The 72,089-nt window shown below is 39.5% G+C and overlaps 3 protein-coding genes across 4 annotated transcripts in view; all 3 read left to right on the forward strand.

The window, feature by feature from the left end:
- Positions 1-5,040, forward strand: part of LOC109414512 (facilitated trehalose transporter Tret1) — a 12,499-nt gene extending 7,459 nt beyond the window's left edge. Inside the window, exons 1-6 of one of the 2 annotated variants that reach the window (XM_019688351.3) lie at positions 2,366-2,736; positions 2,828-3,078; positions 3,171-3,612; positions 3,677-3,846; positions 3,904-4,205; positions 4,266-5,040. In XM_019688351.3, coding sequence (XP_019543896.3) covers positions 2,899-3,078; positions 3,171-3,612; positions 3,677-3,846; positions 3,904-4,205; positions 4,266-4,725 — 1,554 coding nt within the window. In that variant the 5' untranslated portion in view covers positions 2,366-2,736; positions 2,828-2,898 and the 3' untranslated portion in view covers positions 4,726-5,040. Of the gene's footprint in view, positions 1-2,365; positions 2,737-2,827; positions 3,079-3,170; positions 3,613-3,676; positions 3,847-3,903; positions 4,206-4,265 lie in introns of those variants that run through there. The other variant, XM_019688350.3, reaches the window with a different exon arrangement.
- A 13,155-nt stretch (positions 5,041-18,195) lies between these two features.
- Positions 18,196-32,354, forward strand: LOC109404840 (beta-1,3-glucan-binding protein-like). Its single transcript, XM_029872700.2, has 4 exons — positions 18,196-18,391; positions 30,821-30,915; positions 30,980-31,134; positions 31,203-32,354. The coding sequence occupies exons 1-4, from the start codon at positions 18,244-18,246 to the stop codon at positions 31,987-31,989; spliced, it is 1,185 nt and encodes a 394-aa protein (XP_029728560.2). The 5' UTR covers positions 18,196-18,243; the 3' UTR covers positions 31,990-32,354.
- Positions 32,355-46,615: 14,261 nt separating this feature from the next.
- On the forward strand, positions 46,616-57,273 carry LOC109404882 (beta-1,3-glucan-binding protein). The gene is made up of 3 exons (XM_019677839.3): positions 46,616-47,048; positions 56,191-56,345; positions 56,413-57,273. Exons 1-3 carry the CDS (start codon positions 46,728-46,730, stop codon positions 57,194-57,196), a joined length of 1,260 nt encoding a protein of 419 aa, XP_019533384.3. The 5' UTR covers positions 46,616-46,727; the 3' UTR covers positions 57,197-57,273.
- Positions 57,274-72,089: the final 14,816 nt, after the last annotated feature.

The following is a 72,089-nucleotide window of genomic DNA, read 5'->3' on the forward strand; positions in this document are numbered from 1 at the left end:
ATTTTTTTTCATTATACAAAGCTACGATATGAAATCAACCATGTCCAGTAAATCATCTAAAAGTTCAATGGACTTCACCAGATCGGCTGGGGTTATACAAACTAATATGATGCTTAAAGTCTAGCATTTATAGCAATTGAAGTTTCTGTTTTAGCAATAGAGAGTTATGTTGTTTAATCTATTATACTTATTGGAGCTCTCATAACACAATCAGTGACTATGGCCTAGCTTCGGGATCAGAATTGTACACACTGTTCTGCAATATGGACAACATGCAACATGGAGTCTACAGACGTAGTAATATCTTGTATCTTTCGCTTGTATATTGATAATAATTATAATAAAACTGAATCAACAATTCTTCACCACAGTACTCGGTTCGTTGCTGTAGCCCTCATCCTCGGCTGCGTCCCACATTGACCTTCATATTTGTACTCCAGATAAGGCTTCGTCATAGCTTCACCATAGCTAGAAGTTTATTGTTTGTAGGGAAGTTTAGTAATTCTGAAATATCTCAAAGGTATTTTGGAATGGCACTAAACTTCACAGAAGTTCATGGACCTATATGGATAAGAATACGTTACGAAACTTTTTATAGCACAAATAATGACTACGATTGCAGATTTCGTAAAAGTTTAAACCACCTTAAATGAACAATGCCTATTAGTTTTTGATTCATTATGCATCATTATTTAGTGTAGCAGGCTAGCATTGCAAGTGTAGATATCAAGTTTTGTACTTCATGAAAGTTTGGATGACCTAAATTATCACAATTCAATCATGAAGTGAACCTTGAGAGTTAGAAGGTTCATGGATCCTATTTGGTTGTGTAACGTTAATGTTGCTCCTCAATGTCCCAAAGGTTCATAATAATATCTAGTAGACTTCACGTTGGTCCAGTAACCGCGATTGATTATGCAACGACACTTAGTATATCAGACATGGGGGTTGTCCATAAACCACGTGGTCATGAAGGGGGGGGGGGGGGGTGGTGTTTCGGCCAATGACCATTTTATATGGAAGAAAAAAAAATTGTATGGACTAATGACCACGCGGGGGGGTTGAGAAGTCCCAAAAAAATGACCACGTGGTTTATGGACAGCCCCATGGTTGCTGTTACGAGTGTATACCTGGAGTTCTGAACTCCAAGATAGTTTGGCTTACCTGGAATATCCTAAAGTGTCTCTAAATGACATTGTAGATTTTAAGAGCTTCACGGATGCTAGCGGATTATGCAATGCTATAATTCATGGTGAAACCACATAAAGTTATTCTGGTAGACTTGAAGGACTTCATTTAAAGACAGTTTAGGCGACCATGAATGTTCCAAAGTTTTATAATAATAACAAGTAGACTTCAGATTGGTCCAAAACCCACGGTTAAATATGCAACTTTACTCAGTATAGCAGATGTGGCTGCTGCTTCAAATGTAGACCAGGAGTCTGAAATCCAAGGTAGTTTGGCTGACCTGGAATATCTCTAGTGTCTCTAAATGACATTTGAGATTTCAAGAGCTTCTCGGATCCCAGCAGATTATGCAATGCTATTATTATTATGAGTGAAAACATATACAATTATTCTCGTAGATTTGAAGGACTTTATTATAGGACAGTTAGGATGACCCTGAATGTTCCAAAGGTTTATAATATTAGCAGATTTCAGATTGGTCCAGTAACCGCGATTGATTATGCAACGTCACTTAGTATAACAGATATGGCTGATGTTACGAGTGTAGACCTGAAGTTCTGAAATCCAAGGTAGTTTGGCTGACCTGGAATATCCCCATAGTGTCTACAAATGGCATTGTAGATTTGAAGAGCTTCACGAATCTCGGTAGATTATGTAATATGTACTATTATTTATGGCGAAAACACATCAAATTATTCTTATAGATTCTTAATAAATTTAAATTACTTTTTGTTAAATAAAACTGAAATCCGCAGAATATGAGACATTTTGGCCTTTTTCCACTATATGACGAGACACCCCTAAAAGGTCATAAAAACGGCATTGTCCCGTTGAATACGGGACGTATGGTCAGCCCAATTAAGTTATACGTATGTTTGGCTGTGTTGGAGGTATTGTTTATGTCATGACGAACAGAACAGGAAACTCACAACTTTGCAAATATTTTACATAACAATAAACAAGGGACAACATATTTTCCTGAGGGATTGGGACAGAAATGAGACGACGAAGAGCAATGTTTGTCAACAAGATAGGCCCATGCTGCGAGAGCATTTCACACTTATTTCAAACAAATTACGACCAGACTTGATAATGCCAAGTGGAAGAAAGGGAAAACGAAAGCTGATACGATTGGAATAACCGTATGATTGATATTGGTTCCAGTTGAGTCGAAGTGTGATCGATGGAGTTAGTGTATAAAAAGCATCCTGTGCTTCCAGTACATACGTACGAGTTATCACGAAAGCAAATAAATTACAGTGACTGATATGAATGGCTTAGTACAATGTATCCGGTTCATTCATGTCTAATCCTTATCAATATTTACAATTGTCCCACATTGTCCCCTTACTACCAAACCCATGGAGAGTTGACTGGATAAAGGTTGTACCCCTGTCTTGTTTCCATTCGCACACTTTTCTGAGTGTACTGGCTTTTTGCTATCATCACGCTAATTGCATGCTATTATCAGCACTTCATCGTCATGCTCGTCTGGATTGGGAAGTCATTGCCAGACTGTATCTCGTGCTAACCTGACTGCAGATCTAGGTAAAACCGACAGCTGTTCCGATAATGATAAGCAAATTCCATTCAAACTTACTTGTAATTTAGTTCATAAAGATATTTTTTGTTGTTTTAGGACCACACCAGACACTCCGGATGTCGTTCGATTAATCCTGGCATAGCATTAGTGAAAGCTGCCGTTGAGGGATGGCACCTACCGAGAATGAAACACGGTACTCTACCTGTCAGCTGCCGGCAGCTTCCAGTGAATCACACCACAAGACTGAGGCGTACGAATTTGAAGCGCAACCGTTGACTTCGGGCAAACATGCCGAGTCGGGGCAGGTACCGAAAAAGGCCATCTCCTGGCGAGATGGGATTTATCAGGTGATTCTAAGGGTAGATGGACATAATGTCCCGCTGGACATGATGTTCCGTTGAACATGGCATCTCAACTATTGATGAAATTTATCCTGCAGATTTTGGCCACCATATTGGTCAACCTGATCGTAGTTCAGGCAGGCATAAACATGACCTACTCGGCGATCCTACTGCCACAACTGTCCACACCGGATAGTCCCATACAGATTGACAAAGACGAAGCATCGTGGATTGCCAGCGTAGTAACGATAGCTCTACCATTGGGATCGCTTATCGTTGGCCAACTAATGGATAGGTATGGCCGGAAAAAGGTTTCCCTTGCCACCTGCATACCGTTTGCCATCGGATGGGCCCTGATAGCCATGGCGAAGGACGTCAATACAATCTACATCGCTCGGATAATACTTGGAAGTTCAGGAGGATTGACTACCGTGGCGTTGGTCTACGTGAGCGAGTTGTCACACGTCTCGATGCGAGCGATGCTGCTGTGTTTGAACAGCGTTTTTGTGTCGTTCGGTATTCTGTTGACTTGTGTTCTAGGTATGTCTCGGTTGTTTAATGCTCGTTATTGGTATAATACAAGTATATGTTTGGTAATTTGCAGCGCTTTTCTTCGACTGGAGGTCGATTGCCATAGTTTTCACGATATTTTCCTTAGCAACGTTCGTGCTAGTTCTAATCGTACCGGAATCCCCCCATTGGTTGCTGACGTTCACAAAACGGGATCCATCTGAAGTCCGGAAAGTTATGCAATGGGTCTACCGAAGACGTAGCGTAAGAAACATAGTATTCCTCAATAGGTTCCGGACCGTAAAAGGCTCTTCATTTCAGCTTGCTGAAGACCAGTTCTACCAACTGATGTCAACAGAGCGTAGTCCTCAGCGATCAATCGCCGAACCTACGGCCAACGGGTTTTCACTGAAGCTCTATCTACAACCGCGGGTATACCGACCGCTGTTCATTCTGCTCCTGCTGTTCGTGTTTCAACAGCTCTCCGGTGCATATGTTCTGATCTTCTACGCTTTGAACGTGTTCATGGAGATCGGTGGTTCGCAAGCTCAAGGTTTCAACGAATACAACGCCTTGGTGTTCCTTGGGCTGATTCGGTTCATCATGTCGATTCTAACGTCCGGGCAAGTAGAACAGCACTTTTTCGTATGCAGAAAGATTTGAACGATTAATCTCATCTACAGGTTCTCCCGAAAATTTGGACGACGACCACTGTTGATCACGTCGGCCAGTACCATGGGCTTCTTCGCCACCGTAGCTGCCCTATATCTGCACTTTGTTCGTAATGCGGGCCGGGAAAGTCATCCGGTCGTGGGAAGCTATCTGCTGCTGGCGTGCGTTCTGGGATACGTTTGCTTCAGTGCCCTTGGATATCTGGTCCTACCGTGGACCATGATCGGTGAAGTACTTCCCACAGATGTCAAGGGTAAACTGGGAGGATTCGTCGTATCCGTGGCGTATGTGCTGATGTTTGCCGTTGTCAAGGCATTCCCGTACCTCTTGGATCTGGTGGCGATTCAGGGTATTTTCTATCTGTTCGCCATCACGAGCTTTGCAGGGGTCATCTACGTTTATGGATGGATTCCGGAAACATTCGGCAAGAGCTTTCAGGAGATTGAACAGCACTTTGCTGATATGGACTAAGCCGTACAAGGAAGCTAAGATTCGCGTACTTAAGACGAATGGATCGAATTATCAAACCGTAGTTCAAAGTTGAAGTCTTCCATATGTAACTATAACAATACAGTAGATAAGATTTATTTAAGACGAAGCATTCAACGATTTTAAAAGACACATCAGTACCATAGGCCCACTGACTACAAGTAGATTGAAAGCTGTGATTATTTTTGACCAAAACCATTACCCACGAGATCCCTAATAGCTACAAGGATTGTGATGCACAATACATAATGTGAATTGTATTATTTCAACAGGAAAATATACACTGAGTGTATCGTACAGCAGCGGTGGTTTTTAATTTCCGAAGTCATTTGAATTTTCAAATAACTAGCAGTTTTATGCAAGCACACCTGATGGTGAAGAGATATAATTAAAATTGTAAATCAGCTTGTGACACATCATCGGCTGTCTCTCCGTTCGGTAAGTACCTACTGTTAACAGTCATATCATTTCATACCCATATGTATAGGTACCTATTATACGTTGAGCCAGCACGACAATGTTCGGTTGTTTCCACGGCAGTGAGTGCTCGTGTGAGAAATGATCAAAATTTGATTTCATTTAACGAGAAACTTCAGAGAATACAAACATGGCTGCCACAATGGCCGACTTGGTCCCCTACTCACGTTTTCAAGAGCAGCAATCTTGAAAATTCGTAAAGAAATGCTCTCGATTTGTAAAAGCTGCCTCTTTTTGCAAGTGAGCATAGCCAGGAGAAACAAGTGCGGCTTGGCTCCATGCTTTCTTCGTCAGATTTGTGCCTCTAAAGTTTATATGAAAAACTGCAATGGAATTTATTGATGTTTCACCTTAATGACAGATGCTCCAATTTATAGCTTTTCATCATTTTCTGAACGTGTCAATGTTTTATCGTCGGAATGGATTTTATACGATGCGGACATTTTCACCATGTTGAACGTTTAATTGAGCTTAATCGATATTGCGGTAGTAAGTTATCCGTATGAGGTGATGAGCCTTTAAAGAGGAATATAGACCTATTTTTATTAGAAATAAATCAATGCTTTTCATTTTATCTAGCGTAATATTTTCCCAAGTGCTCAGGGTATTATTGGTCCCAGGCACAGCTAGATACACTCCCGATTAGGGGTCGCAGTACCGACCACTTTTTGTGAGTACCGGTATTTCGGTACTGAGGCTCATAGTACCGGTAGAACAGGTAAAATACCGGTACTGGAAAATTTTCCACAGAAATTGAGAGTTATCTATTTTGTACAATAAAACCTGTCATTTACCAGACATTTGTGAATTCCGGTTTTCAGGGATGTCATAAAATCAAACCATGAAATTTGAAGTAGAACAAAAATATAAATGGATAAAAATATAGAAGAAGTTGTATGAAACTGTTTTAGAGCTATTGTTTAACTTCTGACCAGTTTCACAGGCAGTACCTTAGCCAGTCTAAAAAAAACAGGAACAACCATACATATAGCAAAATCACATAGATAGCTACTCTGTATAGATTACAATAATATTGCTGATTGCTTCTTAAAAATTTAAGAAAAACAAGAAACCCTTATCTAACAACTTAAATTTAAAGCTACTAAATCCATCTCCAACATTCGATATTCAATAAACCAATTATTGCTATGATTATCCTGGATTTCCAGAAAGGTTTCATGTATGAAACGTTTGTTTGTGATAGTTCTTGGAATCAAAAGTTTTTGTTTATTTCTATTGCATATTGGCTATACTAATGACCGTATTTCAATACTTCGGGAGAGATTTCCCAGTACCGAAAGTACCGATACCAAGGCTCAGTCAGTACCGGTATTTCGGTACCAAAAATTGATCGGTAATACCGGGATTTTTGGTACCGGTACTACCGGTACTACATCCCTACTCCCGATCAAAAGTTAGGGCTAGGGGTCCCCCTCTCAAAAACATGTCATTTTTTTAGGCCCATATCTTCGCCAATTTGCGTCCGATTTCAAAACCCTAGGTCTCATTCAAGAGATAATAAGTCAAAGATACTTTGAACATGATTTAAAAGAAACTTTTTCAAAAAATTTTGTATGTAAACTTAACCCAAAGTTGCCAAATTTTCTAATGAATCCGTTCAATCGTCGAAATTCCCTTACGTAATTAATGGACAGCCCCTTAACCAACCTAAATTACTGGATGATTCTCATGGAGTAATTTTAGAAGCAACTTTTGAAGGAATCCTTATAGGAACTCTTGAAGGAACTACTGAGGAAAATTGTGAAGAATTTATACAATATCCTGATAAACTCTTGGAGGGATCCCGATATAATTTCAAGAAAAAAGTCATAAGAATTTTTGAAAAGTTCTTATGACAGTTCAGGAAAAAAATAAATTTTCCTCCTGAAAAAAAATGTGCAGAAATTCACGAATAAATTCCTAAAAGTTTTCCAAAAACATTTCATGGTTAAAATCCTGCAGGCTTTTCTGATAAAAACATGCTGAAGGAAGTTTCGAATTTGTAGGAACCCTCAGAGGCACTTCTTGATGGAAGCCGATAGAATTCCTTGAAAAATTCCAAAGGGTCTGTTGTATTTTTGAATGAGGTTTTGATGTAACTATATTAACACATTTTTAGAACTTTCCGGAGGATTTCCTGTAGATTAGGCCTGTCCAGCTTTTCAAAAATGTTCTCTGATTCTCATGTCCACTCCCAAATTTTGATTGGCATCCTAAAAGAAGTAACTGGTCAAAATTTCAGCCAAATCCGTTGAAATTAAGAGGTGCATCAAATCAATTTTGTGTTTTTCGACTATTTTTGAACTTCAAAAAATCATAACTACACTAAAACATGTCAAAACTTAATTCTTTCGGCAGAAATTGAAAGCTATACTTGTTTACTACAACTTCTCCGAACAACGTGTGCCAATAAAATTGAAGGAAACATATGTAATTATCACATTTGTAATCAGAAAAACCTTAAAAAGTTGATCTTTTGATAGATTTTGTTCTTGAATACCCTTATATACGTAATAAGTTGGATTTTTCAAAACAGCATCATATTCTCCAATGTTTTTTGGTTATTTGCTTCTTTGGCACCAATGCTGTAGGAGTTGAGCAAAAATTACTAAAATTCGTGAAAGCCAAATGTGGCCTAAAAACTAGCTTTTCGGGTGCAATCACGCTTTGGCGCGCAAAAAGTGGCATCGCGTCAGCACTGATATGATAGCCAACACCTGTCATCGCGCTTGTTTGTTATCACCCGTGGTAGGGGGTAGCCAAGGCAAACTACTAGGAAGCAAAGCTACTACGTTTAGTACAATTTCGCGCCACAACGTGATTGCCTCCAAAAAGGTAGTTTTTAGGCCACATTTGACTTTCACGAATTTTAGTAATTTTTGCTCAACTCCTACAGCATTGGTGTCAAAGAAGCAAATAACCAAAAAACATTGGAGAATATGATGCCGTTTAGAAAAATCCAACTTATTTAGTATATTAGGGTGTTCCAGAACGAAATCTATCAAAAAATCAACTTTTTAGGGTTTTTCTGATTACAAATGTGATAATTACACATGTTTCCTTCAATTTTATTGGCACACGTTGTTCGGAGAAGTTGTAGCAGACAAGTATAGCTTTCAATTTCTGCCAAAAGAATTAAGTTTTGACATGTTTTAGAGTAGTTATGATTTTTTGAAGTTCAAAAATAATCGAAAAACACAAAATTGATTTGATGCACCTCTTAATTTCAACGGATTTAGCTGAAATTTTGACCAGTTACTTCTTTTAGAATGCCAATCAAAATATGGGGGTGGACTTGAGAATCAGAGAACATTTTTGAAAAGCTGGACAGGCCTACTGTAGATATTTCTGAAATTACTGAAGATTACCCGAAGAAATCCTAGAAAGGTAAGAAATCGTCAGAGGAATTCTTGGAATATTTTCTGGAGGATTTGTAGCAGTTATTTCTGGCAGAATTCCTGGAGATACTCTGGAAGAAATCCTCGAAGAATTTCTGATAAAGTTTCTGGAGGAATTTTATTGGAAATTCTGAAGGAATGTTTGGAGTAATCCCTGAAAAAAAAACCACTGACGTTATCCTTTGAGGAGTTCATGGAAGAACCTTTAGAGAATTTCTTTCAGATATTCTTGGAGAAATCCCAGGAGAAATACCTTGGGGCATCACTAGAGAAATTGTAGTAGGAATTCCTGAAATCTTTGTGGAATTTCTAGGGCAATCTTTGCAGTCGTCAGGATTTTTTTCGAAGCATTTCTCCACGGATTCCTCAAGGAATGTTCCAGGGATTTCTCAAAGCATTCTTCTAGGAATTACTCCAGAACTTTCACTAAGGATGGCTCCAAGACCTTCCCCAGAAATTCCATTTAAAATTCTCCCAGGGGTTATTCCAAGGTTTCCTTTAGTTATTTCTCCAGAATATCCTCTAGTGATTCCTCCACGAATTCTTCAAATCCTCTAGGAACTTCTCCAGGGGTTTCTTCAGAAATTCCAGTTGGGATTACTTCAGCAATTCCTTCAGGGATTCTATCAGAAATTCCTTCAGTATTTTTTTTCCAAGATTTTCTTCAGGGATTCTTCCAGGAATTCCATCTAATTTTCCTTCAGGAGTTCCTCCTGTAGGGATTCTTCCTGGAGCTGCTCCGATGCTGTAGGGAAATCGGCAGGATTTCCAGGATGTTTCGCTGGAGGAATTCCTAAAAGAATCATCAAAAATAAAACTTGCTCCGAAAATTCTTCCCAGGATTTCTCTAGAGATTTTTCCTAGAACTCCTCCAGAAATTCCTCTAGCTACTACTCCAAGAATTTCCACAAAAAAGATCCACATTAAATACTTTCAGGGATTCCTCCAAGAATTCCTTCAGGGAATCCTGCTGGGATACCTTCAGGAATTTATCCAGAAATTTCTCCTGGGATTCATTCAAGATTTCCTGCAGGGATTCCCCTAGAACGTATTCCAGGTTTCCTCCAGGGATTTCTTTAGACAATCCTCAAGTGATTACTTCAGAAATTCCCCTAACGATTCCTCCAGGGATTCTTCCAAGGTTTCCTCCAACGTTTCCTTCACAAATTACTCCAGTAGTTTCTCCAAGATTTTTTTAGGGATTCCTCCAGAAAGTCCTCCAGAGATTCCTACCTGGATTCCATAAATCATTCCTACAAGGGTTTCTCCAGTAATTCGTCCGGAGATTCCCCCACGAATTCTTTAATTAATTCCTCCAGGGATTCCACCACAAATTTCACCAGGGATGCCTTCTGAGAATCCTTCAGGAATTCCTAAAGGATTTTCAAAGTTTCTTCCACGAATTCTCTCAAGTTTTCCTCCATAAATTGCTCCAGGGATACCACCAGGGATTCCTCCACATATTCCACCATGGATTTTTCTAGGAATTTCTCCAGTGATTACACCAGAAATTCCTTCAGGGATTTCTCCAGGCATTTCTCCAGTTATTACACCAGAAATTCCTTCTGGGATTCTTTCAAGGTTTCCTCCAAAATTTCGTTCACAAATTCCTCCGGGAATTTCTCCAAGAATTCCTTCGGGTATTCCTCCAGAAGGTTCTCCAAGGATTCTTCCAGGTTTCCTCTCTGGATTTCTTTGTTGATATCATCAGGGGATCCTCCAGTAATTTCCCCAGAAATTCCTCCACGAATTCCTCGATTAATTCCTCCAGAAACTCCTCCAGGTGTACTTCCAGAAATTTCACCTGGGATTCCTCCCGAGATTCCATCAGATATTCCTCCAGGGATGGCTCTAGGAATCCCTTCAGGGAATCCTCCAAGTTTTCTTTCAGAGAATGCTCCAGGTACTAATTACTTCAAGAGAATGTTCCAGGTGATTACTTCAGAAATTCCTCCAAGGATTCTTCCAAGGTTTCCTTCAAAGTTGTCTTCACAAATTCCTCCAGGAATATCTAATCTAATCTAATCTAATCTAATACAAACGCAGCCAGTTCGAGAAAGCATCCTGGAAAGTAAACGGGTTAGATTATGCCCAATTACTTTTCTTGTCAATATTGAGACTTGCAGCATATCAAAGATATGACACAAGCGTCAAAGCGGCCAGGCCTACTCCGTTGTATTTGCCGTAAAGATGATTCTTCGAATTACCTCGAGTTTTGGACAACTGTCTTTTCGTCGAAGCAATTCTCGAATCTACAGGGGAGGAAGGATGCGTGGACATACCGTACCAAACGCTCCAGATTTTACAAAGGTTATACGGTTGAAATAATTGTAAATATTTCATATTGAATGTCATATAATATACATATATTGGAAAGGTCTCACCCATTTGTTGAGTAGCGTTTGTAGAAAACAACGTCGATTCCAGTTTTGTATAATTCTTTGTGTCAGGAATACGCTGCGGCACTGCTTTCACGATGGAAACATCATCGGTCATCGCCAGATCATATGAGGGGTGAGTGTACTTCCTAACTTCACTAATTTGATAACAAATTTATCTTTTTATAAAACACGCGGATTTTTCTTCTAGATAATTTTCCGAACGACACTAAAACTGCCCGGCTGCACACGGGTAACCACGACACATTAACAAACTGACAACTGGCATCGTCACCACGAATCACACTGCTAACACTTTTCAAGCGCTTTTAAATGATCCCGGATCTTGGTCCGGATGGCATAGCACCACTATTAATGATTCGACCGGCTAATTACCTAAAACAACGCGGAGGCGAAAAAAGCGTGACCACAAATTCCTTCAAGAATATCTGCAAGAAATCCTTCAGGAATCACTCCAGGGATTCCTCCAAGAATTCCTCCAGAGATTGCTTCTAGGATTCTTCCAGGGATTTCGCCAGAATTGCTCCAAAGATTTTTCAGGTTTATCTCCAGAAGGTTCTCCAGGGATTCTTCCGTGTTTCCTACCTGGACTCCTTAGTTAATACCTTCAGGGGTTCCTTCAGTTATTTCTCCAGAGACTCCTCCACGAGTTCTTCGAATAATTTCTCCAGGTATACTTCCAAAACTTCACCTGGCATTCCTCCAGAGATTCCTTCAGAGATTCCTCTAAGATTTCCTCTACGCATTACTCCATGAATTCCTTCAGGGAATCCTGCAGATATTTCTCCAGGGATTCCTCTAGGAATTCCTCCAAGTATTCTTCTAGAGAATGCTCCAGGTATTACTTCAGGATTCCTCTAGGAATTCCTTCAATTATTCGTCTAGGAATTCCTTCAGAGATTTCTTCAGGCATTCATCCTGTGATTACACCAGAAATTCCTCCGTGGATTACTCCAAGGATTCTTCCAAGGTTACCACCAAAGTATGCCTCACAAATTCCTACAGGAATTTAAACAAAAAAATCTTTAGAAATCCCTCTAGGAATTCTCTAAGATTACTTCCAGAGATTACTTCTAGGATTCGTCCAGGAATCCAAAAAAAAATTTGAAATGGAAAAAGTTTTCCACAAAATTTTTCAACGTTGAGAAAATCCATAAAGAGAAGCCGAAAAAACTATGTCCGAACTCGTGGAAAATAAAAAAAAAAAATTTAAGAAGGTAATTTCATAAGCTTTGATCGCTGAAATTTTTGGAATGCACTTAATTTTCGTTCCTGAGTGTCAGGGGAAAACAAAAAAAATCAGAAAATTAGTTTTCCGGGAGAATGGGCGACCCTTAATTTTCCTCATTTTTTTTGTTCATATATCCAAGAGCCCTGCCTGTGGAAAAAGTTTCATGAAAATCTGAGACCCTTCGGCCCAATTTGTACGATAATCAAAAAAAATGCCCAGTCAGGCTACTCTATTTTGGAGGAACAGTAAGTATGACATGAACACGATTTATCTCAAAATACAGTCACATTTTCAAATTTTTCCAATAATGGTTTCTACGGCATGGTAAGAGTGGGTTTCATTAACTGAAAGAATGCTGGAAGGAATCCAGAAAGAAATTCTTAAAGGATTCCCGAAAAAAAAAACAATAAAAGAATTAATGATGGAATCCTGAGAGAAACCGCGTGAAGAATTTTTGGAAGAATACCTGAAAGGAGGAAGAGACCATCGAGAGGAATCCCTTAATAAAATGTGAGAAAACTTAACGAATGAATTCTGGGAGGACTTAAAGAAGGAGTTCTGGAAAGTATTCTTTAAATAATTCCAGAAGGATTCCATCAAAGAAGCGCAGGGAACATGTCTGAAGGAATCGTAGCAGAGTTTTCGAAAAGAATTTTCAAAAATTCTGGGTGCAATTCTTGCTGGAATCTAAAATGGAGTCCTTTTGAATATATTTTAAAGAAATACCTAGAAGAATCCTGAGAGAGATTTCTTTGAGAATCATTTAAGAAATCCATGGAGGAATCCCAGGAAAAAATAATGTATGAATCTCAGGAAGAATCATTGAAAGAATCCCTGAATGAATATCCACAGGAATTTCTAGTGGAAAATTGGGAGAAATCAATGAACGAATCCATGATAGAATGTCAGGAAATATCCCTAAAGGAATCACGAAAAATACTCAAAAGAAATCCCGGGGGGAATTCCAAGTGAAATCAATGATGGAATTGCTAACGGAATTCCTGAAAAAATCCTTGGTAGAATCTGTAAGAAATCTCTGAAGGAACTATAGGAGAAATTACTATTATCTAGTAGTTAAAATTCACTGATGAAAAGAGAAAAAAATACATGTTTTTAGAAAACTTGGGAAAGATCAATGAATAAATCCCGAGTAGCGCCCTCAACAGTATTTTGCCCTTATTGCGCTAACCGGATTAATAGGGCAGTGGACTTTGTGTTTCTCCGAGACAATCGGCGCCCCTACTTTAGTCTCAAGTCTCAAACTTAAAGCTAAATAAGGTAGGGATTATGAAAATGTTGTTTATATTTCCACTTATATAGTTATGGGAATTACACAGTAAATTCTGTATCATATTCTTGTTTATCGACCGTATTCTATTATTAACTTGATGATTTTGTGGCTATATCGGTCTCTTTCTACTCATAGTATAAGGGAGTAGAGATCAAAGTGGATAATGAAATGATAGATATGATAGAATTCGCTAGGTAGCGAACAAGTGTGAAAATTTATAGAAGGTGAAATTAGGCAAGTAGGCCATGTATTGAACGAATACATCGAATGCGTGAAACTTCTGCCGTGGGACCTGTGCTTTTAAACAGATCGGCTTGGTTGGTAGTTCATACCACCTTACCAAGACTGGCAAAAGTTTCAGGCACCCGACTGCCTATGTATTGTCCTGTTTTCATCACAAATTCTATCGATCGGTAGCTTTTTCGGAATTCGCACTCCGTTCATAGAGGTATGTCTACACCGAGAAAAATTTCTACTCAGTGGCTGAGTTGGTCTTACTCAGAAATCGAAAATTCCTTTGTTTTCTTACTCAGTTTCGGCTAAAAGTGGGACAACCCATTGGCAATGGGTTGTCCCACTTTTGACGGAAACTGAGTAAGAAAACAAAGGATTTTTCGATTTCTGAGTAAGGCCAACTCAGCCACTGAGTAGAAATTTTTCTCTGTGTATATCGCGGCGTGTTCTTCCTATTAGCTTTTTCGATCTTATAGGATAGAACACTTTTCTTTTTAAGCCAAACTTTTTATATCATATTCTTGTTTATCGACCGTATTCTATTATTAACTTGATGATTTTGTGGCTATATCGGTCTCTTTCTACTCATAGTATAAGGGAGTAGAGATCAAAGTGGATAATGAAATGATAGATATGATAGAATTCGCTAGGTAGCGAACAAGTGTGAAAATTTATAGAATTCGCGACCTATACAAAATGATAAGTCCAAGAACCTTATTTTCGTAAGGGGAATTTCTATCTAGTAAACCTTGTCAACCTGGTGTTTGCTACTTTCAGTAAACATGAAACGGCAAACTCGCGTGTCATGCCTCGAGCCTGTGTGCTTGTCAACAACGCAATAGTTGCTACAAATGCTACACTCATCTCTGAGCTAACCACCAGACATGTATGTGCTATCACAATTGATGTATCTGTTGGAAACCTCAACAGCAAATACGTCTATTGTTCGGTTTATTTACCGCATGATAAACCGTCCCGATGCTTTCAAACAAGTCATCGCATACTGCACTTCAAAAGGCCTTCCGCTAATTGTTGACAGTGATGCTAATGCTCACCATATCCTCTGGGGCAGCTCAGACATTAACTTGAGAGGTTCCAGTTTGATGGAGTACTTAAGTAGTACAGATCTTGCATTACTTAACATAGGCAACCGCCCAACCTTCATGGTATCTGCTAGAGAGGAAGTGTTAGACATAACGCTTTGCTCTAGTAGAATTAGTCACGAGCTGACCAATTGGCAAGTGTCAGATCTTTATCTGACCATCGCTACATCTTTTTTGAACATTCAAATGTTACTTCGCAAACATTGCGTTTCTGGAATCCCCGGTCAACAAACTGGGATCTTTTTACTGATTTGGTTGCGGCCAAATTTCATAGATACTCACCATCCATTGACATTCCAAGTGATTTAGATGATGCCGTTGATACTACAACGACCTTCATCATGGAAGCTTTTGAAGAAGCTTGCCCTCTGTGGTTCGTGAAGACCACAAGAGGAACCCCTTGTGGAACACTGATCTGGCGAAGCTCAGGAAACAATGTAGAAAGAGTTGGAACAGACGTCGTTCTGCTGGATCGCAGGCTTTCAGGTCGGCTCGCAAGGCCTATCAGAAAGCTCTTCGGTCTGCTGAACGATCCGGCAGGAAAAACCTTTGTACAAATGTTTCCAGTCTGAGTGAAGCCAGTGGGTTGAACAAAATCCTTGCAAAATCTAAGGATTTTCAAGTGAACGAATTCGTTTGCCAAATGGCAATCTGACTTCCCCTGATGAGGAAGTTCTGGAATGCTTATTCAACACACACTTCCCTGGATGTGTGGATATTACATCTTCGGATGAACCTGTCTTTTCTTGTAGTTACGGTTCTCTGGCTTCGGCTCGGAGTATTGTAACTATAAAATCGATTGAGTGGGCACTTAATAGCTTTGCTTCTTTTAAATCTCCTGGGGCAGATGGGATTTATCCTATTTTGCTTCAGAAGGGATTTGATAATTTCAAACATGTTTTGAAGCAACTACTACAGAGTATATTCCCAAATCCTGGCGGGATATTACTGTAAAGTTTATTCCGAAAGTGGGTCGTGCGTCGTATGAAGAAGCAAAGAGCTTCAGAGCTATCAGTTTGACCTCTTTTCTTCTGAAATGCTTAGAACGCATTGTCGATCATCACATCCGTGATGTTCATCTGGCCAATGTGCCTTTTCATGTGAACTAACATGCTTATCAATCTGGGAAGTCCACTGTGATTCTTTTACACAAAGCTGTTTACGATATCGAGGAGGCATTCGCTGAAAAGCAATCTTGTTTGGGTGTTTTCTTAGATATCGAGGGTGCCTTTGACAACGTGCCTTTCGATGCTATATTGGAAGCCGCACGGGGTCATGGTATATCTCCAATGATTTCATGGGGTCATGGTATACCTCCATGATTTCAATGAATACATCTCAAACAAGGAGCCGTCTATGGGTACTCCGTTTACTAGACGTAACTCCTGTGAACCGCATTTCAACACACACTTCGTTGTTTTCTCTTATCTGATTAGGTCGCTTCATACGGCCATAAATCGTGGACGTTGAGAGAAGTTGATTAGACAGCTTTCGGAGTTTTCTAACATAAAGTGCTGTGAACAATACTCGGCGGTAAACTGGAGGACGGCATCTGGTGGCATTGCATGAACTACGAGTTGTACCAAGTGTATAAATAGATGTTTAAAGTGAAGCAAATAAAACACGGCAGGCTGCGGTAGGCTGGACACGTAGCTCGTATACCGGAGGAACGACAAACTAAACCCATATTCTGCACTTAAGTAGACAACCAGGATACGGCCGTCGGCTTCGTGGACGGCAGCGCACACGTTGGATTTTGGTTCAGTTCAGTTCAGGAAGACCTAAGGATTCTAAATGTTCAGGAAGTGATTGGCCCAGGGCTGAGACTAGTGGAGACGAAAGCTTCATTCGGTGTAGATTCACCGCTAAAAGTTGTAGCCCATCAAGTATCAAGTAAGCAAGTTGATGGTGCACAACAGGTGGCGAGTAGGTACGCGGAAGAACGCGATGTACACTAAATCCTTTTTTTACACGTCTTTTTTTTACGCGATTTTATTTTGCACGATTTTTTTACGCGATTTTCTCGAAGTTACGCGACTTTTTTTTACGCGATTTTGGTTTTGCGGAGGGCAAATCGCGTAAAAAAAAATTTCCCTTTGATTTTTTTTACGCGATTTAACGAAGTTACGCGAACTTTTTTTACACGATCTTTTTTTGCGCGGACGCATCCATCGCGTAAAAAAAGGATTTAGTGTACTGCGACGACACGACGCGGTGGTGGTGATGCAAAGATTTATATTCTCACTTTTTTTTCAGCCGTCGTCAGTTGTCGCTATTCGTCAGCTGAAAACATGAAACATGAGTGTGGCAAAACCGTCACCTAACGGGGTTTCAATTTGACGGACGGGTACTTTATAGTGTGCCGGGAAACTCCCGGCAACAACGAACGTGTTTGAGCTAGCCCACCAACTGACGACGACGACGACTGTTCCTTCCCTGGCTGGAAGCGATCAGAGCAAGTGATAACAGCGACAACAAGGGTGACGGTTGAGACGTCGAGATGAAACAGAGGTTCTCAATCATTTACATACTGCGCATTGTTCAACGTAGAGTTCAGATCAGAATCCTCTGCCTCTTTTCGAAACCATGAGTTCCGTCAATACGGTTGAAACCCTCTGCGACAGGCTCAACCCAGAGTGCTATCAAGACAATGTTGTCACGTTTCGGCATTCAATTAGAGTTCAGTGAATTCACGTGATGTGCCCTTCCCTTAGGTACGCGGTATCCAAGTAGGTATCGGGTAAACTTCGAGCTTGGATTTTCACGGCTCGCTATGGTGAAATGAGCTTTTATTATTCCAACATTAACCTGTGCTTTATGATGGATGGATGTGAATTAAAGGTATAGGTACATGGCAAATTTCATAGCTATCACATACGATTTAATGGTGTTTCGGGACCATCTGTCAGACGGGAGTCGGGTAACAAAAATCATTTTTCACACCTAACACGATTCATCACCAGACTCTGAGAGACTTCCATTGTTTTATCTTTTATCACTCTTTTGACGGGGCGCATATTAACACACTTGCTGCTAGGTGGGATCCATCAGAACATTTAACCGGGAGCAACAGATGTTGGGCGCTATACGGTAGCATGAACATTGAACGTTGTACACATTTGTCTGGCATCGTGATTGATTACTGCAGAAATGTACTAAATCAGCTAGCAGTACAGGTGATGGAAGGCTGGGTAGTAAATCAATGCGTGTGAGAATTGTTTCTGGCGCTTTATGGGAACGTTCTTAATGTTTTGGGATATCTCTATGGGGGATTTAGGTGCAATACTGTCCCACTCTGTGCCATATAAAATGGGGTCACTCGGGATATCTGGCGGCCAGAGTGGGTTGCGAAGTGCATCTGGTGACAATGGGATCGAAGTTGGGTGCTGTTTGTGCGAGATTGATTGGGATTTATTTGGTGATGGTTTTGGATATTGTGGGTGCAGGGAAAACTAGTTCCAGCTCCAAGTGTGAAAAATCTTTAACAACGGCAAGTGGAACGAAGGCTACTACGGGTAAGTTGTTCTTGAAATCAGTGTTCTAAAATAGAATAAGATACTGCTTGTCCGAGATGAACCAGCCTAGGGCTGAAAATCTCGTTAATACAGATAAAAAAAAAGATACTGCTGTTATTCAAAATATTCTTTGCTCAAAGAAATTTATGGCGGAACTGAATATAATTGAGTGTAGAATTAGCTCTGATTATACATAAAAAATGAACTGAATATAATGAATTACTACTATAGTAGATTGAACCGTGTTCTAAAATCTATTTGCATAACAAAACTGGACGTGTAATGCACAGTATACTCTCGTGAAAATACAGGAGTAGATAAAATGATGAGGACAAGCAAACATTTATTTTCTCTTAAAATTCCAAACTAACCAACTATTTTGTATACTACATACTTACTTTCAGTCCGGAGCACCCACAGTGGTGCAGAGGGCCGAATTGAAAGATCTCCATCCTGGGCGATTGCCAGCTCGTGGCCAGATCAAATTTCTGTCGACTTCCTTTATTTCCTTGTTGAGGCTGCCATGCGTCATGGGCCTCTGGGACTGCCTCTGCTGTGATGTCCTGCGGGGTTCTAATATAACGCTTAGTTGCAGATTTCGTTTCCGCCTCTGCGTAGAGTGTGGCTGACCCACCTCCACTTTCGCTGCCGAATTTCTGTCGCTATCGGCTTCTGATGACATCGACGTTGAGCTCCATGTTATTGGAGATCCAATTGTTAGGCCACCATGCACAAATTATAAACAGCAGGCATCTATTGATGACGTCCTGCAGTCGATGAGTGTTCTCCGCCGGTACACACCAAGTTGCACTGACGTACAGCAGCACAGATTTCACGTTCGGATTGAAGATTCAGATTTTGGTGCGTCGACTAATCTGAATGTTTTTCCATACATTTCTTAAACTCGCAAAAGCAACCCTCGCCTTCTTGATACGTGTACCTATGTCAATCTTGGTGCCACCATCGGCCGCCATTTGCCTACCAAGATATTGGAAGCTTTCAACATTCTTCACTGATTGCTCAGCTACCGTGAAGCTGGAAGGGTTGACTTTGTTTACATCCAATGATTTGGTCTTGATGACGTTGATGGTAAGACCTGCCACCGAGGAGCGATTGGCAAGATCATCGAGCTTGCTCTGCATATCAGAGCGCCGTTGAGCTAGGAGAGCAACGTCATCAGCCAATTATTCGAAGTCATTTAGGTGCTCCGGAAATATCGCGGTTTCCCATATGTTGCAGAATAATTGATGCAGCAGTTGTGTAGATACTACGGGGTCAGTTTTGAGTGGTTTCTATCTCCTTGGTAATGTATCGAACACTCGGCGGATCATGATGGCGTGACCAACACTTCAAATAGGTTTTCAAAGCGCTCGAACCAGCATTTCAGCTGGTCAGCCGGATCAGTTTATAGCTGTCCAAATGTGTCTTTCACGGGCATCGTTGCATTGATCTTAGTCCCACTAAGGCGGCGTAAGACAACATAGAGGAGACGAATGTCGCCGATGTTTGCGGCTTTCTCGCCTTCGTCGGCTAGGGGATCCGCCCACGCCCTTTTGTCCCGACTACATGAGCGCTTCACTTCCTTCGCGAGAGCCGAATACTGCTGACGAGCTACGGCTTTGGCTCCTCGTGTTTTCGCTCGCTCTATCGAGGCTTTGGCGTTCCTTCACTCCTCTATCTTTCTCCAGGTATCATCCGGGATCCGCTGCTTTCTCTGGGTGCGTAGCTCACCCAAATTATGTTAGGTAATGTCGGCGCTACGTTTATTCCGTACATCAAGAAGGCTTCGTCTCCATTTTTAGCTGAAGCAGATGCAATCGATTAGATTTTTCGTGACGCCATCACTGGAAAGCCATGTCACTTTGTGCACTGATCGATGATGAAAGAGCGATCCTCCAATCACCATGTCATCTTTGCCACAAAACTCTGCAAACAGCTCACCGCTCTCGCTCAATACTTCGAGACCATGACGTGCCCATAGTCCGAGTTATCGGAACCAACCTTCGCGTTGAAGTCGCCCATAAGGATCTTGATATCACCTTTCGAAATCTTGTCCACGACAGCATTCAATTGGCTGTAATAGACTTGCATTTTGGCAGCATCGGATGGCACGCAGCATTGGATCATGGTAAGGTATCGAACCTGGCTATCCTTATCCTCTCGATAATAAGTTTCCACTTCATGAGCGCATCGTGGGAGTGAGCGCTGAGTAGGGAACCAACTCCACGGTGATGAAGAGTGTGTTCACCTCGTAGACCAGAGTATAGCAGCATTTCAGTCGACGCCAATCTGTGTTTTCCAAAGTTCGGCCAGTGGACTTAGCTCAGTCCTAGGATCTCATGCTTCATACGGCTACGGCATGACTCTACTAGTGCCAGTTGGCTCTGCTGGGTAACGTTAATTCATTCCAAGTACTAATTCTTGTCCGTGTTTCGCGCTATAAGTCGTTGCCATTGAAGTTCGTAGTCTTATATTTTCGGTTGCTGTAACGTCTTTTGGGTTTCGAGAACATTAGGTTGTTGCCGAACCATGGTAGGGCTGGTAGGTATATCTTCCGGTGGAGGAGCATTCCATATTCAGTCGCTGGATGCCACACAAACGCTGTTTGAGCCGCACCTCACAGACGCTCGGTACGTATCTCTTGAATATAGCTTATATCAGAAATACAACAGTGCCTACACACTAAGAATAAATCGCAGAATTCTGTGAAATTTCACCGAAATCTCAACAGCAGAATTTTCGGTGAACTGTTCGGTGATTTTTTGGTTCACCGAACAATCTGTAAAAATAAAAATGCTCATCTGTCAGATTCACCGAAAGTTTCGGTGATTTGCTTCACATATTTTCTGTGAAATATTTGTTTGTTTTTGTTGGTTTCACAGAACTTTCTGTGATTTGTCTACAGATGTACTGTGATTTTTTATTTGGTTAATTTGCAGTTCACCGAACTTTTCGGTAGATTTTTCAGTTTTCTCAAATCAAAAATGAAATGGTTTTTTTTTTATTTATTTAAAAATGGAAGATTTATTTCGATGTTCATTTGTGAATAGGGTATTGGTTCCCTTATTAAGCATGTGGCTCCCATTTTCATCCTACGAAAAACAAAGGATTGAAGCGCTGTTTGTTTTGTTTCTTATTTTTGTATTTTTTGTTAGAAGTGAGCACCAATGAAAACAAAACGAACGGAATCGGTGCCGTAATCGCCTGTTTTCAAATAGGATGAACATGGGAGCGTGAGATTACTGATGGAACACATACCCTATGTAGTGCGTGGGCATGGCACTTGAATCAGTAGGACAAAAGGAGTTGTTTTTCATATAATCGTTCATGTGACGATGCAACGCGGTGATTTATGCTGGCACTTCATCGCAGTCGAAACAAATGGCTACAAAAGATACATATCATTAATGTGCAATTAGTACTTACGGAAAATACTCACCAGCCTCTCATTCCGCTCCTGAGAATGGTCCAAAACTTCTAGTTTTTGGTTGTTTTGCTGATCTTAAATAACACTATTTTATTGAATGATATTACTTTTGCCATAGTCACAAAATAACAATTAAAACCAAACAATTTTGTTTTGACAACCCGCGCTTGGCAGTGGCTTTTACAGAAATTCGGTATAAATTATAACGCCCGATAAAAATTTTGATGTTCACCGAACTGTAACGTAAAAATTTCACAGAATTCGGCGATTTATTTGCCTTTACCGAATTTTCCAGTGAAGTTTTGACAGTTGAATTGGAAAACATAGAATTTCACAGAAAGATCTGTGAAAACATATTTTACAGTTTACATACGGTGAAATCTTTCACAGAATTCTGCGGTTTATTCTTAGTGTGTAGGCTGCCCTACCAGCTAAGTACACAACTCTTAGCTTAGCTGGCGGGTTTTGTCATCGATTCACCCGTGGAAGCATGAGGTAGGGACTTGTGAGAACCAGAGCTATGTTGGACGCTCTCCTTATCGACTCAGCGTTTTGCAGCCCACTTCTTGCAAATCTACCGTCCAAACTGATTAGGCTGATTCGTGCAATGCTTGGTTGATCGAAATCAAGTATAAGGGTTGCGTATGAGATTTCAACGTAATTTGTAACCTTAGATGGATTGAAACAGAGTGATACTGTACCGAACTTGTTGTTCAATAGCCAAAGAAACGGTACCATTGTCACACTTTTTGACCGTCGAGCCGTGGAAGAGTGTCTTAAAATATGAGGCAGCTAGAATTGGTCTCACAATCAGCACCAGCAAGACGAAGTACATATTCATTGCTAGACAGCGTAGGTCCAATGGTGATGTTTGTAGACGAAGTCAATATTCGGGTCATAGGGGGATTTTGATGTTTAGGGGCTGTCTATAAACCACGTGGTCATTTTTTGGAAGATTCCGACCCCCCCCGTGGTCTTTCGTTCATACAAAAAAATGTATGGGCCGTGGTCTTTGACCAAAACCCCCTACACCCCCCCCCCCCCCCCCCCATTTTGACAACGTGGTTTATGGATGGCCCCTTATTGGCTTTGTTGTTTACAAAATTTTTGGAAGAGTGAAAGAGAAGGAGAGAATTTCATGCAGTGCCCTACATGTGAGACAGGCTTGGTGGTTAGATGCTATCGCTCCTCATTCGTATGCAAAAGGTCCTGGGTTCAATCCCTGGCCCGTCCCTTTCAGCACAGTGTCAATCTATCATCAATCATCATCTAACACTTAAAAGTTATGCAACCAAGCGAACTGTGTCGCTTCTCCTCTAGAGAAATCAACCAAGAATCTGTCACCTAAATATTGCATCACCGTCCAAAGATGACTCCCACGCCACATCTCATATCCTACCCAATTAACAAATACCCTATCCGTGCTGGTTGTGGGTACGCAGAGAGCTCTCGGTCTCTACTCTCTAGTCGCAACAACCACCACACTCTAACAATCTCTCATAGTCTTTGAAGAATCTTAGAAGGAACACTTTATGGTTTACCTACTGTCATGGTAAAATCAAAGCTGATTTCTCAAGGTTTCTAAATTTCAGCGCCGCTATACTGGCACGCCCCGTGGGAGTAACTTCAATATTACGCTTAAAACACCTCCATGGATATCTTGAAATAGTTTTTCACTTTTTTATCACTATTCTTTTCAAATTATCTTGAAGGGGCATTCTTGCAGGAATTTCTTTCGAGTTCAGTGAGAATTCCTTTTAAGATTACCCTGAGATTTTTTTTAGAATGAAGGAATACCTCCTCGATGATCTCCAGGAACACCGCTAGAGATTCCTTTCGGAATTCATTCTAGGTTTTCCAAATTTTTCATTCTTCTCGAAATATGATCAGAATTTCATTCAAGAGTTTTTTTTTTGGGGAATTCACCCGGAGTTCTTCTAGACATTTCTAAAACACTTGTAGGAATTTCTCCAAAGATTTCTTGAAGCGATGCAACTCTTGAAGATTTTTTTCAATAGAGAAGATAGATAAGTTCTTCTAAGGTTACCCATTAGAAATTTAGATTTTTATTAAATATTATTGTTGAAATTTTTTCACAGATTCGTTCGAGAGTAACTAAATATAATCAGAGATTCTTTCAGGCATTTATTAGGAAATTTTTAAAGAAAATTCTCAATAGATTTTTCTGAAAGTTGTTCAAGGGTATCTCCAGAAGTTCCTCCTGGTAAGAATTTATTGAGTCGTTTCTTGAAGATCTTTTCAGAGTTTTTTTTGGTAATACTTCAGAGATTTCTACAAAGATTCTCTAAGCAATTCCTGCAGAAATAAGAATGCATTACTTGGCATTAAAAAAAAAAAGGTCAAATAAACTTTTTATGATTATTTGCAGAGGGTTCTTCAGCATTCCTTGGTGTTCTTTCAAAGATTCCTTCAACAGTGGAATGTAATGGATTACTTTAGGGATTCTTTCTAGCATTGTTGCATCGATATTTTCTGTAATTTTTGTAAAATTTCTGAAAGAATATCTGAAACAATTGTTGCAAGATCACCTGATAGAATCTTACGGAACCGCAGTTTAAAAAATCTTTGAAACCTTTGCTGATTTTTTTAAGTTTAGAGATATTTCTGTAAAAAAAAACATGGACATATTTTAAAAAATGTCTGGAGAAACTCTCAAACTATTAAATTTACGTGATTTGTGCTAACGTAAGAACAGTAACGACATTCACAATACGCGCGACGTGAGACGAGACATAACACTTATAGTTCTTACTATCGTCAAGATATTAAAATTTACCTTTCGTCGACCGGTTTCGGGCTCGATGTCGCCCATCAACAGGACAATGTCCGACTGATTGCGTTCAGTTTTCGTACGACCTTCGTACACGTCCGAAGAGAAGAGATGCTACTGAGAAACTCTCAAACTTTCGAAAAAAGTCTCTGGAAATATTTTTGAATGGGTCCGAGTAAGAATTAATGAAAAAAAAATTCTGAAGAAATATTCAGTGGAATACCGTCAAGGCGCCATTCACCGTGGGGGCTCCATTCACCGTGTGCCTTCGAATATTTTTTCATTATTTCCATATTATGATTGAATGATATGTCAATTTCTCTTCAATTTCACCAATACAACATTGTATTGGTATCTATAAAACCAATACAACATTGTATTGGTGAAATTGAAGCGAAATTGTCATATCATTCAATCATAATATGGAAATAATGAAAAAATATTCGAAGGCACATGGTGAATGGAGCCCCCACGGTGAATGGCGCCTTGACGGTACTCGTAAATATCTCAGGAATCATCTATGGGTAATTCTCGCTGAGACCGGCCCACTATTTACATCTTGTCTCCAAAAATGTTTAAGGTGCCGATTTTCTGAAAGCCCTCGCCTAAAAAGTAAGAAAAATGCATTTGGTTACTCAAATTGATGGACCCCCCGTTATTAAGAGCCACAACAATTTTTGCAGACCCCTCGATTTTGGTCAAATGGAGGCTCACTTAAACCGTTATAACTCGAAAGTTTCTCCAACAACCACCTCAAAACGAATTGTTGTTGAAAAGAGGAAAGATAGAGCTACTATTTACAATAATAAAAAGTTGGGTCGGCCATATTGATTTTGGCCGCCATCTTGGATTTTTATACCAAAACATTTTTTTCACCATGAGGGCAACCACCGATTTTCAAAATTTTTGAATCAATTGAAAGCTGGGACATTTATACATAACATATCAAAAAATTAGAGATGTCTTTTTCTTCTTTCAAAAGTTATCTGCAGTTTTGTAAATCATGCCACTTTTGCGCACCGGGCCCGGTGCCGGCCATTTACATAAATGCAGCGTTATTTCGCAGTGTTTACGAACACGAATTTAAACTCTGAACCCACTAATGGAAAGCTGAAGGTTTAAGCTTTTCAAAACACTAAAAAAGTTATAAAAACAATGCCCGCATCATTGAAAAATAGTCAAAAACGGAAGCGAACCTCCGATTTGGCCAAATTTTGCGGCACGCGCCTTTGTGTATACATGCAGGCGTAAACTCGGATGCTGTTGCATGTCGTTGCCGGTGCGCTTGGAAATGTATGGAGAAAACGTGGCTTAATTTACAAAACTGCAGATAACTTTTGAAAGAAGAAAAAGACGTCTCTAATTTTTTGATATGTTATGTATAAATGTCCCAGCTTTCAATTGATGTAAACATTTTGAAAATCGGTGGTTGCCCTCATGGTGAAAAAAATGTTTTGGTATAAAAATCCAAGATGGCGGCCAAAATCAATATGGCCGACCCAACTTTTTATTATTGTAAATAGTAGCTCTATCTTTCCTCTTTTCAACAACAATTCGTTTTGAGGTGGTTGTTGGAGAAACTTTCGAGTTATAACGGTTTAAGTGAGCCTCCATTTGACCAAAATCGAGGGGTCTGCAAAAATTGTTGTGGCTCTTAATAACGGGGGGTCCATCAATTTGAGTAACCAAATGCATTTTTCTTACTTTCTAGGCGAGGGCTTTCAGAAAATCGGCACCTTAAACATTTTTGGAGACAAGGTGTAAATAGTGGGCCGGTCTCAGCGAGAATTACCCCTATATCAAAAGTTTTTTTCATGTTTTTTTTTTTTTAATTTCTTAGTGAACATTTCAAGGAATTCCTTCAACAAAGATACTTTTGAATGAATCTCTGTAGAAATATCTGAAGAAATCACAGGAAAATTCTTAAAGGTATCCCAGCAGGAATTTTTGTGGAACTTCATAGAAAAGTTTATTGAGAATTAAAAAACAAATATAAGGGTGATTTCCTAAAAATATTCTGTGAGAAATCTGCGTGCGCATGTCTTTAAGAGTTCCTGTAGAAATTCCAGCATAAACGTCTAGAATGGATTCTGTGAAGATCCCTTAAAAACACTCTTGAATTGTTCCTAAAAGAATTCCTGACGATATTCTAAGGAATTACTCCTTGAAGAGTGGAAGGAATTAATAGAGTGATCCTTAGAAGAAATAATGTCGGAGAGATTCTGATTCCCTGAAGAAATTTCTCTACAAGTTTCTGCAGCAATTATTTTTGAATCTGCACAGTAGTTTTTGAACAAATCTCTGGTAGACTCCTTTAAGAAATACCTCTACGAGAAAGCCCACCAAAGATTTATTAGGTATAACTTACTCAGAAACTTATTTACATCTGGGAGTTTTTTTTGAACGTAAAAAAAAAGGAATCGTGATCGAATTTCCAAAGATTTTTTTAAACAAATCCCAAGAAGAATTTCATAAGTAATCCCTGGTGGAATTTTTGAATGCATCCATGAAAATCGTACCAGAAGAGCTCTTATACGAAATTTGTTGGAATTTCGTTTAGGAAGATTTCAAGAAAGTGCTGGAGAAGTTTCTTAAAAAAATCCTGGAAGTATTTCTGAGGAAATTACTGAAAGAGTTTCTCAAGGAAACCTTGGTAGGTTGAATTCCTGGAGTAATTTCTGAAGGAATCCATGCAGCAATTTTGGAAAACAAAAACCATAGAAATGTCTTAACAAAGTTCTTGGGAAAATTTATTGATGTATCTCATAAAGAATTTGTAATAGGATTTCCAGGGATATTTCTGACGCTCTAAATGAATTCTTGAAGAAATTTCTTGAAAAATTCGAAACTTTTAGATTTTTAGAAGAAATCTTTGGATGATTTCCTGAACGAATTCTCGTATGGAATTCTGAAAGAATCAATGGAGGATCTTCTGAGGAAACCCATAGACCCTTTTCTAGTGGATTTTTTTAGGTAAATTTCAGGAGGATCTTCCAGAGGTAACTCTGAAAGAAATTTGGAAAGAATTTCTTATAATTGCCTTGGAAGATGTGTTAAGAGAAGTTCAAAAGGAATTCGTGTAAAACTTACTGAAAGGAAGTTCTGGAGAAGTTTCTAAAGAAAACCATGGAACAATTTCAGGAGTAATCCAGAGAAGGAATCCATGGAGGAATTTCTGAAGATAGCTATTGATGGGTTTCTAAATATGTATGGGGGAATCTCTCAATGAATTTTCATGTGTAATTTCACAAAATATTCTCTTTAATAATTTAAGAGAAATCTAGTTAACTTTTTAAAATAATTCCTGAAACTGAAAAACATCCCTGGAGACAGTTTCCTAATGAAACTTTGACATATGTATTTTTAAGGATCCGTTGATAAATTTCTGGGGGAATTTGTAGGAATGAAGAAATCCCTGAATTGTGTCTTTTATTTTATTTTTTTTTCTGAAGAAATCATTGAAAGAAGTTTTATTATTACAGAGTTTATATGAGTGAGGGTACAAAAAAAATGCAAAACTTACGAGGGTGAAATTTTCCATAGAAATAAAGACGCAAAAAAAAATCGAAAGCGAATTTATCATGTTAAAACGAAAATTTTCCAGTACATATACAAGCACAAAACATTTGATGTCCACTAAAAATTCTATGTTTGTGAGAGTGCCGAAAAAATATTTATGCGATCTTATTATATTCAGGAGGATGAAAAAAAATCTCAGTTTGAGAAGGGTAGAGTAAAGTGGGGCAAAAGTTCGAGTGGGGCAAGAGTTTCTTTTGAAGTTATTGAGCTCAATTCAAATTATTTCTTTCGGGTGTCAAAGTTGTTCGAACCCTTTTTGAAAAAGAGTCTTTCACTCCAAAAAATTTGAAAATTGATTAATATTTCGAAAAGTTATGACAAAATGTTGGTTTTTGACCAAAAAAATGTAACATGCGATGGTCTATCCAACGCATGGAATGGAATTGTAATGAAATCGAATTCGATGTTTTATTTCAGGGCGTAACTAGGTATATTTTGAAGATGTTTTAGCATGTATAACATTTTGCAAAAAAGATTTCGAAATCATATTTTACACATAGTGGGGCAAAAGTTCGAATTGTGGGGCAAAAGTTCGAGTCATGTGGCAACTTTAGGTATAAACCTAAAAATCTGCAAAATGTACATATAATTTCTAAGAGTAATGAAATTAGAGAGAAAATTCGATTAAAGTTGAAAAAAAAAAGTTGTTTTATCTGAATTTGCCGGAAAACTACTAATTTTTGGTGTAGTAAATTTAACCCTGATTTGGGTAAAATCCAGATCGCATTTTAAAGTGTATTCCAGTTCTGACATCAAATATTAAGTGGTTTCAGGTATTCCTATTACCAAAGTGTCAAAATAGTGTGCTATGGTTAGCGAAATTCCACAAACACTAGATTCGAACTTTTGCCCCAGTGGTGGGGCAAGAGTTCGAATAAAACACACACATACAAAAAGTGTTGTAACTCAAAATTGGAAAGACATTTGGCGTAACTTTGTTCAGCAAAATTTTAGCTCATGGATGGTAGAATCACCACACGGTATTTATTTATTTTTATTTGCTTTGATTTTTTGAAATAGGTTGAATTTTCAACTAGGGTCGAACTTTTGCCCCACCTTACTCTAGTTTTTTACAATATGGAAAAGCACAAGGTTTAAAAAAAGTGGTTCAGGTCATATTTCTTATACCTATTTATAAGGGCGCTACTAATTTCGTTTAAAATCTTATGAACAATCACTTAATATAATAAAAGTGGCTCTTCCGCTCATTAAAAATCACAAAGCTGTGTTTTACACGACTATGAATGGGACCGCAAAATGAATGAATGCCAGAGGATTCAGAAGAGGTGATTTTCTCATTGCACAAAGGAGAATTTCATACCTTTGGAGGCGCATAAGTTAGGAATATTTTTTTTGTTTCATTTAATGATAGTAATACTGACATTTTTTCTCATATTTATGAGAACACTAGCTGTCCCGGCAAACGTCGTACTGCCTGCCTACTGTGTTTTTTGACATGCAGCTCCATAGGGACGTCCCCGGCGAAGTCATCTGTATGGGAGCCCCCCGTTCCAGAGACCGGAGAGGTCCCGCACCAAGCTAAGAACCTTCCCCGGCCCCATAAATACCCACATACAAAATTTCACACCGATCGGTCCAGTAGTTTCCGAATCCATAGCGGTCAGACAGACAGACAGACAGACAGACAGACAGACAGACAGACAGACAGACAGACAGAAATCTATTTTTATATATATAGAAGATAAAAGCATTAAGGAAGTCACATATAGGCGATTTTCTTATATCCAGTACAGCGGAAGCAATTCCTAACTTCATTGAGAAAGCTATTTTCTTATATGTATGGAAGCACATCAAATGAAAATAAAAATACATATGCAGGATTATTTTCCTAGATTTGCAAGGGTGTTCATACTGAGAGTTTAAACCTTTTTTTATATCTCAAGAGCTGATTACTCAGTGAGTAACTTGGAGTAACTTCAATGACACCACTGCATGGTATCCCAGAAACATTTTTAGACGAATCCTGGAAGAACTGCGGGACGATTTTTAGGAGTTCCGGGGGAGTCTCATAAGAAATTTGTGTAGAAATTGCAGATATAAATTCTGGGAGAATTCCCAGGGTACTTCTGAAGAAATCACTCCGGAGAAAATATAGGAGGAATTTCAAAGATGAACGCTTGGGTAAAACCCAGAGTTAATTCCCTAAAAGAACAAATTCCCTATGTAACTCTTGAAAAGATCTTATAGAAAATAAGGACGAATTAAAAAAACATGAAAGCGCCTCATCCGGAAATTCCAGGGGTCAGTAATTCTTTTAAGTATCCAAACAAAAACAACTCATAAAATTCCAAAAAAGATAACCAAACAGAACTGTACTAGATTACTCAGATGAATCACCAAAACATTCTTGGTGGAATCTCATAAGGCCGGAACAAATATCATTTTCTTCTTTTGTCACTTTGCTCGTTGACTCGGCAAGGGGGGGCAGAATAAATAATAAACGTATTTGATGAAAAATTACCCAAACAATTAGGCAAACTCATGAAACTCATCGGTTTTGTTAAGAAATTCCGAGGGGGGGGGGGGGGGTGACATTAGAGAAAATCGAAATTTGTGTCAGCCTAAAGAAACTCTTAGTAACTTAATTGCTTATCTGTGTCAATGCTTCCAGGACCGTTCTGCCCGGGTGATTTGATATTCGAGGATACATTCGACAGTTTCGAACTGGACACTTGGCAGCATGAGAACACCTTGGCCGGAAATACCGTAAGTTGAAAAAAAAAAAACGAATTCATGGGAGCTATTTTGTTTCAACATTCCTAACTTACAGAACTGGGACTTCCAGTGGTTTACCAACAATCGATCTAACTCTTTTGTGAAGGAAGGTAATCTGTACATCCGGCCTACGCTTTCGGTGGATGAATTTGGTGAGGCTTTCCTTAGATCTGGAGTTTTGAACATACATGGAGGAGCTCCTGCCGATCAGTAATTGTCTCAATCCATGCCGTAACAAAAAAAAAACATTTTAGTTAAACTGATATCATTCGTTACAGATGCACCAAGCAAAGCACCTTCGGATGTGAGCGCGTGGGGTCACATGTTCACATATTGAACCCGATCAAGAGTGCCAGTCTGCGAACGGTCGACACGTTTGCATTCAGATACGGAAAGGTAGAGATCAGTGCAAAGCTCCCTGCCGGAGATTGGATGTGGCCAGCTGTGGCTTTCCTGCCGAAGTACAACCCATATGGTGCCTGGCCTGCGTCCGGTGAAATTGATCTGCTGGAATCGAAGGGTAACCGGGACTTGATCAAGAATGGGATCAACGTTGGAATCGAACAGGTCACGTCCAAGCTACAGTTTGGTCCGAATGAAGGCTACAATGCGGGATCGACGGCAACGTTCACCAGGAATGCGGAATCCGGAAAGGGCTATCACACCGGGTTCAATCGGTACCAGATGGAATGGACTCCGGATCATATAACGTTCAGTATCAATGATATCGAAACGGGAACCGTCAAGGTGGGAACAGGGTTTTGGGCTAGGGGTAATTTTAACATCACCTCACCGGGGATGGACAATCCGTGGCGGTACGGGAGCATCATGGCACCATTCGATCAGGAGTTCTACATAAAAATTTCGCTGGCGATTGGAGGAAATGAGTACTTTTCCGATGACGACATCAATCCGACCAAGAAGCCGTGGAAAAATGACTCACCCCATCCGATGACTGACTTTTGGAATGCCCGGAACGACTGGTTGCCCACGTGGAATTTGGACGAGAATGACGCCAAAGATGCATCGATTCAAGTGGATTACGTCAGGGTGTGGGCACTGTAAAGTGTTTTGCTACAGCAGTGACGATAACGATGATCATCAACCCCCTATCATATTATTAAGATATTAGATGCTAGCGATGGACGGTCGATGGATATTTAGTCGGGACATGTTCCTCCGCCTCTCATCATCAGACCCACAAAATTCGTCATGGAGAGCAGATAATTGCTTTGAGTGATAAATAATGTGAATCCCCTCCCCTTTACTCTTCAGAACCTTTTTATTGCATCACGCTGGGAAACGCTCGTTGACGCAGTGAACGGTTTACGTAAAAAAATGACCCTAATGCAAAAGGAAGGTTAACGATATTTTAGAAGATAAGTTTATGGGCGAAATAAAATATTTAGTTATCATCAACTTTCTAAACGAGTAAGTTTAAACCCGTTGTTGTGTATTTTCGATGATCACATTTATGTTCTTATGAGGGAGTACCCATTTAGTACATCACGCTAAATTCTCGACCCTTCCTTCCTCTTTCGTTCCTTGTATCCTTCTGCTTGTTTTGGAATTCGCTGGTAAACTAACATTTGAGAAAAATAACTACATTTGACCACCCTGGACTACGTGGAAAATTTTGAGGCTGGAAGTCAGCTTTCTACGGAAATATAGTAACAAAAAATCCTAAGGGAACATCTAACATAAATCTTGGATATCAGGCCGGTCATTTTGCCGAATGTCATTTGGCCGAATAGGTCGTTTGACCGTATGCCGTTTGGCCGAATTGTAATCAAATGAATTCAGAAACGTTTTTGACTTTCTAACTACCAATATGATTCTCAGAAATATTTACTTCTTTTAACCAAGGGCTACTCTATCTAGTTTGGCCATTCTGGGATGAATTGCAGAGGAATTATTCTAGAGGCCCACATGAGATCTTGTGAACCTGATCCCATCGCAGAATTAAGGCAAAAATAGCGAGATCGACAATATACATTTATCCACGAGCGGTAATGGCAGTGCTGGTTTGGATTATGACGTTTCTTCGGGGATTATCGAAGCGGTTCGGTACCTCTTCATCCTTTCGCAGACGGCTCGCAAACTTGGGTGAATTGGTGATCCAATACCTAAATATAGGTTTTGGTTGCAGCTCACCTTCTGTAGAAGCTATGTAAGGTACACAACTCCGGCGCACTGGGTGCACACGTTCAACTTGCTTGTGTGGATCATATTGCCCCAATAATTTACAAATCCCGCCGATTGCAATCTACGAATTGATGAACGTTAGGACCATTTCCCTTAATTCCTCTCCATTATTCAATCACTCTTATGCAGTTTCTCAAAACATTAGGAACATTGGACATACTCACGTCACTAGGAAAGACGCTCGTTCCAGGATTGTTCCTCTTAGGTACCACGTTTCCCGTCTTAAAACAACCTCCGGCTGCTTTTCATCTGCCCCAGAATACTTATAACCAGAATCCCCTCCACTCCTGGAATACGTCAACCCAATCCCAGATAAACATTATAAAATGTAATCCTAGGCCTGGTGAAGTTTTTGAGAGTGTATCAAGTCGGTGTCGGGTAATAAAAAGCTGTACTTAGAGCCTCCTGGAGCTTGTCTCATTGAGATGTCTCATTGAGACTCCCAATGCTAATGTGATGTGCACCAACATCGTGAGTCTCAAGCTCAAGGAATTTTTATGTACACACAGCCAACTTTTCTCAATCTCGTAAAGAGATTTGTGTGTACAGATACTCTGGTTTCGGCCAAAAAAAGAGGCGAACCCGCCAAGGGCTGAAAGTCTCTCAAATAAAGATAAATCAATCAATCAGTGTTTCGGCCAAACGGCATCCGGCCAAATGACCCTTTCGGCCAAATGGCGTTCAGCCAAACGGCATTCGGTCAAATGATCCGGAACCATGTTACAGAAAGTTCTACAAATTTCCTGAAACATTTACGAAGACATCATGTGAATTCAACAAACCATTTTCGAGTTACAATATTCGGATGAAGAAATTTAGAGTTTTTTTTAATTAGTAGAAGGTGAATATTGCAAAATAAATAACATTGCTGGATAGGAGTTCATGCATCAGCAAAGGTCACGTCTACGGGATTTCATGCGTTGAGCTGGACAAGCTCAATATTTCTATTTACTAGACTCGAGGTTCCTGAATTCAAATATGTTGTCCAAACTCTTACAAGCTGTTTTTTGCCTTTCTCGTACATAAAGGCGTCATCATTTTTCGGAAAACGAAAAGCAGTTTTTTCTTTCAAAACAAAGGCTTTTGCCATGTATTCACTGCATTTCATTCTTCATGAGGAATACAGTGAATTTATTTTCATGGCTTAATGTTTTGTTTTGCACGAAAAAACTGCTTTCAAATGTTTGATGATGACAATGATTTCAATGACGAGTTGTTCAACGTTAAGTTTACTGGAAACGCTATATGTTCAATGAAGATTATTCATTCTAAAAACGACTTGAAGGATGAAGTCACATGTATGCCAATCAATTAAGTTTGACTAATTGAGATGATGTCTGTGTGTGTATGTATGTGTATATGTATGTATGTATGTGCACACAAAAAAGTTCACTCACTTCCAAGACACTTTTCTTTGGCCGATTTTACGGATTTACATGCGCTGATTTTTGTAAGCTTTAGCATGGTTGATAAACAGGCATGGTACACAAATTACGTAACGCTAAAATCGGCCATTTCAGACCCTCTCTCCCCTTATGTAACGCTTTTTGTATGAAAACCTGATTTTTTATGTATGGATTGTAACGCTGCGCTGGACTCCCCCCCCCCTCCCCCTATAGCGTTACGTAATTTGTGTACGATGCCACATTGTGCAGAAATCAACAATGAATACCAGAAAATTCTCGATGGCGACCGTAATTTAAATTTTAGGCTCTAAAACCTCTTAAATCATGATACATATATGGGTATTTTTGGCATGTGGCAAGATAGCGGTCTAAAATCTAAGATGGCGACCCAAAATTTCATTTAGCGTTTGTTTTATGTGGTTGAGGCTCTAAAACCGTGCAACATTTATTATTGGGCATGTGGAAGATGTCCGAAGTCCAAAAATAACGACCAGAATATCCAAGATGGCGGTATAAGAACTTAAACCCATGCAGTATTGCTTTATCTGGTATTGAGAAAATGTCCGAAGTCCAAACATGGTGACCCTAATATCAAGAATGGCGTTATAAAATGCAAGATGGTGGTCTAAAACTTAAGATGGTGACTGTTTATGGAGCTTCTGTATCTAAATCACTGTTACTTAGGAACGGTTTGTATATGTTGATTTTCTCGGTGGAAATTGTGTGTAGAATCTGATTTTGTGAAAACCGTTTTCTTCTGCTTGTTTAAATAAAACATTAAAAAAAAAATAGTTAGATGCATTTAATCATCCTAGGTAACTTGACAAATTTCGAGTCACCTTTCTACAAAAAAATAATAGAAAATGCAGGTAAGTTTTTTGGAAAACTATATGACATCTAATTTAGATTCGCAATGAATATTACTCTCAGTATATACTTTTTTCTCTGAAAGCTCTTCAAATACCCTGCAACATCTTCGGGGCGGACCTGGTGTGATGATTTAAGCACCTGACTATCATGCTGAGGAAATGGTATTGAATCCAACTCCTGGCAAACTCACAAATGTGAGTTCTTCTTTCGGAAGAAAAGTAAAGCCGTAGGTCTCGAGATTAACTATCCGCGGTTTATAAATCTTGTTAATAAAGACAGAAAAATCATCGAAGGCCTCATTTCAATCCAACAAACCGATCTCGAGTTGCATTTTTTTTTTGAAGAAATGATTGAGATTTTATTATACGTGCTTCTTAAAAGAAAGGATTGTCGTAGGATTATAAAGGATATATTTACTAATATATCTACTAATATATTTACTAATTTCAAATACATTTTTTAGTGTGTAGTAGTTGATTTTTAAATTTTGCAAATTTTATTCAGAAAAGTTAAGAAAATTTCATAAATTCACCCAAACATATTTTTGTGGGTCTTGCCATTTTTGAGTTGCATTGATTAAAAAAACTGAAAAAATGCTTTTGACAAATGTTAGTCTAGATAAATTTTGAAAACAAAAACGAAGCCTTAATATCCACAAAGTTTTAGTGGATTCCGAGAGGGTTTTGCCATCCACTAGATAATATGTGATGAGTTATCAGTGCTGTCATGATAAAATCAGAACTGGTTACTCAAGGTATCCAAAATTTAGCTCCAGCTAAAATGGTACACCCCCATGGATTAAATGTTGTATCTAATTATAAAACATTCCGGAAAACTTATTTATGAATTACTCTTTTCACGAAATTTTCCGCGAAAGCGGTATTCGTACCGGAATTCCTTGTATGAATACAGCAAGAATTCTTCTAAAGATTCCTCTGAGAATTATTTCAGAATTAATTTCTTTCCGTGTACTTCTTTAAAGTTTTATTAAAGAATTCCTCCAGGAGTTTTTTTTTGGGATTTCTTCAGGAATTCTTCAAGAAATTTCTCAGGAAATAATTTTAGGAATTTTTCACAGCGGTCTCTCCAGAAGTTCCTCCAAAAATGTCTTCAAAAGGTGCTTTTTTCAGAGATTTGGACATTCTTTCACGGATTCTTTGAGAAACTTCTCTAGCGGATTTCTCTTGCAGAAATTATTGTTGGAATTTCTCGAATGATTTCATATATTCAGGGACTCTCTCAGGTACATATTTGATTATAAATTCAAGGGGAAAACTTTCAACAAATTCTTCCACAAGTTTCTGCAGTTCCTTCAGATTATTAGGGATTTATTCAGACTTGCATTATGGGTTTCTTCAAAAATTTTGCCGGTGTTTCTTCAGAAATTATAATATAATCTAATCATATGCATTTTCAAGATATTCTTATACGATTACATGTAGAGGGCACCACCAGATATTCATTCAAAGAAATTCTTCAGTGGTTCTCTAAAGAACTCCTTTAGAATATTTTTTTTTAAAGTTTCTGCATGATTTCCTGGGACCCCTCAGATGATTATTGAGAGATTTCTTCAAGAATTCGAACAGGTGGCTTGTTTACAAATCCTGCAGAAATTCCTAAACAGATTCTCTTGGAATCTCTCCAGAAATTCTCTTTAACAATGCTTCCCTAGAATAACTTGCGGAGTTCTTCCAAGAATTTCTCGTGTTTTTTTTCTAGGAACTAGGGAGGTATCTCAAATTGTTTTTTTAGGTACTCTGCCAGGCAGCTCTCCCGGTGATAACTTTAGAAATACTTCAAGATTTTTTTGTCCAGAAATCCCTCCAAAAAACAAAATAAAGAATTTCATCTAGGAATATTCAAGGATAAGAAGGTTTTTAAGAGAATCATTCAATCAATTCTCCAGAGATTTCTTGAGAAATCCATTTCAAGAATTGTTCCAGACGAAACCGCAGGAGCAATTTCAGCAATTCAGCGATCTGACCAGGAATTTCTTGAGGAAATCCTGAAGAAATTTCTGAAAAAATCTTCAGTGGGATCCCTGCAGAATTCTCAGGAAGTACTCTTGAATAAATCTTCAGAGGAATATCTGAAAGAGCGCAAGAATATTATTGGGGGAATCCTAAAATTATTTTCTGAAGAACTTCCTGGAGAAATACCCGGAGAAACTCACCAGGAAGCTCTAGCTGGAATTCCTAGAAAAGTTTATTAAGAATCAACATACATATTTCCGAAAAAAAAAATACTGTAGAAATCTCTAGAGAAATGCCTGGAAAAGCTTCTGCATTCTGCAAAGATCCCCAGAAAATTACTCTTATGATATTAATTAAGGAATTTTTGTTGCAACTGGGTTTTTTTTTTTATTATCGTACAAACTGGGCCGAAAGGTCTCAGATTTTCATGACACTTTTTTCACAGGCAAAGCTAATGGATAAATGAGTAAAAAAAAATGAGAAAAAATCATGGTCGCCTATTTTCCCGGAAATCTCAGGTGCAAATTTCTTGTTTTCCCCTGACACTACTTACTTTGTAAAATCATAACTCAAGAACAAAGCATCGTAGAATCAAAGTTTTTTTTTAGAAAATAAGAGCAATTTTTTTCAGAAATAAAAAAAATGAACTGGACAAAGTTTTCCACAAAATTTTCCTTACTTACTTACTTACCGGTCAGGCTAAGGCCGGGGTGGCCTCTGCTGTACATAGTAGCCGCCTCCATTCCACTCGGTCCATGGTTGTTTGCCTCCAGTTCCGCACTCTGCGTAGGGTCCGCAGATCGTCCTCCACTTGGTCGACCCACCTAGCTCGCTGCGCTCCACGTCTTCTTGTACCGGTCGGATGACTCTCGAGAACCATTTTAGTCGGGTTGCTATCCGACATCCTGATGACGTGACCCGCCCACCGTAGCCTCCCGATTTTCGCGGTATGGACGATGGTTGGTTCTCTCAGCAGCTGATGCAGCTCGTGGTTCATTCGCCTTCTCCAAGTCCCGTCTTCCATCTGCACTCCGCCGTAGATGGTACGCAACACCTTCCGTAGGGTCCATGTTTCGTGCCCATAGAGGACGACCGGTCTTATCAACGTTTTTTATTCTTAGTCACTTAACCTAATTTACAGCTCTTTTGTCCACAAGGGTACTACGTGAGCGATTCCAATTGGACGCTGCGTCTCCACTTTGTACAGTGCCTAAATGTATTCTACTCTGTTTTTACTATATTGAACTGGTTGCCTTTGTGCTTCTTTCACTCTTCTACCCTGTCCATGGTATAAGGATGAGCACGATGATGCTGATGTGCGGCTGCTGTTCCTTTTCCAGTCCGATAGGGGGTCCATTATGAGTTGTGGTTCGCCGATATCCAAATTCCGGGTCCGTTAGAGCTATATGCTCTGAAGAAAGTCAGGTGCCAGCTGCTCTCGGGGGGAAGAGCAACTGACGAAAAATTGCAAGTGCCGGGGCTGGGTTCGAACCCATGACCATCCGCTTATGAAGCGAACGTGTGGACCACAGTGCCACGGGCCCCGACTTATCAACGTTTTGTAGGTGGTTAACTTCGTGTTACGGTGAACTTTATTCGATCGTAGAGTTCTGCGGAGTCCAAAGTAGGCACGATTTCCTGCCACAATGCGCCTCTGAATTTCTCTGCTGGTGTCGTTGTCGTCGGTCACCAGTGAGCCCAAGTACACGAATTCTCCAACCGCCTCGATTTCATCACCGTCGATATGAATTCGGGGTGGCGGGCGCGGTGATTCCTCCCTGGAGCCCTTTGCCATCATGTACTTCGTCTTCGACACATTAATGACTAATCCGATTCGCCTGGCTTCACTCTTTAGTCGGATGTACGTTTCCGTCATCGTCTCAAATTTACGAGCAATAATATCAATATCATCGGCGAAACCAAGCAGCTGAACGGACCTCGTGAAAATCGTCCCACTCGTGTTTATCCCCGCTCTTCTTATTACACCCTCCAAAGCAATGTTGAACAGCAAGCACGAAAGACCATCACCTTGCCGTAACCCTCTGCGAGATTCGAAGGGACTCGAGAGTGTCCCTGATACTCGAACTACGCACATCACTCGATCCATCGTCGCCTTGATCAATCGTATCAGTTTATCCGGGAATCCGTATTCGTGCATAATCTGCCATAGCTGTTCTCGATCGATTATATCATACGCCGATTTGAAATCGATGAACAAGTGATGTGTGGGCACGTTGTATTCGCGGCATTTCTGCAACACCTGGCGGATGGCGAACATCTGGTCCGTTGTAGCGCGTTCACCCATGAATCCAGCCTGATATTGCCCCACGAACTCTCTTGCAATCGGTGATAGACGGTGGCATAAAATTTGAGAGAGTATCTTGTAGGCAGCGCTCAGTAGTGTGATCGCGCGGTAGTTCCCGCAATCCAACTTGTCGCCCTTTTTGTAGATGGGACACACGATACCTTCCATCCATTCCTCCGGTAATACTTCCTCCTCCCAAATCTTGGTAATGACTAGGGACAATGGAAATTCGCGGCAAATTTTCATAAATTTCGCGGGCTATTATTGTTTATTTCGCAGCACTGCAGTGCACTGTCGCGGTCACATATTTTTGACCGCTTTTATTAAGAAAACGCTAATTTTGCATGCCAAATAAATCATTCATTTGGTTTTCAGAGGTCTAATGATGAATTCATCAAAAAAGTAACATACATGCGGTAAAAATAGAAAAGAATCATACATTGAAAATACAGTAAACTTGTATTATGCGATACAATCAGGCAATTTATGTTAAAAAAATTGAAATTTTTAAGGTATTTTCACAATTTTGTCAATTTTCGCGGCATTTCGCGGGAATTTTCACATTTCGCGACACAAGGCCAATTTCGCGGATTTCGCGGCACCCGCGAAATCGCGAATTTCCATTGTCCCTAGTAATGACCCAGTGTAGTGCTCTCACCAGTGCTTCTCCACCGTATTTTAGAAGCTCGCTTGGTAGTTGATCTGCTCCAGCGGCTTTGTTGTTTTTCAACCGGCCAACCTCCTCCTCAATCTCTTGAAGGTCAGGGGCCGGAAGTCTTTCGTCCTGTGCACATACTCCTAGATCTGTTACCACGCCACCTTCGGTACTTGCAACGTCGCCATTGAGGTGCTCATCGTAATGCTGCCGCCACCTCTCGACCACCTCACGCTCGCTCGTGAGAATATTCCCGTGATTATCTCGGCACATGTCGGCTTGTGGCACAAAGCCTCTGCGCGAGCGGTTCAGCTTCTCGTAGAACTTTCGTGTGTCCTTAGCGCGGTACAGCTCTTCCATCGCTTCGCGATCTCGTTCTTCCTGCTGGCGCTTCTTCATCCGGAAGACTGAGTTCTGCCTGTTCCGCGCCTGTTTGTAACGTGCCTCATTCGCTCTCGTACGGTGTTGCAGCATTCTCGCCCATGCTGCATTCTTCTCGTTTTTCAACTGTTCACATTCGCCATCGTACCAGTCGTTTCTGTGATTCGGAGTCGCGAAGCCTAGTGCTGTAGTCGAGGTACTACCTATGGCGGATCGGATGTCCCTCCAGCCATCTTCAAGTGTAGCTGCGCCAAGCTGCTCTTCCGTTGGTAGGGCCACTGCTAACTGCTGCGCGTAGTCTTGAGCCACTTCTACGTTACGAAGTTGCTCGATGTTGAGCCGCGGCGTTCGACTTCGACGCGTGGTGATAACTGTCGAAAGTTTTGGGCGCATGCATACAGCGACTAAGTAGTGATCCGAATCTATATTCGCACTGCGGTATGTGCGGACGTTGGTTATATCTGAGAAGAATTTACCGTCGATTAGAACGTGGCCGATTTGGTTTTCTGTTTGATGGTCGGGTGATCTCCAGGTGGCTTTGTGGATATCTTTGCGGGGGAAGAAGGTGCTTCGGACTACCATACCACGGGAGGCTGCAAAGTTTACGCTTCGCTGACCGTTATCATTCGATACGGCGTGCAGGCTGTTTTGCCCGATTACCGGTCTGTACATTTCCTCCCTTCCTACCTGCGCGTTCATGTCGCCGACAACGATTTTCACGTCACGCGGCGAGCATCCATCGTATGTTTGCTCTAACTGCGCGTAGAACGCTTCTTTCTCGTCATCAGGTCTCCCTTCGTGTGGGCAGTGGATGTTGATGATACTGTAGTTGAAGAAACGGCCCTTAACTCTTAACATGTACATCCTTGCGTTGATCGGCTGCCACCCGATCACACGTTGTCGCATCTTGCCCAACACTATAAATCCTGTTCCCAGTTCATTGGTGGTGCCACAGCTTTGGTAGAAGGTAGCCGCTCGATGCCCGCTTTTCCACACTTTCTGTCCAGTCCAACAAAGTTCCTGCAACGCCACGATGTCGAAGTTGCGGGGATGTAGTTCGTCGTAGATTATCCTCTCACATCCTGCGAAACCTAGTGACTTGCAATTCCATGTTCCAAGTTTCCAATCGTAGTCCTTATTTCGTCGCGTGGGTCTTTGCCGATTGTATCGAGTCGTATTTTCTCCTATGTTATTCGCAATGGGGATTTTTACGGGTGGCTTATTGGGCCTACGCCAACACTCCTGTCTCGCAGGAGGGCCATCGTGCCAGTTCTGTTTAACGTCCCAACCAACACTGGGACGACCACGCTGATGGGGCTACCACCTTGGATCTAGCTGGGCGTGGTGCAGCGTTTCTTACTCAGCCGCTGGATGCCAGAACAGACGCTGTTTGAGCCGCACCTCCTTGGTGAACAGACACTCGGATCGTACCTCCTCAATCTAGCTGAAGTGAGAAGGACAACAGTGCCCAGGCTGCACTACCAGCTAAGCACACAACTCTTAGCTGGCGGTCTTTGTCATCGCTTGACCCGTGGAAGCTATATTGGACGCTCTCCTTATCGACTCACCGTTTTGCGGCCCCACAAAATTTTCCACAGTTGAGAAAATTCGTAAAAAAAAGCCGAAAAAACTATGCCCGAACTTGTGGAAAATTTTCAAAAAAATGTTTTTGAGAAGGTTATTTCATAAGCTTTTATTGCTGATTTTTTTTGGAATGCACTTTTTTTTTCGTTTTCGAGTTATAGCCAATTTTGTTTAAAAATGTCCAAATGTGCCATGTAAGCTTTTTTTTTGAAAAATCATAACTCATAAACGAAGCATCGTAGAAACAAAGTTTTTTAATGAAATTGAAAGAAAGTTTTCTCGGGAATGAAAAAAAAATATGAAGTGGAAAATTTTCCACAACATTTTCCATTGTCGAGAAAATTCATAAAAAAGCCGGAAAAACTGTGCCCGAATTCGTGGAAAATTTTCAAAAAAAAAATTTTTTTTGAGAAGGTGATTTCATAAGCTTTGATCGCTGAAATTTTGGTGCTTATGAAATTAACTTCTCGAACATTTTTTTTTTGAAAATTTTTCGCGAGTTCGGACATAGTTTTTCCGGCTTTTCTTTATGAATTTTCTTATCGGTGGAAAATGTTGTGGAAAAGTTTTTCCACTTCATATTTTTTTTTTGATTCATGAGAAAATTTGCTTTCAATTTCATTAAAAATTTTGTTTCTACGATGCATCGTTCTTGAGGTATGATTTAAAAAAAAAGGCTTATATGGAACATTTGGACATTGTTAAACAAAATTGGCCATAATTCAAAAACGATAAAAAGTGCATTCCAAAAATTTCAGCGATTAAAGCTTATGAAATAACCTTCTCACAAATATTTGTTTGAAAATTTTTCACGAGTTCGGGCATAGTTTTTTGGGTTTTCTTTACGATTTTCTCAACTGTGGAAAATTTTGTGGAAAACTTTGTCCAGTTAATTTTTTTTGATTTCTGAGAAAATTTGCTTTCATTTTCTAAAAAAACTATGTTTCTACGATGCTTTGTTCTTGAATTATGATTTTTCAAAGTAGTGTCAGGGGAAAACAAGAAATTTGCACCTGAGTTTTCCGGGAAAATAGGCAACCCTGTTTTTTTCTCAATTCTTTTTATTCATTTATCCATGAGCCCTGCCTGTGGAAAAAGTTTCATGAAAATCTGAGACCTTTCGGCCCATACCCGTACGGTAATAAAAAAAAATCCACGACTCCTAGATAATAAATCCGATGAGAAGTTCATAGAGCAATTTTTACAGGAAATGCTGGAGAGATTTCTGGGGAAATACATGGAGGAATACCATCATCAAATCTTGAAGAAATCTTTGCATGAACTCCTGCAGTAATCTCCAAAGAATTCTTGCCTGAACCACTAAAAATAATAATGCAATAATTCCTGAAAAAAAAATCCTGCGGAATTTAATTAAAGAATCCCTAGAGCAGTTCATGAACAAATCTTTGGTAGACTTCCTGTAGAAATGTCTGTACAAATTCTGAAGAAATCTTCGGAAGATTGACCGTTAAAACCACTGAAAGAATTTATTAAAAAAATCTTTGAAAGAATGTCTGCAGTAATCCCATTTGAAAATTCTAAATTAATCTTTGGAAAAATTTCCGATGGGTTTTCTGAACAAATTCCTAGAAAAATATCTAAAGTCATCTTCGGCGAAAACTTTGTAGAAATCCATGGAAACCTATCTTGAAGAGAAGAGAAACTTCTGGAGAAATTCTTGAGGCATTACGTGGAGCTAATCGTGGTGAAATTTCTTTAAGAATCTTAGGACGAATGTCTGAAGAAACCAGTTTCCGAAAAAAAAGATGAATTTTAATACCGAATTCCTGGATAATGTTGGAAAAATCCATGGAGAAATTTTGGGAGGGATCCAATGAATATTTTAAAAGGAAACTTTGGAATAATTTATGAAGGAATCTCACCAAGAACTTCTGAAGGAATCTCCTAAGAAATTTCTAAAAAAAATCGCTGGAATTGCGGAAGAATTTCTGAAGCAATCTGGTGAAATTTGTTATAGAACTCTGAACTTTTGATTTTCAGAAGAAATCGCTGAAAGCATTTCTCAAGAAATTCTTGCATGATTTTCTGGAAGAATTTTCATACGGATTCCTGAAAAAAAAATATTTTCTAGAGAAATTCTTGAAGAATTTTCCAGTGGATCCTCAAGGAGAAACTTTGAGGGAAATTCTAGAAGAATTTCTGAAGCATTCCATTTTCCATGAAATATATTTTAGAAGAACTTTCAAACGAAATCAGTGAAAAACTTTCTGTATAGAATTCCATGGAGATTTCCCGGTTTCTGGCATGACGGACTGGGACTTTGGTGAAAATTCTAAAGGAAACTAGGCATTTCCCAAAGAATGCTTTGGAAGAATTCCTGAAAAAAACTCTCAGAGAAATTTCAGAAGGAATCCCTGGCAGATTTTCTTAAAAAATACCTTGTGGATATTTGAAATCTATGGAGGAAGTTCTGAAATCTACGGATGGATTCTTAAATCAATTGTTCGATAATATTTTGGAGCAACCTCTCAAAGTATTTATGAAAGAATTTCTCAAAAATGTTTTTCTTTCTTTTATTTGCAAGGGCGCTTATAGTGGTAGTTAGTTTTTTTTCAATTTTTTTAGCTGGTTACTCTGTGAGTAACTTGGAGTAACCTCGATGACACCACTGGTTGTCATTAAAGTGGTTTCAAATAAGTACTAAGCAATTTTGTTGATGAAATGCGTAAAGTGCTGAGAACCACTGGTCTACATATTTTTTTTATTATCTCTCAGCTGTTTTTATTGAACTTAGCTGAAGAAAAATATACCAATAGCTTGGGGTAATTCGTGTCCATCAATTTCAGTAGGAACCACATTACGTATCATACAGTTCGTTGCAGGTGCAATTAATGCGGTATAATTACTCATCATAAGTATAGACTCACAAAAAGTACTGGTCAAATCGTAACGTAAATTTCGACTGGAAATTGATTGATTATTTTTGGCTTTCTCAGTCTGGGAAATTCAAAACTACGTGTTTTGTATTGCCCAACCCGGGAGCTTCTTGACAGCTGCCGAACAACGTCAGCGTACCTAAAAATTTTGGTCCGGGTGGTACTGTCAGATTCAATGTGGCAGGTGCTACTTTTGAAAAGGACGAAAACCGACAATAACAAACCGCACAAAAAATATTAAAACACTAAACACAAATCTTAATTTGTTGTTTCCGCTTTTTTTTTGTGGTGGAAAAATGCAAATTAAGTGCGGCATGATAAATGTGTTTACTAGAAGCGAAAATTATATCTATAAAACTAAAACGGGTAACGGCAAAATAGTCGACTTTCATAAAATTAATAAAAAACTCATTTTTTCTTCTAGTGCGGTTATTAAGCTCCAGCAAGTAATAAATTAGGTTACTTATGCTAACATTTTACAACTACATGTCTGGTGGCAAAGCCAAAATAAAAGTTAAAAATTATCATTTGCAGATGTTTTTTTTTCGAGTTTGATCTTCGGTTTGATCTAGCATGCGCAGTCACCAATCATTATGCAATACCGAATAAACATGTGCTTTTATTACATTTCTTACAATATCAAAAAGAAAAAATCAAAATGATTTCAATTTAATGAACATTAGTTTTTGCGCTTCTGCTGAATACGTCCTTTTGATACGAAACGCTAGCCTCTTGTTGGCTTCCACTCACCACGAAACAAAAAGATGTTTTCGCATGGGCAAAAATTGTTGCGTCAGTGAAGGATGGACACGTTGTTTACGAACAGTAGCGACATCTGCGATTTGCAAGTAGGTACGTGAAACTGGGCTCATCTGTCAAGTTGCGGGGGGGTTGGTATTGCCCAACGTTTCGGCCTAGTTCATTTGACCTTTTTCAAGGGTAAAACTGTCTGTCGTTCTTAGTTTTACATATTGATAGATGTTGTTCATTTAATTATATATCTTTTCTACTTTTCTAAGTGTATGGTATCACTGACCGCAAACCAAAGACGTCACACAGTGCTGATATTTATGCTTTGGAATATCAATTTCGGTATCCACCGTGATGACGGTGGGTGATTCATCAATACTTATTTCATTTTGCCCTTAAAATTCCGCTAATCTGGAACAAATTCAAAAGCACCTTAGCATAAATTACCTTTGTTCTCAACTCTTTCTGGTATTACCACGGTTCCACCGAGTGGGATTCCCCGGAATAACCAATCAGGCAATAACTCTGAGAGAGCAACAGCATAATCACACCTCCAGCAATAAATCTCCCATTGATCGACTACACTCATCTCGCGCACTTTTACGCTGCTGTCATTGAACGATCATTTCCCTCAATCACCGTACAAACGACTAATTTATAAAGCCACTTCCAGTTCCGAGCATCACGCTCAGTTGAGTGAACAGCGCTGACCGGTTTGGTCGAGCATTCAGTGCAGTGAATTTCAAGCTTTATAACCGGCAAAAAAGCAACTACAGGATGATCGTATCGCGTGGATTATCGCTGGTGGTGTTGATAGTTGTCGTCGCCTCCACCGTCACAGTGGTAACCGGTTCCGAAGTTGAACCCACTACTGCTACAGTCGATGCCACCGAAAAGCGAGCCGGTTTTGGTGGCAGCCGTGCTCCAGTGACGCTTATTCGTGATCGCAACAAATGCGTGCTATCGCCCACGACGGCCAGCGGCAGCATGATCCAGCGGGGACGAACCTTCTGCAGCGGGGATCTCATCTTCCAGGACAACTTTGACTTCTTCGATTTTGAAATTTGGGAGCACGAGAACACGCTGGCCGGTGGCGGGGTGAGTACCTATAGCTATGTGTTGAAATTGTGGTGTTTGGTAGGGATTTCAGTGAATGTTGTTTGTAATCAGTGTTCTGTGATAATAGAACGTAAACATTTTGGAAGAGCGCGATAATTAGCTGTAGCTTATACGCCGCGTTTACAAATACTTCTCATCGTAGGTGATTCCATCAAGAAATAATTGCAACAATTAATAACCTTCATCTCGAATTTCTCGGAATCTCGATGATACCAGCTCTTCCACCGTTCTAAATGTACTGGCGCGATAATGTCCATATCATCCGGTATGTCTTGCTGTTGATCGACCAGCCAATTTCTTGTAGTTCAAGTACGATTCAGAAGACCGTGGAAGTAACGGAATCCCAGCATGCATGTCCGAATCTATGCATATACCATCTAAAGCGCTCATGGCCGGATAGAATGCTCGTCCATTTGGACACGCTCGGTATGAGCCTGTGTGGTCTTCTACACTTGTTGGAGGAATCCCATTGCCTCTGCCACTTCAACATAGACGATGTTCTGGCGATCCGTCTCGCTGCTCTTGTACAGCGCTGCTCAAAGCACTCTTCATCCTCTGCCACCACTAGTGCTATGGTCATCATGCCCGCTAGCACGCAAACCGCATTCTTTGAGATCGTGCGGTATGCGCTGACCACCCTAAGGCACATCAGTCTTTGGGTACTCTCGAGTCGCTCCACGTTTCGGTTGACCACTAGCTAGCGCACTGCATCACGCAACGGCGCCGTATCGTAGTATGGATACCGCTACTGTCGCGAACAGCTTTCGCTTGCTTGAGACTATTGCCAAGCTATTTGATACGACACTGCCATTATCGCCATGCTTGGTCCTTTAGCATGTTCCACGTGACTATCGAAATTCAGCTTGTCGTCAATCATAACCTCCAGTTGTTTCAGTAAGCGCTTGGTTTTGATCGTTCACCCGTCTGAGGTGACTACTCCCTGCTGTTCTGACTTCCGATTGTTCACCCCACGTCCGTTTTGTGGTGAGCGAGTGTCAGCTATCTCGACCTTATCCAGTCTTCCACTAAGCCTATGGCATACGCTGCTGTTAACTCCACTTTCTCTATTGACTCGCCGTATACCGCGAGGGTAGTATCAACGGCGAAGCCGACCCTTTACACCCGGTGGAAATGTGAGCCTAAATACGCCATCGTACACCGCGTTCCATAGTACCAGGCTCAGGATGGACCCCTAAGGTACTCTCGCAGTGATGTTGTAGCTCCTCTTTCTTCCTCGGTGTCACCGATTAGCACCCTATTCTGGAAGTAGCTTTCCAGTATCCGACATAGAGTATCCGGGACTCCTAGGTGTATGGCACGCTTGACTACGGCCCAGCTGACGTTGGTGAACGCATTCTTCACGTCCCGCGTTTCAACCGCACAATAGAGGCTTCCCCTTCACTTCTTTTGAAGCGCTATCTCGGCCGTATTAGTTACAGCCCGAATAGCGTCCACCATCGAACGACCCATCTGGAAGTCGAACTGGTTATCCGAGAGCCTTGAGTCACCTGTCAGCCTAAAAAAAATGATGCGCTCCTACAGTTTTCCGGCGGTGTCCAGAAGGCAGATAGGTCTATATGCCAACGGGTCGCCAGGTGGCTCCCGTGTTTGGGCAGTAGAACCAATCTTTGCCTTTTCCACTTTTGTGGAAATTCGCCTCTGTCTGGGTACATCTATACACATAGCCATTCTGAACATGTCAGGGATAGCCTCGATTGTCATCCCGATGACTTCTGTTTGGATACCGTCCGGACCCGGATCCTTGTTCAATTTAAGCGACTTCGCTGTTGCGATGAGCTTATCATTCGTCACTTAGCCGACCTCGCTGTGGCCATAGGGGGCGGGGGCTCATGGTATTATAACGTGGTGCGGGAACAGCATTTATACGATCAACTGCAGCATCTCGGTAGAGCGTTCTGCAGGTGTTGATACGCCCTTCGTTTTGGTCATGACTACCCTGTAGGCATCACCCCCGGGGGTGCCGTGTTGGCTGCCTCGCAGAGATTACTGATACACGCCCACTTACGTGCCTTCATCTCTTTGTTCAGTGCCTGTTAAGGCGCCCTGTAGGTCTCATTTCGCTCGATTCTTCCCTCATCGGTGCGAGCTCTTTGCATCTTCATTCTAGCTCTTAGGCAGGATTCGCGGAGTTCTCCAATTTCTGGACACCACCAGTATACTGGTTTGTGTTCTTTTCGGGATAGGATCGCCTTGGAATTTCGACATCGCACGACTTGAGGTTCCGACCTTGATCATCGCTAGTCAGATCATCGGTGTTGCTTTCCATGAGCAGCCGCTCCACAAATGTTGGCTGATCGAAGCGCGAGGTCAGCCATCCCCGATGACGAATGACGGTCGATGACCTTCGGCTGTGGCCGTCTTCCTCCGTTTTCCACCCTGTGTCGAATCGCCAGATGGTCACTGTGCGTGTATCCATCGTCAACCCTCCTGTCTAAGCTAGGGTTTAAACCCGGGCTCCAGAAAGTCACGTCAATGATGGGCTCTGCACCGTTCCTACTGTATGTTTTTCTGTCGGCTACGTTCAGTCTAGGCATAGCTTCGAGTATTGTGTAGACTCGCGTTAGTCGAGCCAGTAACTCTCTTGACCGCCTAGGCGTTGAAGTATCCACCGATAACACTAGTTTACAGCATTTTTGAACTCGGTAAGCTGATGATCGTTTTTGGTGTAGAATCATGCCCTGAGTTCGAAAACGCGAAGGAAAAAAATTACAGTAGAGCGGAAATTTTTTCGACTTTCCATACAAGGTTGATGATTTGAAATCAATTTTTGTTCTATTTTTAAGCAAAGTCGCTAATTTCACACATCTCATTCTCCGTAATCAATGCTCCGATTGAGCTGAATTTTTTACTGTAACTCGCCTACATATGATATGTCAAATAAACGTTGAGAAAGAATTTTTAAATTGATTTTTTCTTATTCAAAAAAATACATTTCTTCATATATTTTTGGAAAATTTGCTAAAATTTAAGGAGATCGTCCCCAAAACTAGCCAATATCTTGAATTTCATCAGTCTGACGCAAAACCTGCATTGAGATGATCGAATGGTATTATATTCAGCTTTTAATTTATGGAAAAAGATTTAAAATTGGTTGAACAAAACGCACGATATTAGAATTTTATTAAATTTCATATTTTAAAAAGTTGTAAAACTCGATATTGAGCTAAAACTCAAAAACTGTTCTACTTTAATTTTTTTAAAGCAGGGTTTCGATATCAGCGCTAAATTATGCTTCAAAATTTTTGGTCGTTGACATAAGTTCACGACTTTCGTTTTATTTTGTAAACTAGTGTAATCACGGAACTTAATCCCACTAGTGCGCTTGATAGCGCATCCAGTATATACGAGGACTAGTCTATCGGTCATCTGGGCATAACAGCTGCAGCAGTACACCTCGTTGATCTTCGCTAATACGCCCTCGTGTGATGTGGAAATTATTTCCTGGACCGAAAAACGACTGGTTGTACACATTGCTAGCTTGGCCTTATCCGCTATGCAGCTCCAATTTGTCGGTAGAGATGCGGTATGGGTCCGTTATTAGGACGATATTTGGTACTTAACTCCGAGATTGACTGTGTAAGCTGCACAATCGTTAGCTATTTCGTCGTCCACGCGTGCCTGGACATTCAGGCCCGCCCGTAGTGTGGCCCTTGCAGATAAGGAATGTTGGTGTTGAGTTGCACTCCTTGCCGATGGGCTGATTTACTCCGTGCTTCCTGCTGTGTTTGCTCCTATGAGGCCTTTACACGCCCACAATATGTGTGCTTGCTCGAAGATCTTGAAGCACGTGTCCAGCAGTTCATTAATACTGACCAGGGAACTCTGATCTTGCCGACTGCGGCTACCTTTTTACCTACTCTACTGGAAGTTTGGTCAGCGTGCCTGCCGGACCTTGTCACAGGCAGATCGGTGCGTTTGGTGCCGCTACCCCACACTGCTGCTTCAGGGCGACTGCGAGCTCGGTAATCTCTTTCAGGTTTTACACTGGATATATAGTCGCCTTCGTCCTCAGGGCTCTCACCAGCACCCAGTACCTCCTGGGTTAGTGCCATGCGTGCCATGTAGGAGGTGCTTTTCATGGCCTTCTTCACACTAGTATTATTTCTTCAGTCCTGGTGCGCCAGATGTTATTTACATACTTTATTTTTTACAGCCTTGATCCAAGGGTTCTTCTTCCCTGATTTCCCTGCCTCTTGCGAGTTTTGCAACCGGCCAGGATTGTCGCGTTGGTCGTCCCCGGCCTCTTCAACTGTCCATCTTTCAAATTTCGGCCGTGTAGCTCAAGCTGTGGGGCGGTGAGTTGAAGGCTACGCTTTCGTACTCCCGTCGCATCAGTGGTGAAAAGTGGGATCTATTTTTAGATCTGAGGGTCATCAGATTCTCAGTTTTGGAAAAACTTTGAAATATGCGGTTGGAAACTAATAACATAGTTTCTTATCATTAAGTACTTTTATGTTATTACGATACACCAACATTAACGATAACTAAATTTGTTATCAGCAATTGGAAAAGATGATAACAAAAATAACAAAATGATGACACAGCTTATTATCAAAGTGATATCACTTTATTATCCGCCTTTGGACGGAAAGGTGCGGTTTATTTTTCAAAAGCTGTTCAAACCTGGAATTCGTATTCTCTTCTATATTGAAATTACATAAAAAGAAAGACCACCGAATTTGAGCAAAACAGATTTAGATTCGACTACGACATGGGAAAAAACTCCAGAAGCGAGTATTGTGTTGTTCTTTGCTGTGCATGCATCACTCTTGTAGGGGTGAGTATGGCAGCATAATCGATCGCTTTCGCTATTGTCTCGAGTGAAAATCAAAACAATAGATGCGCGGGTGTTTAGGGCTCAGTATTGTGTTGTTCTTTACAGAGAAGAACATTAATCAAGACAATTATATGATTGGCATTGAACCACAAAAACCCCACAACAATTGGTGAGATCTTTCCAATATTATTTATTTATAAATACTTCTATTTCAGTATATTTACTTTATAACTGCATATAAGTTGAAAATTCGCTATTTTCAACATCCTTTCATCTATTGGAAGATGCTTCAGTTCTGGGCTCTTTCTAAGTTGATGAAGGGATTTATAAATGCTTGCAAGGACTTGGCCAGGTGTGTGGAGCTGAGTGAATCTATGACAATGTAGATAGTAGCGGCATCAGCAATGTCAATGGAAATATTCAACTTTGCAACTCCATCCAAGATTTGTGCAAGTATTCATTCTATGCTATGCTATGCTATGTGTAGCTCAAGCTGTGGGGCGGTTTGCCCTCTCCTCTACGCCCCTGGCGAGCCGCATGGTTTTGCGTGCAAACACAAAAAAATAACACCTGGCGCAATTTTCTTAGAAATTCCGAAGGTAATTCTTCTGAGCAATATTTAGAATTCTTGGCAAAATATTTTGAAAAACACCCGGAGAAACATTCGGAAAAACTCCTGATGAAATCCTCAAAGAAATTTTCAGATAAATTTTAAGATGAACTTCAGGACTAATGATCACAGGAAATTCTGAAGAAATCCTTGAAGGGATTATATGCAGGATTCTGGAGGAATTTCTAGAGGAGTCTTTGAAAATCCATGAAAGATTCCGTCGAAGAACTCTCGGAGAAATTTCTGGAATATTTTTGAAGTAATTTATGGGAAAGTTTATGATCAAATCTGTCGACGAATTTCTGGAATAATTTCATGACAAAGTCACTTGACAAACACAAAAGGAGTTTTTGACGGAATCCTTAGAGAAATAAATAGAGGAATTTTTGAAAAACAATATTGCAAACATTTCTAGTGAAAGTGCTGTAGGAATCATCAGAGGAAGTCCAGGAGGAATAATAGCAAATTTTTTGGCGGAATCCTTGTAAATCCAGGAGGAATATTCGACAGAATCCAGGGAAAATCGGAGGAATTAAAACAAAATTTCCAGAAAAGTTGTAATAATCTGTACAATATTTCCAATATCCCAAAAACTTTCTGCAAAACTGTTGAGCATTCTAAAAATTCTTCAGTTTCTACGCTAAAAAAAAACAAATTAAAAATCACAAATTGCTATCGACGATCAAACTTTTTCAAATACACGTGTTGATTTCAAAACCGTGTTCCGAAAACAATTAAAGTAGAACAGCTTATGAATTACAGGTGGAAATCGAAGCTCGCCGTATTTGATAATATAGAAATTACTAAAGTTATTATCTTGCGACTTCAAATCTCTTAAAATGAATTAAAAGCTGAATAAAGTATTCTTCGATCATTTTAAAATATTTCTTACGTCGTAAAACTTAATTTTAATTCGCCAATTGACACAGACCCTGACATTCCTTTTCTTTCCCAACTGACTATAAGGCCGTTCGCAATGCTGTTTTATTTTGTATGGCGAGTTTTAAAAATTTCAAAACTCGCCATACAAAATAAAACAGCATTGAAAACGGTCTAAGAACGTGGCCGGCGCCGTTATTGATCCAAAAATGTATGAGCTGCTTAAATTGCATTTTGAGAATAAGTAAAGTGTCCCAATCCTTATTCATTTGGATCTCAGTGCAATTGGTACCAGCTCAGATCAATCACGGAGGAGCAACCATTGACATGTATAGTCAGATACGGTCTGAATGAACTCATTACCTAAATTAAGTTCATTTCCCAAATGAATTACAACGTTGCTATAAAATTTGAGAAGGGTTCAAAGGGGGGTTATTTGGAGTTCAAGTTCGAGGGGGTTTTCGGCGAAAAGTTTCAGGGTTTTATTTTTACGAAGTTTTAGAGGATTTTCAGCGAGTTTTTGCAAGGCGTAACAGTGACGTTTTCGGCGTCTCAGGTGCGTTCAAGAAGTTTTAGAAGATTTCCAGGGATTCCGGAGGCGTTACAGGAGAGGTTTCAGAGGGTGTCAAGTGCGTTCGTTACATGGAGTCCGAGGGGGCTTCAGGGGGTTCTGGTGGCATTTCAAGAAGTTTCAGACGATTTTCAGAGGGTTTACTAAGTCGTTGCAGGATCAGGAGTTTATGGGGCCCCGGTGCGTTACATGGGGTCCGAGAAGGTTTGAAAGGCTGTTGGGTGACATTTCATGAAGTTTTAGGGGTTTTCAGGGAGGGGGGGGGGGGGCGGAGTCGTTACAGGAGCGTTTTCGGGGGATTCGAAGGGTCTCAGCACAAATAACATTTTGATGACAAATTAGTCTTTTAGATGTTTTGAGAACCGACATAATACCTTACTTTTGGTTTTGTTATGAATCTCTTAGAGTCTATTTCACAAAAAAATGATACTTGGGAGGTGCGTTACAGGTGTTTCAGGTGGCATTTCATAAAATTTCAGAATTTTCAATGGATTTCCTAAAGCGAGGGGGTTTCAGCGGGTTTTCGATGGTATTTTAAGAAGTTTCACATGGTTTTCAACTAGTTTTCGTAAGGAGTTACAGGCTTTACAGGGAGGTTTCCGGGATTTCAGAGGATCCAAAGGGCGTTACATGGAACTTTCCGAGGGTTTCTAAGGGTCCCAAATGTACTACATGGGGTCCGATGGGATTCCAGGGGCTTATCGGAGGCATTAGAGGAATATTCAGAGAGTTTTTGTGGATTTTGGAGCAGTTATAGATGCGTTTTCGAAGATTTCAGGAGTTCTCATGTGCGCTGCAGAAAATCTGCTATGGTTTCAGCGATTTTCGGAGCCATTTTATGAAGTTTCCCGAAGTTTGGTTTGATTGATATAAGAGGTAAAAAATCAGAAATAATAGCAAAATCTAGTATGGTGAATTGCTCAATAATAGCTCGTTAAGATATTACAAGATCAAAACCAAGGAGGTGGACAGCTTCTGCTCTCGGTGCTGATCTTGAGTAAAATTTGAGCAACTCGGAGCAACTCGCTTTGCTCAGCACAGCGCTAGCCGTACATAGCAACCATATGATTGATTTGTTTATGCTATAAAACATTCATGTAGCGCTTGCAGGAATCCCTGTCCGTGCTTTTCATATTTCTTTTTCTTGTTAAAATTATGTGAAAGATAAACCTGTGGCTGAATTTCGGTGCGCTTTTTTTTCAGAAAGTATTTTTCTTCCCATGCTCACCAACACGAAAATTTTCTTTTCCTTGAAGAAATCCGTTCACTGGTGTGGTGTTGTGTGGTGTGAGATAAAAAGTGTCTTCAGTATGCTTATGCTAATGGCGATGCTTATGCGGAACCCAGCCTGCAACTGGCTAGGATTTTTATGCCTGGGATAAACCGGGCCCCACAAAAGCTGCCTTGGGGATACGCATATGGATCAACTGCCGTGAGCTTCCTAATAACAAGATTGAGTTAAGCAATTGTAAAATTTAACCACTTCCATGCAAGGTCATGCCATCATTGAATACTTTATGGCTCAGGATAAAAGCCAATCAAACCAAATAAGAGTTAAACTTTTTGTCCCTATCCTGGAACGAGACTTCCAATCCAACCGTGAATCCAACCAAGATTGACGGATCGAGTGTTCGGCATACGTCTGACTACTTGGATCAGAGAAAAATGTTTGAGCAAAATGGGAGCAACGGGAGCAGCTCACAGCTGCTCGATCAACACAAGCTTGCTCTGAGCAAAGCTGTCTTCCCCCTTGATCAAAACAATAGCAGACAAGATTTGTCGACCTTTTTTTTAAAAGAATAATAAAAAACAAATTGCCAACATATCCAGCATTGAACCTATGACCTTAGGATCCACAGGCGGCGATGCTTACCACTCTACTGTGGCTCACTGTTATGGATATCTTGAGAACAAGAGTATGAGGTTCTTCGTTTCCACAGCTTAGAAAGGGGCACATGGCATTTCACTAACATTGAGCCATCTCTATTTCCTGCAGAAGAGCAAAATTTGTTCTTATGTAGAATTTCGACTTGTACTTTTACAACAACGCGCGTCCTGAAGGGTTAAACTAATGATCGCTTGAAAGTTTTTACACTTCAACATGTCGCCTTTCACGTTGATGGGACAGACTATTCCTACTTGTCACTTATTCAGGTAGTTGTTCGGCTTCCTAGATCTTGTCGTTTGTTTGGATTGGATGCGCGAATGAACGGTGAATGGTGATAGACCTTTGTTTGATTTGAATTTCATTCTTCTTCTGCAGAACTGGGAGTTCCAGTGGTATACAAACAACCGGTCCAATTCGTTCGTTGAGAACGGCGTCCTGTATATTCGACCAACGCTGACGGCTGATGAGTATGGAGAGCATTTTTTGTCTTCAGGAACCGTTAACCTACGCGGCAATCACCCCGTTGAGCAGTAAGTATTCGAGTGTTTTATAAATATTTATCAACGAATGGCTAATTACCAATAATTTGTTCTTCAGATGTACCAACGCTGCCTTCTGGGGCTGTGAGCGAGTGGGCAACCCAACGAACATTTTGAACCCGGTCAAGAGCGCCCGCCTTCGAACGCTATCGTCGTTCAATTTCAAGTACGGCCGAGCGGAAGTTCGCGCCAAACTGCCGTCGGGAGATTGGTTATGGCCTGCGATTTGGTTGCTACCGAAGCGCAACGCTTACGGAACGTGGCCCGCTTCCGGCGAGATGGATCTGATGGAATCGCGTGGCAATGAGAATTTGACGGTGAATGGAGTGCAGATCGGGACACGCCAGGTTGGGCAGACACTGCATTTCGGGCCGAATCCTTCGCACAATGGATACAATACGGCTACGCTGACGAAGAATGCTATGCCGGGTGAGGAGTACAGCAAAGGATTCAACACTTTTGGGTTTGTGTGGTCTCCGGAAAATTTAACGGTCAGCATCAACGGGGAAAATCTGGCAACCATCGATGGTGGAGAAGGATTCTGGAAGCGCGCCGGGTTCGATAAGCTCAACATGGAAAACCCGTGGCGATATGGTAGCAAGATGGCACCGTTCGATCAGGAATTTCACTTCATCTTGAACTTGGCGGTCGGTGGAGTGAATGGATACTTCCCTGATAATGGAGATAATCCGGGTGGTAAACCGTGGAAGAACAGTTCACCTCAGGCGGCCACAGACTTCTGGAATGGGCGCGAGAATTGGTTGCCCACGTGGAATCTGGACAAGAACGATGGAAAGGATGCCGCTTTGCAGGTGGATTATGTTAAGGTGTGGGCTTTGTAAACTTTTTTCAACTGTTTATCAGTTGTAAGATATTGATAGGATGACTATAAGTTAATAAAAAATGAATGATAAAAACATTTTCATAGTTTACAATTATTGTTACTCTCTCGTCAAGAGATTACATAGACAAATGGCTTGGGATGTCTTAAAGATATCTCAGAAGAAACATCTAAACGAATCTCATAAAGAAATCGCAAAACGTCTAAATGAATCTCATATAGAAATCGCGTTTCAGGAGATGCATTAATCCGAGGAGTGTGTCATTCTGAAAAGGGTCATAAGCGTCACTATATACAGGGGATAGACAAAATGATCGGGACAGGCTAAATTTCCACTTTTCAAAAAATGTTTAACTAGCTGTAACTTTTCAAAAAGTGCATCAAATATTCTCAAATTTTTATTGTAAGTTCATCAACTAGTTGTGTATCAGTGGTTCAAATTTGGAAAAGATCGGGCCATTCTTCACAAAGTTATAAAGATTCTTGAAAAAGGTAAAATTATCCGATAGCCAACTTTGAGCTGTTATATCTCCGGATTCAATGAACCAATTAAAATGAAATTTTGACCATTTATGACTAATATAATGAACTCTGGAAAACATTTGGCTTAACTTGAAATTTTTAACAAAAGACAAAATTATAGCAATTTTAATTTTTTCACGTTTTTTTTAGTAAATTGGTCTATTTTTAATATGCATTCTATTACTTTTTCAATTTATTAGTGGCTATGTTATTACTTTCCTTCAAAACACATTTATACATAAGTCAATTAGAGGGAAATTAAATGAACTATAATTTACATCTTGAATTTTGGAACAATGTTGGTATTTTGGATAATTTGGTGTTTATTAGAAAAATAATCTAATCGTTATAATTTTCTTCCGTGTTAAGAATATTAAGTTAAGTTAATGGTTTTTCATAGCTCATTATATAAGTCATAAATGGTCAAAATTTCATTGCATTCGGTTCATTGATGCCATAGATATAACAGCTCAAATTTGGCTATCGGATAATTTTACCTTTTTCAAGAATCTTTATAACTTCGTGGAGAATGGCCCGGTCTTTTCAAAATTTGGACCACTGATACACAACTAGTTGATGAACTTACAATAAAAATTTGAGAATATTTAATGCATTTTTCGTTACAGCTAGTTGTACACTTTTTGAAAAGTGAAAATTTTGCCTATCCCGATCATTTTGTCTATCCACTGTAATAGACAGATATACGAGTTTCAAAGGAAAATTCACAGTTGTTTTTCAAGAAATGCCAGCCTAAATTACTCAGAAGGTTCTTGCAATAACTCTATATTTTTTACCACTTTTATTAAATATTAAATAAAAGAAATCTTTCTATTCTGTTTTAAACTTTTTTATTTTAAATTATGGTTGACCAAGACTCTAGTCTTCATAATCTGCGATCCTAAACAATTTTGTAACTTTATATAGTTATGCTTACAGTGAATTAAATTTCATGTTTTGATGAACTTGAACAGATCTCATCTCCTAAGCCATCCAAAGAACTTTGGGTACATCGTATGAAGTTCTACCCAATGATCATGCACTACTGCACCGATAAGCTGTCGGAATGATGCAGCTTTCCGGGATTTCGAATGCTCCTCGTCGTTTTCGTCAGCTACAGCCTGAACTTTAAGGTTCAAGCTAACAGTTGGTGTTTCCAGATGATAGCGTGCCTTGCTGGTGGCGTATAACATTTCCGAATTCATTTTCTTCTGAAGTCGTTTTGGTGTTTAGAAATGGTTGAATTGCGTGAAGCTTACTGATACAGAAGATGGTTCAGAGGTTGAACTTGTACGAACTAGGTACGATTGATAGAAAACGAAATCGGGATGTACCTATGTGGGTATATAGACTGTATGTAATCTTAGGTTAGGCAAGAAACGATTCACTTTTTCATGTGCCATAAGTAGGTAGATAAACTGCAGTCTTCAGCAGGCTTTATGTTTTAACCATAATTTGTCTGTACCTATTCTAAACGAAGCGCCAACTACCTACTGGTCATGTTTTCCACAAATCATACCTAATTCATATAAACTCATCCTCCGATCTATCCTGCATTAGTTTATTTCACGCAGTCTAACGATTTTTGTACTAGTTATCAAACTATCAGTAAAAAGGTTCCTGCAATCCAACCCGAAAAAGGAAGATGAATTCGGAAATGTTGTACGCCACCAACAAGGTACGCTACCATCTGGACACACCAGGCGTTAGATCGAGACGCACAGGACAGGCTGGAGGTGACGGTAACGTCGAAGAACACACGAAATCCAGAAAGGTTGCATCATTTCGACGGCTGATCGGTGCAGTTATTCGAGCCCACTGGGGGTTGCTTCATTCGATGTTTGCAAAGTGCTTAGGATGGCTCAGGTGGTAAGAGGGGCTGGATCGTGTCTATTCTAGTGATGTGGATTTGTGGAAATGTTTTATTCAATGATTCTTATAAACAAAAAAGTGTTTTTTGTTCAACTGAAAGGTGAAGGTGAAAAATAAATAAATTTTAAGCATAGAAACAAACAATTCTTTCTTTTTAACGATTTGTGAAAACCATTTGAATTGTGTTCCACTTCTGCTAACGTACCTATTTTTTTTAATCTTTATTAGTATCTCAATCAATTTTTACATTCTTCATCTTAATCTAGGTGTTCTGTGTATTCTAACACACTATCATCCTAATTTGGTAAAATAAATTTAAGCTATTATTAATACTTATTAATAACATATTACATTTCATTTGCAGTTAAGATTTTTTGCAGGCTTTATTTTTCACCTGCGTGTCAGAAATACATTTTTTTTAACTTATCCTAACCCTAGCCTAACTTAAACTAATTATACAAAGCACTAATCGTAGCAATAGAAGACTGCAACGATTTTTGACGAAAGTTTGCAATGATTTTAGTTGACATCTGTTCCAATGTTTCAATATTAGAAATTTGATGCAACTCATTAGTGCTATACCAGGGAGGCAACTTCAGAATCATTTTCAAAATTTTATTTTGAATCCTCTGAAGTTTCTTCTTTCTGGTATTGCAACAGCTTGACCATATTGGGACAGCGTACAACATGGCCGGTCTGAAAATTTGTTTATAAATCAAAAAATTGTTTTTTGCGACAAAGTTTTGATTTTCTGTTAATAAGTGGGTATAAACACTTAATGTATTTATTGCACTTAGTTTGAATACTTTCTATGTGGTTTTTTAAAGTTAAGTTTTTATCTAGTAAGAGCCCTAGATACCTAACTTCGTCCGACCAATTTATTGGAGTTCCCCTCATAGTGACAACATGTCTACTTGAGGGTTTCAAATAAAGAGCTCTTGGCTTATGTGGGTTTATGATAAGATGAGTTTTGGAAGCCTTTGGAGAAATCTTCCATTTTTGCAAATTGTGGGGTATGAACAAAGCTGAGTAGCATTTCCCATGCGTGTATTTCCCCTAGCAAGCATCAGTGACAGCCAGCACCATGACGGGGTCGTCGTCAGTGTGATGCTGCCTCATTGACGAGTGGACTGTTGGCGGAGCAAGTCGCCATCACCGTGAGGTTCCGTATTATGCCAAGTGATTCTACTGCAGTTTGCTAAGATGGCTGGGAACGGATTGTTCCAGTGAGTTGCCCGGCATTCACACAAATAAGAAGAAAAAAATATTTAAACTTTTTTTGCAATCTACTGCAAATGACACGCAAACTCCGCCCCTTGGCTGAGATACCTGTATCATCTGCAAATAACGATTTTTGACATCCCTGTGGCAAATCAGGTAAGTCGGAGGTAAAATATTGTATAAGATTGGTCCCAATATGCTGCCTTGTGGAACACCAGCTCTTACAGGTAATCTATCTGACTTGGAATTTTGATAGTTTACCTGAAGTGTTCGATCTGATAAATAGTTTTGAATAATTTTAATAATATATAGTGGAAAATAAAATTTTTTCAATTTTACGATCAAGCCTTCGTGCCAAACACTATCGAATGCTTTATCTATGTCAAGAAGTGCTACGCCAGTGGAGTAACCTTCAGATTTATTGGAACGAATGAAATTCGTTACCCGTAAAAGTTGATGAGTAGTCGAATGTCCACGGCGGAATCCGAACTGCTCATTGACAAAAATAGAATTTTCATCAATATGAATCATCATTCTATTTAAAATAAGCTTTTCAAAAAGTTTACTGATAGATGACAGTAAGATAATTGGACGATAACTAGAAGCTTCGGCAGGATTTTTGTCAGGCTTCAAAATTGGAACAACTTTAGCATTTTTCCATTTTCAGGAAAATATGCTAACTGAAAACATTTGTTAAATATATTAACCAAAAATGATAAGCAACTTTCTGGAAGTTTTTTGATGAAAATATAGAAAATTCCGTATTTTTTTTTTTATCTGTATTAACGAGATTTTTAGCCCTAGGCTAGTTCATCTCGGGACCCACGCTTTACTTCCCTTCCGAAGGAAGAACTCACATTTTGCGAGTTTGTCGGGAGTGAGATTCGATCCCAGGTCCTCGGCGTGATGGAATTCCGTCATCACCCGGAGCTTTCATATTCTTAAACTTCTTTATAATAGATCTCACTTCGTCCAAATCAGTGCCCAGTGAATTGTCGAAAATGTTCTCATGATTGAGAATGTTTTCGAATTCGCGGGCAACCTGATGTTCTATTGGACTAGTGAGACCTATACTGAAGTTATGCGCACTTTCAAACTGTTTGGCAAGTTTTTGTGCTTTTTCAGAATTAGTTAATAATATTTTGTTATCCTCTTTCAGCGCAGGAATAGGCTTCTGAGGCTTTTTCAATTTTTTTTGTCAATTTCCAAAATGGCTTAGAGCCGGGGTTTAATTGAGAAACTTTATTTGCAATTTTTTTGTTTCTCAATTCGGTGAAACGTTTTTTAATTTCCTTCTGAAGATCCTGCCAGATTACTTTCAAGGCAGGATCTCGAGTTCGTTGGAATTGTCTTCTTCTCACGTTTTTAAGACGGATCAGAAGTTTCAGATCGTCGTCAATAATAACTGAGTCAAATTTGACTTCACACTTTGGTATTGATGCGCTTCTAGCTTCGACTATAGTACTAGTCAAAGTTTCGAGGGCATTGTCAATATCAAAATGTGTTTCCAATGAAACATTAATATCTAAATGGCTATCGATGTATGTTTTATATGTATCCCAGTCAGCTCTGTGATAATTGAAAGTAGAGCTGATGGGATTAAAAATCGCTTCATGGGAAATTTGAAATGTTACAGGAAGATGGTCAGAATCAAAGTCAGCATGAGTAACCAATTGGCTACAATGCTGACTTGAGTCAGTTAAGACCAAATAAATTGTTAAGGGATTTCTAGCAGAAGAAAAACAAGTGGGGCTATCGGGATATTGAATAGAAAAATATCCTGAAGAGCACTCATCAAATAAAATCCTGCCGTTTGAATTGGACTGAAGATTATTCCACGAACGGTGTTTCGCATTAAAATCACCAATTATGAAAAATTTGCTCCTGTTGCGAGTTAATTTTCGCAAATCAGATTAAAGAAAATCTATTTACTGGTCAGTGCATTGAAAAGGCAAGTAGGCCGCAATGAAAGTATGTTTACCAAAGTTTGTTTCAACAGAAACACCCAAAGTTTCAAAAACTTTGGTTTCAAATGATGAAAAAAATTAATGCTTGATGCGCCTGTGAATGATGATAGCAACTCCACCACATGCTCCATATAGACGATCATTTCTATAAATAAAATAGTTTGGGTTTCGTTTGATTGAAGACCCAGGTTTTAAATAAGTTTCAGTAATAACGACAATATGCACATTATTCACTGTTAAAAAAAAGGAATAGCTCATCCTCTTTGCCATTTTGAGAACGAGCATTCCAATTTAAAATGTTCAAACATTTATTTGGATCCATAACCAAAACGTAATCTAATTACTATTTTATTCGTAAATTTAACTCCAACCTGGACTGCCTCAGCCATAGTTTGAGTTTTGAACATTGCATCAATCATTTGTTGCAATTGTTCAGAAAAAAAGTCAAAATCAGAAGCAGACATGCCTGAATCACGTGCATTTTCCGAATTTGATGTTTGGTGATAGGAATTATTTGAATTTTGCTTACCCGCAGCCACATGGGCATAGGTAGCTCGATTCGTTTGAACAAAATTAGAAATATTATTCACTCCATTGCTGGAGGGTAGATTATTCGCTCGAAGGTTTGTTTGGTGGTTAACTACCTCCGGCGAATAGGTACGAGCGGTATGAAAATTATTTAACCGATCGTTGATGGAAGAATTTGTGTTGTTAGAAATTCTACCTGCAGAGTTTCGGGTACGACTAGCGTTCCCATTCATCTGCCGGGCACGTGATTCAACAACTTTTTTGCGGATAGGGCAATCCCAAAAGTTTGACTTATGGTTGCCACCGCAATTCGTACATTTAAACTTTCTGGTATCTTCCCTTACCGGACAGTCGTCCTTGGCATGAGAAGAACCTCCACAAATCATGCATTTAGCATCCATGTGGCAATGTTTCGTTCCGTGCCCCCAACCTTGGCACTGACGACACTGAGTTGGGTTCTGAAAATTTCCCCCAGGCTTACGAAAATGTTCCCATGTCACTTGGACAAGAAACATTTTCTTCGCCTTGTCCAAATATTTCAAGTTTTTTAGATCACTTTTGTTAAAGTAAACTAAATAAAATTCTTGAGAGATACCCTGCTGAGAATTCTCAGAGCGGGTTCTCTTTTTCATTTTTATTACTTGGACTGGATTGAATCCAAGTAATAAGTTGAGCTCATCATTGATCTCATCAGGCGATTTATCATCACTTGAGAGACCCTTTAATACGACTTTGAACAAACGTGCAGACCTGTCGTCGCATGTGAAAAATTTATGCTTCTTCTCCAACCAAATAACTAAAATTTCAGTTATTTACACCATTGTGCTGATTAGTAGAAACAACTACCATGAGTGGTTATTTCAAACCAAACCTACAGATCCAAAACAACGAATTTACAGTTTGAATCTACTATTTTGCTAGATAATCATTCAACAAACATGTTTGCTGTTTCAAACTATAGTGTTTGTTCTCCGTGACGCATTGAAAAAAAAAAATAACCAAATCGTTGTTGTAGAGCAAAATGTTTGAAGGCGGTCTCCTTTGGCCAACAACGTACCCCACTGGGTTGCCGTATAAATCCGGAACCGGTCATCCAACTTGCCCAACCGATGCATTCTATGGAACGGTAGTAATTTCCGGTTGCTCAGTCAAATCTTCATCAAAATCGGGTAAAAATTGAAGAAAATAGAGCTAAATGGACATCAAATTTTGAGTGCGCAAAATACACACCAAAATTTTTGAAATGCTTCCAGCATTTTTGCGTGCTTTGAAATTGCTGAATTTCAGCAACATTTTTGCTGAATTTTAGCACAACTTTGCCGATTAACTGTCAATTGCTGGATGGTTCAGCAAGTTGAAGAATAATTGATGATACAGTAATTTGGATTGCTGAATGCAATCAGCACGCAAAAAATCAGCAAAGTTTGCTGATTACCAGCAAACATATTTTGCAGTGTACGTTAGGGGCGCAAAGGTTAAGGAAGGAGAGAAGAGGGTCAGTCTGGTCATTGGCTACGCTCCATACAAGTGTTCAATTCCTTGTATGAAGAACAACCTTCGAAATTCGGGGATTCCTTCAGAAATTCTTGCTTGTATTTTTGCAGGACTTTCCCCAGGATAATCAACAGGAGATCTTCTAGGGATGTATCTGGGAGTATCTGTAGGATTTTTCCAATAATTTCTCCTAGAATAACTCTGTGGATTAATCTAGGAATTTAACTAGGAATGATGCTTGGGATTATCTTAAAATTTCCTCTTAGGATCCCTTTAGAAATTCCTGCTGTGATTACTGAAGAAATTTTTAGAATATTCATTCAAATATTTCTCTGGGGATCGTTCTAGGTATTGTTGATTCTTATATAAATATTGCAGGTTATTACTTAAGGAATTTCTCTTGTGATTTCTTCCAAATTTCGTGAAGCGATTTTTCTAAAATTTCTTTCTGGGAATTCTCTTGAAATTTATACAAGAATTTCTCAAGCCATCTTTCAGGAATTCATACAAGAGCTTCTCAAGCAATTTATCATATCACTGTGGATTTTTCCACAAATTTCTTCTAGAATACCAACAGGGATTTCTTCAGAACGGAATTTTATAAAAATGACTTCTACGGTTATTCTAGGAATTACTCCAGGATTCTTTTCACAGATTCATCTAGGGAATTTTTCGGAAATTAGTATGGAGCTGGAGGGGATAAACCTTGAGAGGAGCAGATGAGAAAAATGTGTGTGTCATTGCAGGCCGTGATTTCGCTGTTCTGATTTTCCAAAGCGTGTTCAAAATTAAAACAACGCTCTGCGTCGGATGAAACTGAGAAAAGAGCGTAACTGGAACTCTTGGATATATCCCAGAAGCAACTTATAGTCAATTTGGCAACATTTTTGAGGAATCCCAGAAGGAACTACAGGAGGTATTCCTGAGGGAATCCCCATAGGAGCTTCTGGACAGTCTCTAAGAAATTTTTTGAGGAATCTCAGAAAAAAGCTCTTCGAAAAATCGCAGAAGAAACTTTTGAAGCATTACGGATTCAAGAAGAAACTTCCTGTAGATTTCCACATTTAACTCCTGGAGGAACACCAGAAGAAATTGCTGGAGTAACTTTAGTATGAACTTCTGGGGGATCCTCGAAGGAACCTCTGGAGAAATCTTAAAAATAACTAATAGATCAACCTCTAAAGGCACTCTTGGAGGAATTCCAGAAGGAGCTCCTGAATGAATCTTAGAAAGAACTATATATATAGAAAGAAAGAACTATATATATAAGAGGAATCTGAGAAGAAACTTCCGTATGAACATCAGAAGAAACTTTTGAACCAATTCTTATAAGGACTGTTCATTTTATAAAGAGGACAACTTTGCAAGGCTATAAAAAGAAAACGCGTAGTTCAAATTTGAGCAGCCTTGGTTAGTTGTTCAGTACATTATATTAGCAGATAATAACCATAAATAAATTGGGTTAAAATTATTGAACTTCATAGAAATGTGGCAAAGTGTTCGAGAGATCAATTTTTCAATTCCCAAAAACTAAAGATAAACACAAAATTTCTGTAAAACATCGGTGTATCGTTTTTAATTGCATTAAAGTGGTTGCCATGCTGCAGCAGTTTGAGTGATACATATTCTGGCAAAATATAAACCTAATCGGAATAATGGTTGTTGAGATATTAAAATTCAAAGTTGGACTCGATTTTTAGAATAAAATTTATTTGTTAAACAAAAATTTATAAAAATATTAAATTTTGAATGTTTTCAATGGATCTAGTCGAAAGTACTAATAATGCAATTTCAAATGCAGAAAACCGCTTCTTGATAGTATTGTTGGCTTGGTTACTGTGCTTCATGGCAGTTACCGGAGATAAAACCGCTTCGTTCTTTGAAGGTTCTTCTAAATAACGATGTACTCTATTACAAATACAACTTAACAATGATGTCGAAAATAAAAATTAACATGTAGTTATTTTCAAATAAGGTTTATAATCACATAGGGTCAGACCTTGCTGAAAATAAATAATAATAAGCTTCTCTAGAATCAAAAACTTGCATTTATGGAGCAAAAAGTATGCAGTTTTTCATTATGGCCATCATTAAGTATTAAATTTATGATGATGAATGTACTTTAAAGCATATTTTTCTTCGGTATCATTTAGAATGCGATTCTCTTCTATACTGGACAAATTTTGAACTGATTCCATAGTGTTATTGCATCACTGAACTTAAATAAGTATTTTTTATCAATTTCATTGATAACAAGGCAACTCACTATATCAAGCTGTATAATGCTTGGTGCATTATTACTGACCAACTATTACACTCTACCTTTAGAAGAATAGTATTAGATCCCAACACATTGAAAAGTTCATGAAAATTTTAAAGTTATGTATGTGGAAAGTTGTGTAGAATTTTGAGAAATGGAGTTTTATTGAGTTTTAACGAAAACCGCTTCAGTTCCATAACTAAGGACAATTTGTATAATGTTATATTTTTCCTACACTGTAGAATAGCTATGGAAATTTATGCAAAAAACCGATAATGATTTTATTGAAAAATAAAAAAGATATCACACAAATAAAGTGTCCTCTTTATCAAATGAACAGTCCTTAGGATCACTCTGCAGCAGGCGAATTCGGTGGTATTTTTTTACTAACAAAATTCACTCAGTAGCATTTTTAAAGTGATGGAGACGAATGGTCATTCCATTCCTTTCTTACGTATATGGACACAAAACTTGAAATTAAAAAAAAAAATGCAACTCAAAAACGACTTGAATTACATAATTATTTTTTCGATATGTTATGTAAAAATGGATAATCTTGTCAATCACTGTGTAGCCTTGCGTGTAGCAACTATCAATCTTTCCTAATCTCATGCTCAGCTCAAGCTTAATATCGTGGGATATTTTTGTAAAAAAATGACAAACTACAAGAATGTCTAAAGATCCTGAAAAAAGTTATCTACGAAGATATTACGTCTCTCAAATCGATACTTGGGTTCAACATAAGTTAGGCATTAGGAAATAGCATGTATTGATGGACCAAAGGTACACCATGCAATCGAAACACATTCATTCAACAAGAACCAACCAAATTTATAGCCTCACATCGGTGATGACTCTTTTCTCAAAACGATCAATTAACAGAAGTCCAACCGATAAATTTTCACTAACCCGATTGATTCCGGCACGGTTTGAACTTTCCAATTCCTGCTTCGGAATCATTTCCTTTGTTCAAACAGTTACATTAACAATTGGATGGACGGACAAATGTTCGACCTGTGTATTTAAGTACCCAAACAGCATCTCGATCCGAGAACAAGAATTGCACATCGCAGTAACAAATCACATTGGAATAAAAGTTTCCTTTGCTAACGTCATAACTTATGTTTCTTTTTGTACAGTGGGTTCTCCTTTCAGAACGCCTGGTAACTAGCAAGCACATATTTAGAAAGGAGAGTGGTATAATGCACAACACAGTTAAAAAACGTTATAGAATATCACCTGTAACAAAAGGACCCCGTCATGTCGCACACATTTTTCTATCTGTTTATAAATTTACAGCTTGCCCTCAGTATGAAACTTGTGTTCAACATTCCATACAAGAGATTCTTTGATGTAAAATTCAGTAAAATAAAGAATACATTTATATGCATTTTTTTATATCCGGTGTAATTTTCAGAAATTTTTGCTGTGCCCTACGGTTATCTGTGAACAACCAACTGATTTGCTTATTTAGTCCATAGATGCTACTGCAGTATTGCCAGAGTCAGCTTAACTTACATAGGCAACCAATTTGATAACTGCTTGGGACTAACAGGAATCTTCAGTGTGTCAGTGTTGCTGGTCTTATATTGTTAGCCGAGAGTGGCGCCTGCCACGTCAGAGTCGAGAAAGCGAGAGGTAAGTTTAGCCTGCGTTGCAGAGGGTTCAAGTTGGTGAGTGGATGCCACGCGTTAGAGTACGGTGTTGATTACTGTAATGATGATGCCGTTACATTTCGCTGGCTGCATAACTTGTATGCGTTATATTTATATAGACAGTGTGTTGTGAAGTTGGAAGGGAGCAAGCGGCCTTTACAGCCTTCTTCTTCTTCTTCTTCTTCTTCTTCTTCTTCTTCTTCTTCTTCTTCTTCTTCTTCTTCTTCTTCTTCTTCTTCTTCTTCCTCTTCTTCTTCTTCTTCTTCTTCTTCTTCTTCTTCTTCTTCTTCTTCTTCATAGCTCCACGTTTGCATTGGAACTGGGCCTGTCTCTCTTTAACTTAGTTTTCATAGAGCACTTCCACAGTTATTAATTGAAAGGCTTTCTTTACCTGCCATTGCATGAATTAGTACATTGTTTGGCAAGTACAACGATGCACCCACCGTCTTCGGTTTGGTGATCCATAGCCTTAACCTTCCGTTAATCGCGCTGTTGTACTTTGTACAACATATGAGAATTATCGACTATTACTTAGAAACCATCTTTTCTATCGATGCCAACCCCAAATGTATTCTACAGGAATCTTATTTGGAATATTATAAGACCTTTTTTGAAAACAGTATAACTCCTTATAATGCGGAAAATTGAAAATCGCAATATGAAGAACGTACTATATTGAAGATAAGATAGACAATTGAATGTGAATTAGTGTATTTCAAAATCTAAATGATCTAGAAATATGGTGTCTTCGGCAAAGTTTCTTGGGATATCAAGGGCCTTCGCGAGGTGATCTGAGAAATTCAGACTTCAACCGATAGGCGGCGCTAGTGAGCATGTAATTTTTATATCCCATATAACTCAGGATCCTGAGTACTTAGAAAGATGGTGTCTTCGGCAAAGTTGTTTGGTTGGTTAAACACTAACTGATGGAGAGCCGTTTGGTTTGAAACTCCACATCTAGGTGGCGCTAGTGGGCATTGAAATTTTAAAACTCATACATCTCAGGACCCTGATTACTTAGAAAGATGGTGTCTTCTGCAAAGTTGTTAAGTAGATCAAACACTAAAGGGACCATTAGACTGTTTGTCATAATGACAAATATTTGCCGTTGTAGTCCGACATTCATCCGAGGTTGCCATGATTTATGTTGTGTTGGTCATTTATTGAGCATGTTTGGCCAAATATTTGTCAGTCTAATGGGACCTTAACTGATGAAGACAAGTATGACGTGCAATTTCACATCCAGGTGGCACTAGTGAGCATTCCCATTTTATACCTCATATATCTCAAGATCCTGATTACTTAGAAAGATGATGTCTTCCACATTGTTGTTTGATGGATAAAGGATGGATGTACTTATCACGTGACATTGACAACCTTAAGATAGAGTATATTGAAATACGACGGTCAGATATTGAATATTTTACTAAGCGCTTTAACTTCATGTAAAATTAATCAACCAAGTGCAAATTTAAACAAATTATAATCAACTAGTTGTCTCTCTCTCTCCTTGGCGTAACGTCCTCCTGGGACAAAGCCTGCTTCTCAGCTTAGTGTTCTATGAGCACTTCCAAAGTTATTAACTGAGAGCTTCCTCTGCCAATGACCATTTTGCATGCGTATATCGTGTGGCAGGCACGAAGATACTCTATGCCCAAGGAAGTCAAGGAAATTTCCTTTACGAAAAGATCCTGGACCGACCGGGAATCGAACCCGTCACCCTCAGCATGGTCATGCTGAATACCCGTGCGTTTACCGCCTCTGCTATATGGGCCCCATAATCAGACTAGTTGTGTAATTTTCAAATTTTGAAAACTTTCGTAAAAAATTTAGGCTTGTTTTTTTTCTAGATGAATAATAACACGTTCATGCTTTTGCAAATTTACAACTAGCGTCTTCTGGTGGCAGAAGCACGAATCAAATGGTCAATCATCTGAAAGCCCTTGATCTACCAACAACCTTGCCAAAGATATCAACTTTCCAGGTAATCAGACTCGGAGATATATCTATCTATATATATATAAAAATGAGTTTAAAGTCCCTTTGAGGCAACAAAACTAGCGAACGGATGAACCGATCAGCGTGACTTATGCATGGTTCGATTCGTTTTCGTGATGGCTGTGTTTATATGCAGAAAAAGTTACGAAAATCAACTGAAAAGGTAAGAAAATTGATAAAACACTGATTTTTCATGAGCTGGGAAGGAAATCAACACGATCGAGATGAAACCAATCTAGAGTGCGGTGATATTTAGAACTCAACAGTTGTCAAACCACCACAAGATGGCAAGACAAAGTTTGTCGGGACAGCTAGTAAGATATAAAATTTGCATACTCATTAGCACCACTTACTGGCGAAATATTGATTTCAACGACCCATCTACCAAATGCACTTAACCTATTTGACAACTTTGCCGAAATCACCATCTCTCTTCTATCCACTAAACATTTTGGTCTGTATAATTTGTGTTATACACTTCTATATAAGGACCAATTCAATCGTATAAACTCCACAAAACTGCTATATACGCATCAAAGTGGAGGCCATATACACACTTCTACCGATATTTCGCGATTTCATATGATCATCATTACGATGTCCCATATAATCGATCGAAAGAATAAAATGCGACTTCAGGTGATATGTAATACGATGTCCGAAATTAGCTATAAAAAAGTTGACACCTAGCCTAGAACATGGCACCTCGAGATTGTAAGTCTAAGCCCATACCATTGTACTAACTGATCTGCCTTGAACAGAGCGCAAATATTGGCCAACATAAACTTAAGCTTTCTAAACCACCCATGGAACTTGCCTAACAGCGAGATATACGATTTTGAATGCACTTCCCATTACGATCTGTGGATTACTGGGTAGTAACCAGGATCCTGAGAACTATTGCATATACATTTTTTATGTTCACTAGCGTCATCTAGTGGTGAAATTACGATTCAAACGGACAACTATCTGTAAGTTTTCGATCTTTTAGAAGGTCGGCACGAGGGGTAACTTTTCCTCCATTTGGTCTTTGATCTACCAAACAACTTTGCCGAAGACACCATCTTTCTGAGTAAAGTAGAGCTTCGTGGCCGTTCGGTTAGCGTTACCAAGCGTGTAACCGCGCCATGCTATCCACTGGTGCATGTAATGTATGTCGTGTCCATGGTCTAGTGTTAAGTTCTGTTCAGTCTGTACAGCCTCTGGCTGAAGACGGTGTCCCGTGCCTTTTTAATCGGGATCCTGAGCTACATGAGATTAAAAATTTACATGCTCACTAGCGCAACTGTCACTCATCTATAAGCCCTTGATATACCAAACATCTTTGCTACTATCTTTCTAATTAATAAGGGTCCAGAGATACATAATATATAATATTTA

Source organism: Aedes albopictus, chromosome 3, assembly GCF_035046485.1.
Source record: "Aedes albopictus strain Foshan chromosome 3, AalbF5, whole genome shotgun sequence".
Lineage (NCBI taxonomy): Eukaryota > Metazoa > Arthropoda > Insecta > Diptera > Culicidae > Aedes > Aedes albopictus.

What these genes read in the sequence shown, in the direction of transcription:
- LOC109404840 (XM_029872700.2), top strand. Translation starts at nt 18,244, where the DNA reads ATGGGATCGAAGTTGGGTGCTGTTTGTGCGAGATTGATTGGGATTTAT. An exon ending in ACACCTTGGCCGGAAATACC is followed by an intron (nt 30,916 to 30,979) that starts GTAAGTTGAAAA and finishes CCTAACTTACAG; the next exon opens with AACTGGGACTTCCAGTGGTT. An exon ending in GGAGGAGCTCCTGCCGATCA is followed by an intron (nt 31,135 to 31,202) that starts GTAATTGTCTCA and finishes CATTCGTTACAG; the next exon opens with ATGCACCAAGCAAAGCACCT.
- LOC109404882 (XM_019677839.3), top strand. Translation starts at nt 46,728, where the DNA reads ATGATCGTATCGCGTGGATTATCGCTGGTGGTGTTGATAGTTGTCGTC. An exon ending in ACACGCTGGCCGGTGGCGGG is followed by an intron (nt 47,049 to 56,190) that starts GTGAGTACCTAT and finishes CTTCTTCTGCAG; the next exon opens with AACTGGGAGTTCCAGTGGTA. An exon ending in GGCAATCACCCCGTTGAGCA is followed by an intron (nt 56,346 to 56,412) that starts GTAAGTATTCGA and finishes TTTGTTCTTCAG; the next exon opens with ATGTACCAACGCTGCCTTCT.